Genomic DNA, 72089 nt, shown 5'->3' with positions numbered 1-72089 from the left:
GTCGCCAGCGTTCCCGTGACACTAAGACATACAAGACAGACAACACAGAAAATTGAAAATAAATAAATAAAATAATAATAATCATGTTAAAATTAGTCCAATTTCCAACCGGCTGAAAAAGTCCAAGGGCAATGATGACCCGCGTGAAACTGCCAATGCAAGACCAACAAAGATCTTTCACTGACCAACTCAGATTTAACACTACTGGCAGTCTGGAGAGCAGAGCACCGGAAGAACAACAGTCTGAAGTCATGATGGGCAATCTTCCTGCTGATCAGCAGCTCGGTGGCTTTAGCAAGACGTTTGTTGCTTCTCCCGACGTCGCCATTAGAGCTCCCCACGTCAGCACTCAATCCAGACTGCAGGCACCCAGCGTCAGAGGCTATACGTTAATGTTAACGTTATGGCAGCTCGCAGGTCAGCCGCAGCTCGGTGGTCGTGGCTGCTGCAGATCTCTCGCAGAGTAGGCCCATTGCCCTGAGCAATCTTTCCGTCCAGACGAGTCCAGACAGAGGATGTGCAGCGTCAGATGGAAGAGGGACGGCTAGCTTCTAGTCAGGGCAAGCTCATCAGCCCAGTCGAATAGAAACTAACGTTACCGTTAGTTATCAGCCAGAAAAAAGGACCAAGAATAACACAAAAACTATCGAAAGTCTATGGGGAAATTTTGAATAGTTTTTAATTAATAGTTTAAAAAGTATAAAAGTTGAAAAATACAAAGCCCTCATGTCCTAAGTAAGACCTATGTAACATAGTTTGAATGAAGTTTCTAGTTAAACGGTTGAAGCTGCATTAACCCTTTGCAGACCGCACGCTCTAATTTCGGTACCCCAGTACCGATGACGTTCAGTCTAATAACTCCGCCATAGCATTACCCCAACCAATTTTATCAATGAAAACTTCCTCAAAAACGTCACATCATAGGCTTTCTGGCGATATGATTAGTTAAGGGATTTGTGGCGCGAATTACTTTTACTAAGTGAAGGAAAAATCAAGAGTTGACTTCTCCCTCCACTAGAGGAAAAACAGCAGGAAGCACTGCATCGTTGATCTTCACGTCGTCCAAAGGAGAAACTACTGGATCATCTGAGGTAAAAACAAGTCTTTTTATGTTATTACTACTTGTTATCCATGTTATTACTTCAAAATCGTTTTTAAAAGTTATTTTTCCTGGTAATTACACCTTGTATGCATGGCCGTAACATAATGCGTGTGTGTTCACTTCAGCTGATATGACAGCTTGTATTTTAGCACACCGTAATCTTTAGTAAACTCATTATTTTCAGTCATTTTTGGGGGTTACTATATGTCAACCAAGATTACAGACCTACTAGGACTGAAACTTTAACGATTTGTTCTATTTTGAACGATTGCTTGCTTGTCATCTGATGATACAGAAAACTAGCTAAGTTAGGTAGCTTCTAACGTTAGCATCAGGAGAGGCTGCAACATGTCCTTGACGCGTAGTCGCGATAAAGTTCACTCCCCTGCTTCATGACTGGCAACTTTATGTCAAGTACACCTAATCGGTATTTTATTGTCAAATAAACCTTTCATTCCTTCGTAATATGTATAGCACAATGTACAGTTGTTTGTAGCCAAGCTTACTTAGATAGAAACATCTGACATGAATGACAACGTTAATGTAGCGAGGTGAAGTTGGCTGGACGTTTGATATTCAGTTGATATTCGATTTTAACTTCCCCTTCATTCGAGATCGACAACGCAATTCAACTCAATGGCGTGATCAGGTTTGAATAAAGTTGACATTATTACAGAGTATCAAGCGAAAACAACTAAATTATTATCGCTAGACATTGCTAACCGACATAAAGCTTCACAACACTTCACCGCCTGTTCTGTCGCTATGGTCTGAGTAAGGGACCGTCGACAAATTAGCGTTTTGGTAGATCGAATTAAATTAGTTTTTCTCACTCTGATTGCTGTAGTACTTCCCAATCACTCACTGCTACTTACTACAGGTCAAGGTTTCCTGAAAATACAATTTATATGGAAGCAGGACTCATTCTTTTCTGAATATTTTTCTTAAATATTCACCAAAAATCAGCAAAAAGAAATGTTCCCATTCTGATTGCTGTAGTAGTTGCCAATGATGGGCCGCTACTTACTACAGGTGGTTTCTTGCTGATATCTGGCATTATAGTGAAACGGTATGCATTTAAATGTTTAAAATATTCTCCAAAAATCAACAAAAAGACATTTTCCCATTCTGTTTGCTGTAGTAGTTGCCAATGGTAGGCCGCTACTTACTACAGGTGCATTTTTGCTGATATCTGGCATTATAGTGAAACGGTATGCATTTAAATGTTTAAAATATTCTCCAAAAATCAACAAAAAGACATTTTCCCATTCTGTTTGCTGTAGTAGTTGCCAATGGTAGGCCGCTACTTACTACAGGTGCATTTTTGCTGATATCTGGCATTATAGTGAAACGGTATGCATTTAAATGTTTAAAATATTCTCCAAAAATCAACAAAAAGACATTTTCCCATTCTGTTTGCTGTAGTAGTTGACAATGGTAGGCCGCTACTTACTACAGGTGCATTTTTGCTGATATCTGGCATTATAGTGAAACGGTATGCATTTAAATGTTTAAAATATTCACCAAAAATCAACAAAAAGACATTTTCTCATTCTGATTGCTGTAGTAGTTGCCAATGGTAGGCCGCTACTTACTACAGGTGCATTTTTGCTGATATCTGGCATTATAGTGAAACGGTATGCATTTAAATGTTTAAAATATTCTCCAAAAATCAACAAAAAGACATTTTCCCATTCTGTTTGCTGTAGTAGTTGCCAATGGTAGGCCGCTACTTACTACAGGTGCATTTTTGCTGATATCTGGCATTATAGTGAAACGGTATGCATTTAAATGTTTAAGATATTCACCAAAAATCAATGAAATTAGTTTTTCTCATTCGAATTACTGTAGTACTTCCATATCACTCTCTGTTACTTACTACAGGTCACGGTTTCCTGAAAAGACTATGTACATGGGAGCAACATTGTTTTAGTAGTTGTTTTTTGGCTTTATTTGGAATGTTTATCTATATTGTCTGTCCATAACATTCAATGCAGGGTGGTGTATGTGCTTACACTAGGAGGGTGAGAGACAGCATAAAGGCCTGACTATCTCTCTCTCAAGATTTATACTTTTAGACACTCATCCTGACTCTACCTGAGACATTCTCTGATTTGCTTTGCCATTACATATTCCCCTTTTGCCATTCTCAATGTTATGTAATCGATCATCCACAATCAGTGTTCCATATGATGAAGATTAATAAAAAACAAATTCTTAAAAAATGAAGACTGCCTTTGTTCCTTGTTTCCCTTTGATGTTGTGATCTACTGGATGTTAACAATTTCAGAAATCAGTATTGATGAAAGAAAGTTACAAGGTGATATCCTGTATGCGGATGCTGCTCCACCTCTTCATCCTCAGAAGTCCACAACTGGGGTGTCATATCAAACTGCACCCTCTCATTCCAGACACATAACAAACACATGACCAAATCTGGCTTTATCACCTCATCCACATAAACCCTGATCCAGTCCTTCATCACTTCCTGTCTTCTACACTCTCTTCTACCTGATCTTCTCCATCTGTAGCTACAGTACCACTCTGTTTCAAGCTTGTCATCAATCACATCTGTGTCATTCCTCTCAGAGAGTGGGTCAACATTAACATTCGGCTCGGGCAAATCAAATTGATTTCTGAAGTAGCTCCCCTTGACATATCTGTTGACCCTTCAGTAATACAGTCTTTATTGTTTCTTTCTGTAGTTATGTACCCTCCCTCCTATTGTTGCTCCATATCACCCACAACCAGTGTTTTTGTGAATTATTTTCGATTCCAAGATGTGAAATGGATCATTCTGACCAAAGATCTGAACTGTAAGTGGACCCTCTCAAATTAACCTGGGAAAATGATAAACAAAACTAGGCCTAGACTTTGTCTTGGTGATTTGAGAACAGATTCAAACAAAATCAGTTAGTGTTCTATCATCCTGTCTGTTGTCATGCTGTTGGATAAAGCACATAGACCAGTGTTACTCATTGCACGGCTGACTTCAACGAGGTTAAGTATCTCACTGCCACTGCAACGCTTTTGAATGCAATCCGCTGCCCTGTTTACAAATGCTACAGCGGACTTAAACTGCCACCTTGTGGCGATAAGTTGTAATACATTTCACGCAGCTGCATGAATTAAGGAAAGCGCGAATGAAGTGGCCACTTCTAAATGGGACCCACTGATGTGGTAACAGTCAATACATTTTTCAAATGTGCTTCATAAACATACAATACTGCACTACAAAAACGCAAACATCTGAATTATACTTCACCCAAATACAGTAATGAAGGTGAAAGGACGTTATTAAGCCTTAATGGTGCTTCCTAAATGCATGCATGCCAGCTTCCGCTCATCCCAGTATTAAAGTAAATCTGGTCTTAAATGAAAATGTATTGGCTGTGTCTTTTTTGTGGGATGTCCAATTTATATGTAGAAATTTGCACATTTGCAAAGGTGACTTAGTATGTTGTCGTAAAAGTGGCTCTCCTTTTGATTTTGCACTGCCAATGTGGCTCTTGTGAAAAAAATAATGAGGATCACTGACAGACCTAAACGTAGGTCAAACATGTAAGTGAAATGTCTGCACCTGCATTTTCAGTCAAAACACCATACATGTTTGTAAACAGCATGAAATTACAGGCATTGTTCTTGCCTCCTCTCTTTTGGTCAAAGGAATCAAAGTTAGAATTCCTGTTTTTAGAGGAACAAAATAAGTGTGCATGGTGGGGACAGGGTTTATTCTGAAGATTGTGAGGCAGACAGAAACACACATGCACATGCATATGCAGTTATCGTCTGAAATATATGGAATTATTCATAAGTTTTGGCTTTAAGGTAAGGTAAACTGCATCAATAGGTTACTGATGAATAGTGTCATATGTTTTAAATGAAGTAAATGCTTGGTGCGCAGTGCTTTCTGGAAAACATGTTTTATTATGTGATACCTGAAGTTGCATTTGCAAGTATGTGTGTAGAAAGATTTAGGCATGATAAAAAGGGAAAAAAAGTTAAGGACTATGCTGCTTTATCATGTTTAGCCAGGCTGCCATTAATTTCCCTGTGGGAAAATTTGATAATGTAACAAGAAATTGGGGTATCGGGGGGGGGGGGGGGAGTGCAGTAAGGAGAGTAGAGCAGAGTGATCAATACACTGGAGGGGAAGTACAGGGTTTATTCTGAAGATTGTGAGGCTGACAGAAACACACATGCATATGCGGTTATCTCCTCAAATATATGGAATTATTCGAAAGTTTCGGCTTTAAGGTAAGGTAAATGCCAAAATAGGTTATTGGTGAATAGTGTCATATGTTAAACATATTTTCTGTACTTTTTATTTTTTTAAATTAAGTAAATGCTTGGTGCGCAGTGCTTTCGGGAAAACATGTTTTATTATGTGATACCTGAAGTTGCATTTGCAAGTATGTGTGTAGAAAGATTTAGGCATGATAAAAAGGGAAAAAAAGTTTAGGACTATGTCGCTTTAGGGAAACATGTTTTATTATGTGATACGTTGCATTTGCAAGTATGTGTGTAGAAAGATTTAGGCATGATAAAAAGGGAAAAACAGTTTAGGACTATGCTGCTTTAGGGAAACATGTTTTATTATGTGATACCTGAAGTTGCATTTGCAAGTACTGTATGTGTAGAAAGATTTAGGCATGATAAAAAGGGGAAAACAGTTAAGGACTATGCTGCTTTATCGTGTTTAGCCAGGCTGGCATTCATTTCCCTGTGGGAAAATTTGATAATGTAACAAGAAATTGGGGTATCGGGGGGGGGGGGGGGGGGGGGGTAGAGGAGTACAGTAAGGAGTGAGTGATCAATACACTGGAGGGGTTTATTATATATAATAATGGTATATTAAGGTGGGCTGAAATATTAATCAATATTACATTTTACTTCACATTTACATTTGTTTTACTTCGAATTTGTTTAGGAAAATGGCAAAACTGAGAAAGGGAAAGAGAGGATCCAGGAAAGATTTATGGGAGGAAGCAGGAGGACTGGAGGCTGTTGTGAGGGAATTTTCACAAGTTAATTTGAGAGGGGCAACTTACAGTTCAAATCTTTGGTCAGAATTGTCCATGTCACTTTTTGGAACGAAAGACAATTCCAAAAAACACTGGTTGTGGGTAATATGGAGCAGCAACAGGAGGGGTCTTAGAGACAGGGTGCATAGACAGGAAAGCAAAAATAATCCTGAAGTTGAAGACTGTATTCCATCAGATGTGTCCAAAGGAGCTGGATTAGACATGATCATAGATGACCCGCCTGAGCTCAATGATGAGTATGCCCCGTCTGAGAGGAATGAAACAGATGTGAGTGATGAAGAGATTGATAGAGAGAGTGGTTCTGTGGCTACAGACGGAGACAATCACACAGAAGAGAGTGTACAGGATGAAACAGATGTGAGTGATGAAGAGATTGACAGAGAGAGTGGTTCTGTGGCTACAGATGCAGAGGATCAGGCAGAAGAGAGTGTACAGGATGAAACAAATGTGAATAATGGAGAGATTGATATAGACAGTGGTTCTGTGGCTACAGACGGAGACGATCAGGCAGAAGAGAGTGTAGAGGAGGCTGCAAATTGTGTAACAGCAGAAAAAGTGGTTGCATTTCAAACTCATGAAAAAAGAAGACAATTAGAAAGATTTCTCCTGTTCCTAGGAAGTTCAGAATATTTTTAGACAATAAAACTTGGAGGTCAATCAGACCAGAGAAAGGAACCAAAAAATTAAGGGAACCATGGACACATGTGCTCTATGATAAATTCAACCAAATAAACCATTGCTGTGTTCTTGCCTTCAAATACCAACGTGCTCGATTGCAAAACAGCAGAAAAAGAAATTGCCCATATGTTCACATCAAGGCAGTATGTACATTTCCCTCCTGCCAGGCACAATACACGTTTTTTAATGAGCAAAAAGCCCACATTACATCAAAAAAAGGTGCCCCTAACTGTCTACCGCCACGGAAATATCTGTCACCTCAGACAACACACAAGGAAACGAAAAGCTTCGGGTATGAAAAGAGGTAGAATCGCAAAAAAAGTCAAAAAGGGAGTGAGCAATACGTACTACCAGCTCCTCAGTCAAACACCGAGTGAAGAAATTAGGGCAGGTAACCTGACAAGATCTCTTAACAGAGATATTTTAAAAGCAATATCGTCTGAAGTCAGGAAGGCTGCATCCCTAAATGAAAATGTGGTGTTGGAAGTCCTTCTCACTCAAAAAATAACGAGGGAATGTGACATCAACTTCATACGTTTCCCTGGGTACATCCAGCATTTTCAAATTGACCCGTTTAGTACTCATATGTACAGCGAGACAGGGATTGGGATTTTGGTTGACCATCTGAGGAAGAAAGCACCAGTAAGCCTTTACCTAGACGCCACAGGAAGTGTGGTGTCTAAAATCCCAGAGCAGAACAAGCGTGTGTTATATTACGCACTGGTTTTGGCTGGACAGGGACGCGGCACACCACCTTTACCAGTAGCGGAGATGTTGTCAAATGACCACACTGTCCCATCCATCTCCCACTGGTTGATGCGCTTTCTCCACACTGTGTCAACATTTACGGTACATACAGTCAGGCATGTGGAGACTGACTACAGTTGGGCCCTGATTCAAGCGGTTCTCCTTTCTTTTAATAAAGAAAGCGTTTCAGCTTACCTTAGCCGGTGTTTTGCCATTTGCAGTGGCAAACAGAAGTGGAAGACTTCCAGAGGATCTACAGTTATCCACCTCTGTTCTGCCCATGTGCTGAAAGCTGTTGCCCAAGTCATTGGCAGACATGTAACAGATAAAGGACACCGTGAATTTCTTATATTCGTGTTTGCCAGGCTGCAAAACAGCCAGTCATTGCATGAAGGTGTCGAGATTTTCCGGTGTCTTTGCATCATCTTGCTTGCCAAGACCAATGTTACAGCTGTCCAAGACTGCCTGCAAGCTCTTCAAAGAGTAATTCGCCGGTTCAAGTACGAACCCAGTATGAATGAAGATCATACTCACATAAATCCAGAGGAAGCCGGCGACAGAGAGCAATCAAGGACCATTGTAGGCAGATCTCCCTTTTCTGCTGTCTTCCAAGGTGCCTATGAAGATGCTGCAGTAGCCGTGGACACAGAAGACGCACCGGAAGAAAACAACTACCACTGCCCTGGGATCATCAGAGCATTAATGAAGGACTACATGGCCATATTTCCCATGTGGAGTGGGATAATGCTGGGAGACCTGAGGCGACATGCAGCTGACATTGACAAAAGAGAGGAAGAAGGTGAGGAGGATGACAGAGAAACGAGGGACACTAATTGTCACGTGGAAGGATGGTTTGGTATGGTGAAACATCACATCCTGCGTAAAAAAAAGCACATGAGGCCAGCCACCTTCATTCGAACCATGTACAAATCCCTGCACGGAAGGTACATCGAACACAAAATACAGCATAACTTGCCAGAGCGCCTCATCACAAAGCCTTTGAGATCCACAGACATAATGTTTGCACAGGAGACATGGGCCAAGAAGGAGAAAACTGATGTAAAAATGGGCAAGTCAAAATACTATGCTGTCCCTGGTACAATCCCTGCGCCTAAACAAAAAAGGGGACAAAAGAAACACAAAATAAGAAGTGTTTGTAAGAAAACTGTTACCACACGCTCAAACAAAGTCTTAGAACTACCTTCCAGCCCAGACAGAACAGCAGAAGAGGACAGTGATGGTGTCACTAGTGGTCATGACGGCATGGATGCGCAAGGTTCAGAGGTGTGTTCTTTAGTATTTTGAAACCCCAAATCAGAAAAAGTTGGGACATTGTGTATGCGAATAAAAACAGAATTTAATAATCTCATAAACTCATATTTAGCTACCAAAAGTACACAGACAACATATCAAATGATGTAAATGACAAATTTGACTATATTCATACATTTCATATGTTGTCTATGTCCTTTTTGGTGCTAAATAAGGGTTCACAAGACTTGTATATTATCACATCCTGTTGTCATTTGCATTTACACAACATCACAACTTTTTCTGATTTGGGGTTGTAACATAAATTAAACACCAATCTTCCATGTACAGTTCTGTCTGCCTTTTCAATTATTTTCTCTATGTTAAACTTTTGCTAACATGGTTCTGTCACCTGACCCAGATGCAGACTCTATGGGGGGGGGAAAGGAACTGAGATTGTCATTGCAGCAATAAAGTCCACAGTTGACAATTCAACCATTTGTCTAAGGCACAATGATTTCATCTCACTAAGGCCACACAATCTTCTGAATGGAGAGGTAGGTGATGAACAAGCATTTTTGTTCACACATTTTAAAATGTCCTTAACCTTCTGACACTGTTCCGGCCAAAAATGACCGATTTACACATTCCATGTACCATAAATATGGCATTTTTCATCAGATTGCCTCAAGACCTTATGATATCCTTCACAAAAGTCATTTGAACATGACATTCATTGTGACTATTTTCTTTGGATTTTGAGTGATTTATTCATCTTGGAAACACTTTTTTTTGTTTATGGTCAAAAATGACCACCATAGGAAATGAATGAGAAAGAGTATAATTTTCATACAGGAGATGAAAGACATCTCCTTACACACACTCCTACAACTTACCACCAATGTTCCCACACAACTTCCATTCACGCACACACAGAAGCACACACACACACACACACACACAAACAGACACACATACACACACATGTACACCCACTCACACAGTTCATGTTGTCATGTGCACACATGCATGCACACCCCCCCCCCCCACACACACACACACACACACACACACACTCCATGTTGTCAGTTCATGTTGTCATGTTGCCACTTGTTCACCACCAATGTTCACGCACCCATGCATGCATGCTCTCTCTCTCTCTCTCTCACACACAAACACAGGACACACACACACACAGTTCATGTTTGCACACATATGCATGCACGCACATACAGAAACAAACACACACCCACACAAACATACATATGTTGTAGATGTTAATGTTCTAATAAGGTTCTTTTAACAATAAATGTTTTATTAAATAATACTTTTTGTCATGGTTTTGGTATTTAAGAGCAGTAAAACTGTCCGGTCAAATTTCACTGTGAACAGTAAATTAGGGGAGGTAGCAACGAACAGTGTTTAAAGGTTAATGGGAATTTGTTTTTAACTACATTGTAGACTATAGAGTTCTTCATTCAGTCGACCCTAAAAAGGATGGGGGTTGTAAGGCGCTTGTACCACTTACACCACTTCACTATGGGCGTGATTTTGTTTGGCGAAAGCAAGCAAGTCGCAAGACAAAGGTTAAAGAATGTAAGTACAGTCTTTTGTTGGGTTCCTGCTGAAAACACAACCATTACAGTCATTGGTAATAGTAGACTGTTACAGTAATGCTTCTTTGCTTTTGTGGAAATACAAACTTTTATCTTGATCTGTCCTAAAATCCTCTCACAGGTGAACTTTGATCAGTATGATGGTGTTGTTGGATTTGTAAATGTACACCACAACCACTGGAAGTTTGTTGTGAGTAAAACCATAACAGAATTTAGGGCCAATATTTACTTTCATCATATATGTCTTCTGAATGGAACTTTCTGTATATCATTACAGTATCTGCATGCTGCAACAAATCAGATATTTGTGGTTGATCCTGCCAATGCTGACAATGATCTTGAAGACTCAAGGGAAGCAGCCGCACGCTTCCGGTAAAACTTGCTTTACATTTACATGTTACACCCGTGTCATAGAGTAACAAGATAATTCTTACAAAGATTTTTAGTTTCAAATATTTCAATAATTAACACTTGCATAATTAGCCAATTACTAGTTCATATCACAAATAACTTATCTTTGCCCCTCATGGAGGGGGGGGGGGGGGGTTGACATTTGTTTAATATATTAAATTCAGATAGTAAGCGCAAACACATTAGCTTGGAAAACCAAACTCATTCACGAGTGAATAGAGTCTGGTCATTCACGATTGGGAAGTTTTTTTATAGTGACGGGCATAGACATATTGCTTTCTTTGAAATCATTGTGCAGCCTAACCAATCACATTGACCAGAGATTCCTAACATTATTTCCTACTTCACCTAATCTTTACAAACTGACAATAAACAGAATTGGCAGTCATGAAGCAGTGTATGTGCGCCTACCTTTGCTGTAAATAATGACTATTAATGACAGGAACAACACTATTGTTTTTTCCAGCAATTATTACAGGGCCAGGTTTAACCTACTAGGCCGGAGGGATTGGTTAAATTTAAAATGGGAACCTGCCACCATCCCTCACACGACGCAGGAAGATGGAACTAGCTGTGGGGTCTTTGTCATGGAGGTGATGCAAATAATCTCATACTCAAATGTTATGCCTAATAACATACATTTTCCCAGATGATGAGTTTTGATCAACATGACTGTCTTTAGTACAGGCGGTAAGATAATTCACTAAATGTCTTGTCCTTTTTGTTAAGATGGCAAGACAAACTATTGAAACTTTTCCAGCAATCCCAGAGGAATTTTACATCAATCCGGATCGGGATAACATTGCACGGCTAAGAAGACAAATGGCTGACGAGATGATTCTTGCATCTGGTAATGTCAAGCCTTTACTTTAGCAATTTCAGAACACCACTACTTTAAATGAATTACAAAAGAATGATTGATTAAAATCGACCATTTTTTCATTTACACACAATATTTGTGCCCAACAATGAGTAGCTTTACTTCTGTGGTGAAATGATTTTCAGAGTCCAAGGAGGATTTCTGCTCCCACTGTGGACTGAAAGTTCCTCTGTCGCTGCAAATGCATTCAAGCAATATTATTTGGGTGAGCATCACAATTTAATAAATAATACATTCAGAGTAATGGGACACACAAGACTTAATGGGCTCTATTATGACGGTCTAAAACGCATGGTCACTGGCGAATAGCATTTGAAAATACAGTTCAAAAGAGAAAGGGGAAGATTTGCTGTTCAGAATCAGATAATCATCAATAATCAGCTTTATTGGCCAGGTCTGCGTAAATAGACAAGGAATTTGACTCAGGTTAATCTTTGCTCTCAAAGTACAATACTCACATATGAAGAATAATAACAGAGCAGTAAGAATAGCATGAAGAGCAGTAGGACATAGCTATGTATAAGTATAGTTACACTATATACATTTGTACATAAATATATAGAACACTATGGGTGGAATAGGGTAGTGCAATTGTCCGTTGTGCGACTGGGGATGTCCGCCTCCTTGTTGACAGTGTTGGCATGGTGAGAAACTCGAGTGTACAACAGGAATACACTTGTCGTCGTGATAGGAATATGCTATGCGCCTCACTTCAGACCATCATAATAGACCAACATGTATCTACTTCTGATATTTTTGCAGATCCAATGTGAAAAGTGCCAGAGATGGTTCCACACATCTTGTCTTGGACTGACACCCAACTGTGTGCCAGATGAAGACAGCACTTGGTGTTGTGAAATTTGTTGCATTTGAGCTGTAAATACTGTAAATAGTTTAAATTACAAGTTTTTGTTGCATTTATTTCAATTTAGCATGTGTAGCATGGTAAGGTCAATCGATGAGAGAAGCTGGTTGCCCCCTCTTTATTTTCAATTTCACATGTGAGTCACTTCATGTCACTTCCCCACTGTTTCAAATGCTTTTGGATTGAAAGTAGTAATTTGCTTTCTTTTTGGCGAATATTGTTTTTAAATAAATGACTTCATCTTCATATCTTTGTTGAATGTTTTTCTGGTTCCATATTTGATGATAATTTCAGGAACACCTGACCTGTAGTTAGTAGCAGTGAGAGTTTGGGAAGGACTACGGCTGTCAGAATAAGAAAAAGTCGTTTCATTGACTTTTTGGTGATTCTTTTATCAGCAAAAATGCACCTGTAGTAAGTAGCAGCCTACCATTGGCAACTACTACAGCAAACATAATGAGCAAATGTCTTTTTGCTGATTTTTGGTGAATATTTTAAACATTTAAATGCATACCGTTTCACTATAATGCCAGATATCAGCAAAACTGCACCTGTAGTAAGTAGCGGCCTACCATTGGCAACTACTACAGCAAACAGAATGGGAAAATGTCTTTTTGTTGATTTTTGGAGAATATTTTAAACATTTAAATGCATACTGTTTCACTATAATGCCAGATATCAGCAAAACTGCACCTGTAGTAAGTAGCAGCCTACCATTGGCAACTACTACAGCAATCAGAATGAGAAAATGTCTTTTTGTTGATTTTTGGAGAATATTTTAAACATTTCAATGCATACCGTTTCACTATAATGCCAGATATCAGCAAAAATGCACCTGTAGTAGGTTGCAGCCTACCATTGGCAACTACTACAGCAATCAGAATGAGAAAATGTCTTTTTGTTGATTTTTGGTGAATATTTGAAACATTTAAATGCATACTGTTTCACTATAATGCCAGATATCAGCAAAAAAACACCTGTAGTAAGTAGCGGCCCATCATTGGCAACTACTACAGCAATCAGAATGGGAAAATTTCTTTTTGTTGGTTTTTGGAGAATATTTTAAACATTTAAATGCATACTGTTTCACTATAATGCCAGATATCAGCAAAAAACCACCTGTAGTAAGTAGCGGCCCATCATTGGCAACTACTACAGCAATCAGAGTGTGGTACACTCAAATGTATTAACTATGATATGTACTATTTTAAAGGGCTAGTTCTCCTGATTACAATGGTGGGTATATCTTATCTCTGTCATGTAGCATGGCCACACAATAAGCCTTTTTGTCTCACAAGGGCATCAAGTATGAAAAAACGGAATGTTTCGTGCTGTCTGCAAAGGTCTAATAAATTTATCATAACTTTTGAACAAAAGGTGATACATTGATTCTGTTTTTATCACTGAGTAGAGGACAAAATTGTGAATCTCCCATACATCTCTATCTACAACAGAAATTGGGGGGAAAATGAGATTAATCTTGACAAACTGATAGTTTTGTGTTTTTTGGGGTTGAATTTTAAAGATATTTTAAAATAATATGTGTGTTCTCCTCAAAATTATTAATTATATTTTATACCATTTGAAAGGGCTATTTCTCCTGATTATAATGGTGTTTTCAAAACTGTGCAACTCACCGAGTGGTTAGTGGAGTTCGTTGACTATTAAAAGCAAATATATCGGCGCAATGTATGATTCGAATTTGAACCTGAAGCATAGACGGTGGCGCAGTAATATCAACGTGCAATGACAGAAATCAATGGGATTTTACAAAATGCCAAATAAAAGACGACAGAAACTGTATTTCGCTACGCTACTTGTTTTGGAACATAAACGAACACCACTAACCACTCGGTGAGTTGCACAGTTTTGAAAACGAACGTTAAGGGTTGTTTTAGGACATGTTTGAGTAGCCTACTACAGTATGCCCATTGCCAGCCACCCTGAGAAGTGAAAAGGCGATTCAAAACGAGTCAGAAAAGTCGAGACAGGACCAATCGTCAAAATTTCGGTGTCCACCACTCTAGTTCATCCAAAACAAACCAGAAAAGGGCCTTAAAATGCTAAAAACCGGAATTTTCCTTTAAGTAACTTGGTTATCATTATTATCTTTGTTAACATAGTTAGCATAACTGCTAGCAAATATTAGAGCCATTTCAACTGTTAGTTATCGTCAACTATCTACCTAAATAATTTAACCATTTAAACTATTCACCTATTTAACTGTTCAGTCATTCCAACTATATTAAACCTCATCTACCTAGCAAATAATTTAACCATTTAAACTATCCACCTATTTAACTGTTCAGTCTAACTATATTAAACCTCATCTACCTAGCAACCAATATAGTTTGTTTTTACTCTGTATGATATTTTACATCATATTTTTTTGCATTTTCATGCACTGTATTTCCTTCAGGAAATGCTTTTCTAGTTCTTCTTCTTCTTCTAACGCATTTAATGAAGCTTCAACCGTTTAACGTAGGAACTTCATTCAAACTGCGTTGCGTAGGTCTTACTTAGGACATGGATGCTATGTATTTTTCAGCTTTGTAACTTTTATACTTTTTAAACTATTAATTAAAAACTACTCAAAATTTCCCCATAGACTTAACATTGGGCTGTGACATCACAATAGAGCCGTTAAGCAATTAGAATCCTAGGCCAGGTGTTCCGGCCACCTGGATCAACTGCCAGTCTCAGGCTTTAAAGGTGCGATTTGTGGGATTGTTACCGAACGTTCTGTAGGCCAAAATCAAAACACTGGTGAACGTTGTCAAGACTACCAGACGCGAGCCTCTTCTGGGTTGCCAGATGTAATGAAGACTTAGCTAACGTTAGTTGACCTGCAGCTGCTTTAACGTTTCTCCAACCATGACCCAGCTACACATTACGGAAACGGTGAAAACAAAAAATACCTCTCTAACCAACGTAACATATTTAGCTGAAGTTAGCGATGCAGATGAAGTTTAGCCTAGGCTACCTGTTGTTGAGAAATATGGCCAGCTCTGCGTCAGACTTGATATTCTTCGTTTGACGAAGATGTCACCATCTCAGGAAGCTCCTCCGATGTCTTAATTTGTTTCTTGTTTTAAATTTGGAAATTCCCCTGCCTCTCGTAGGCGTTCATGACTACAACTGACAGCTGTTGACAGTTGGCCTTTGCTAATTTGGCAACCCAAATAGGAGGACGCGCTAGCCCATTATTAATACGCTAATCTAGAATTAATCGTTCAAAACATAAACAAAAATTCCAAGAGATTCCTCCCCGTAACTCATTTTTTTTCATGGGTTTTACGGGGTTTTACGTGTTAGAGTTATGTTGTCAAATAAGCCATTACTTCAATTCATCATGTTTCCTTACTCTCTGACAACATATGGTGATCATTTTTGGAATGGTTACAGTTTATTTTCCATTATTTCCTACATTCTGGACCTTTAAGCATACAAACTGGCTCTATTAAGACTACATACCCTGTTCAACTGCTTCCTCTGCCAAAAACTGTTTCAAAATAAAAGTCCTCACTACAATATTTCACTGTTAAACAATTTAACCCTTTAAACTACTGAACTTTTTAACTGTTCAGCCATTGTAACTGTTACTTATCATCAACTATGACTCCTACCCACTGTAGCTAGTTAGCATGGTTAGCATTGCTAGCATTTTTAGCAAAACTGCTAAAAATGATTAGCTAAGTTAGCTAAGTAACATGGTTAGCATAGTTAGCATGCTAGTTAGCATAGTTAGCATAACTGCTAAAAATGATTAGCTAGGTTAGCTAAGTCACATGGTTAACATAGTTAACATGTTAGCATTGCTAACATGTTAGTTAGCATAACTACTAAAAATGAAAACATTAGCTAAGTTAACTAAGTTAAGTAACTTGGTTAACATTATTATCTTTGATAACATAGTTAGCATAACTGCTAGTAAACATTAGAGCCATTCCAACTGTCAGTTATCGTCAATTATCTACCTAAATAATTTAACCATTTAAATTATCAACCTATTTAACTGTTCAGTCATTCCAACTATATTAAACATTATCTACCAAGCAAATAATTTAACCAAATAAACTCATCATATTTTAGCATTTTCATACACTGTATTTCCTTCAGGAAATGCTTTTCTAGTTATACTTTTTCTTCTAACGCGTTTAATGCAGCTTCAACCGTTAAACGTAGAAACTTTATTCAAACTTTGTTACGTAGGTCTTACTTGTGACATAGGGGCTATGTATTTTTTATATTTGTAACTTTTATACTTTTTAAACTATTAATTAATAACTTTTAAAAAATCCCCATTGACTTAACATTGCCCTTTATGACATCATAGCAATTAGAATCTTCTGCCAGGTGGCCAGTCAGTCAGTTTCTCAGGCTTTAAGCATACAGTCTCATTCTATTAAGACTACACATCATGTTCAACTGTTTCCTCTGTCCACAACTGTTTCAAAATAAAAGTCCTCACTACAATAATTTCCTATTAAATAACCATTTAAACTATCCACCTATTTAACTGTTCAGGCATTCCAACTACATTAAACCTCATCTACCTCGCAAATAATTTAACCATTTAAACCAGTGTTTTTCAACCTTTTCACTTTTGACACTTAAAATGTCCCACGGCACACTAACATCCTGTGTGAAGAAAAAAATAAACATACCATAGCCTAAAATTTCAAACAATACACAGATACGGGCTTATTATGGCTTCTATGCAAGACCTGCTCAATAAAACAAGCGCCCTCTGTTTCATTTGTAGGTGACTATATCTATAATTTAATTGTTATGAACTGGATATGTGATGATTCTGTGAATACTGGATATGGGGGCCCCGTTGTACAATGCATGCATACCACAAATAGTGCAATCATACAATCAATCAGAGCATGTGGTTATAAATTCTTTGTTGCAACAGTTGCTTTTCTGGACCAGTGAGTGACATTTGGGTAATTTTGGGCAATTTTCTGCGGCACACCTGATGATCTCTCACGGCACACTAGTGTGCCCCGGCACAGTGGTTGAAAAACACTGATTTAAACTAGCCACCTATTTAACTGTTTAGTCATTCCAACTATTAAACCTCATCTACCTAGCAACCAATATAGCAACCATGTCAAATACCCTAGTAACAGCCTAGCAACCACTTCCACAGTTACAACCTAGCAACCAACAATGTTGGTCAAGTTACTTGGAAAAAGTAATTAGTTACTGATTACTTATCCAAGAAAGTAATCTAGTTACTTTACTGATTACTTATTTTCAAAAGTAATTAGTTACTTTACTAATTACTTTACTTAGTTACTTTACAAAATCACACTAGCTATACACAACCTGAATACGCTTTTTTAAAACTTGGTTTTATTAGTTTCAATCTTAACTTTTTGGTGTGTATACTCCTTCATTTGAATAGATGTAAATAAAATACAGCAAAAAAAAAAATATTAAAACCAAAGTCTCTATTAACATTTACATCTTTTAACAGTTGCAGTGCAGAGAGGAGTAATGCATTTACCAAAACAGAAAATGCTGTTGCATGCCACATTTAGGCTGTTCTAATGTCAAGAAGAGTATGTGTTTGAACTGTGTGTGTGCAGTGCCGCTGCTGGCTATTTTGGTGCCCAAAGCAGAACTGTTAGTTTGAAATATTTCTTAAGAAATACTACTAATTTGATGCAGTTTAACTCATTTATAAATGGTGCGCTGTCACTTTAAGAGCATCTACACAACTCTCATAATGATCAGCTCCATTCAAATATAAGCATGGCTAGTCCACAAACTCCACATTTGGCACTATATTAGCAATAGTCATGATATTAAGTTGGTATAAACAGCTAGCTAGACATTTTCTGTTTGCAATTAAAAGTGATAGCCTATATGAGCCTGGTAGCACCTACCTGAGTGGAATGTGTTTCAATCGGCATAGGCTACTGTGCTTCATGTAAATGCTTAGTTTAAGGCAGTGGTTCTCAAACTTTTTCTTTCATTCCCCAATTTGATCAAGGGGGCCTTTTCGAGCCCCACCTGCCCCTCATCGCTCTAAGAAAGTGGTAGGTCAAGCTTAAAATTGTCAAATGTATTGAAATAATGACAAGTTCTAAATATATCCTCTTCAGCAGAGTTAAAATCAGCTGGTGCTGCAGATATAATAATAAATAAATACATAATGTGCCATTGTAAATTAAACACACATATTTCTGTTTTCCAGCAACATATTAGGTAGCATAGGCCAATATTTTACAGCATTGTACAATATATTCAATGAAATACCAACATGTTTCAGCGTTTCAGCGATTTCACTCAGATTCTCAAAGGCATACTGTTGCGATCGAGGCGCCTGTCCCATACCTCAGGTTTTTTGGTGAATGCAGTAATCTTATCTGCTAGGTGAGGTAGGTGCTTGTCTTTGCCTTGTAACTGGAGATTTAACTCATTAGGGCAGCCGTGGCCCACTGGTTAGCACTCTGGACTTGTAACCGGAGGGTTGCCGGTTCGAGCCCCGACCAGTGGGCCTCGGCTGAAGTGCCCTTGAGCAAGGCACCTAACCCCTCACTGCTCCCCGAGCGCCGCCGTTGAAGCAGGCAGCTCACTGCGCCGGGATTAGTGTGTGCTTCACCTCACTGTGTGTTCACTGTGTGCTGTTTGTGTTTCACTAATTCACCGATTGGGTTAAATGCAGAGACCAAATTTCCCTCACGGGATCAAAAAAGTATATATACTTACTTACTTGAGCTTTCCAAATATATCGCAAAGATAGGCCAGCTTCAAGAAATGTTCATTAGAACTTGCTTGCAGATTCAAACATGCGCTCACGCTGCCTTGACACGAGCGCTTCCCTATGAATAACACAGTGCGTCCATTGCGCATCGGGTGCTACCTGGGAATAGGCTACAGATAAAAAAATAAATTAAAAAAACTCCTGTTTTTCGCGCCCTACCTGGCATGTCTCCGCGACCCAGTAGAGAAACGCTGGTTTAAGGAAAACGAATTATTGAAGACTTCAACACTCACCAGCCCCATTACAAAAAGGCAAAGACCACATTATATTTTTGCCCATTTTCCAAATCACAGTGAATGCAGCCAGAATATTATAATGCCCTGGCTCCTGTTATAACGGGCCAGTAGGCTACAGGGAACCCGCGACGTCCTCTATTTTCACCTGTTGCTGCAGCTGTCATGTCGGGATCTGGGGGTGTCTCAATGAGTTTCACATTCCTGTGCTGGCTTGCTAGGTGCTTGCTCAGATTTGAGGTGGAATTTTTCGCTGTAGACAACATTTTTCTTCCCAGAAGAGTGTACAGTGTTAATGTTTTTTTCTTAATGTCTGAACTGCAATGAATTAAATGCTCCATGTTCGCGCTCTCTCCTGCACTCCATGTCTTGCACACGTGTGTCTGTTGTTTACATCTATATCGCGCAGCTATAGCCTACATCATTGTCAGGAGTTAGTCTCACAAAATCCATATGGCAAAATCCCAAATTCTTTTACTGTCTATGGCAAAATCACGCTTTAGTAAGCAGTAACGCAGGCTGCTTGCAGGAAAGTAAAAGTAATCTAATTACTGTTTTTGCAATTGTAATCCCTTACTTTACTCGTTACTTGAAAAAAGTAATTGGATTACAGTAACAAGTTACTTCTAACGCGTTACTGCCCATCACTGGCAACCAATGAGTTTAACCTAGCAACCAGCATAGCAACCATCACAACTAATCTAGCAACAGCCTAGAAACCACCTCAAGTACCCTAGCGAAAGACTAGCAACCATGTAAAATACCCTAGCAACAGCCTAGCAACCACTTATACAGTCACAACCTAGCAACCAACATAGCAACGAATGAGTTTAACCTAGCAACCAGCATAGCAACCACCACAACTAACCTAGCAACAGCCTAGCAACCACCTCATGTACCCTAGCAACAACATAGCAACCATGTCAAATACCCTAGCAACAGCCTAGCAACCACTTCTACAGTTACAACCTAGCAACCAATATAACAACCAATGGGTTTAACCTAGCAACCAGCATAGCAACCACCACAACTAACCTAGCAACAGCCTAGCAACCACCTCAATTACCATAGCAACAGCCTAGCAACCATGTCAAATACCCTAGCAACAGCCTAGCAACCATCACAGCAACCAACAGGATTACCTAAACAACCAGCATAGCAACCACTGAATTTGGCATAACAACCAACATATGTACCATAGCAACACTATTGCAACTATATCTGCATTATTTGTTTTTACTCTGTATGATATTTTACATTTTCATGCACTGTATTTCCTTCAGGAAATGCTTTTCTAGTTATAGTTTGCTATTTTTTCTTTTAGAATGGCACGGTGAACTTATAGCTTAGTTTTCCTATACATGTTCTCTCAGCTTTCCTACAGGATCTTTTTAGGTCATGGATATTTTCGTTCATCCAAGGCGTCAGTTTGCTACAGGGCCTTTTTTAGTCTTTAAAGGAGCCACTCTGTCGAGCAGGACAACTATCACTATTGAAAGCTTCTACCATTTGGTCAATAGAATGATTGAACATTTCTGAAATTATGGAGTCTGCTAGAGCTATGAACTCCTGCTCTGCTCTAGTGCAGGAAACATGATTTAATTGAAGTTTTGGGATGAATTCTGAAGGCATTTTAGTATGACATTAAAAGATACACAATAATGATCAGACATATTGATATCATTTACCGATAATCAGTTACCTCTATCCCTCTAGAGATGACTAGATCAAGGGTGTTGCGAAGGTTGTGAGTGGACCCTGTAACATGCTGCTTTAGCTCTAAACTATCCAAAGTATTAAGGAACTTACTGGCTTTAGCATCAGTCGTTTTATTGACATGGATATTGATGATGAGTGACATAAGTGAAATGAGTGACATAACTGAAAACTGGTCGAGGAAGCCAGTCCATAGTTTAGGAGGGCAGTATAAGGTCAATAGAAGTACAGCTGGGTCAGCCTTCAGAGTGAGGGTGATATACTCGAAGGAGCCAAAATTGACTCTAGAGCAACTATAGAGAAAATGGTGGCAATCCCCCCCCCCCCCCCCCCTTTACCCTGCCTAATTGAGTGGAAGAAATTATGAAGTTGTAATGTCTGTGTGTGGAACTCAAGCAGCATTCATTCATTCATTTTGTTCTGTGTTATTTACAAGTATGGATCAAAGAGGCCAAAGGCACATTTAGAAAAAGTACGGTGTCATCTATTTGCTGAAGAAGGCCCTACAAAGTCCAGATGCTAGGTCTATTTCAATGAAAATTGACCAGTGGTAGTTCAATGTCAGCTCTCTTTAGGCCAGTTAATCTAGCCCATAAAGACAAACATTTTTTTTACAGAAATGTCTCATAGTTTTTATTGGTCCTAATACACTCCTGAATCATATACTAAAAGTCTACTGCCAAAGATGGAGTGGAACATATATTATTTCGAGATTAAAGGCCAAAGTTGTGCCCAACACTCGAGTAAATAGAGTAGAATAGAGGAACATTTGTTAAATGTGTGCTAATTGTTTTGAAGGTGTGAGGTCAGAATTGACAGAAGCTGAATTAAGCATTAGTTTGTGCTGGATAATATTATTAACACAGTGCATGGTGTGTGTCATATATATTACATCCCATTGTGTTGAAATACTAATCTGGTTGTCCATTCCCCTGACTTTACCCAGTACTTTAAACTCACCCACATTCCTACAGCTCCATCCCCCCGTCTCTGTGTTATTGATGAGATAAACAAAACTATCTACAATGTGTATTGTAAGCTGAAATGCTGTCCCACACTGTCAGATGCATGCTCTTTGGCCCCTTTGAATGACTCTTCAAGTATGTTGGAATGTCTCTCTCCAAGGCAGGATAGCCAGCAACTGCTGCCTAAAATGAGGTATAGGAGTGCAGCACATTAACAGCACAAAGGAACAATGACATGTCTTTACATGTGCCCCTTGAGCATGACTTTAGAGACCCACCTGGACGCCCTTAGGGAAAGAATGTTGTAAAGACAGCGTTGGGGCCTAACTTTCTTGTAGCCTTAGGTGAGAGGTAAAACAGTGTCTCACATTTCTGACATGTGTTGTCATCTGTGTTTGGAATTCACAAAGGGTCTGTAGGAGGGGTCCCCACTGTCAGGAGTTCATTGTATTATCTGTTCACCTTTGACCAGTATCAGTGCCAAGATCCAGTTGTTGCCCTCAGCTATAAAGTCTTTGGAAAACTCCAACAGCCAGTTTGGAGTTTTGCATATCTGTGGCTATACACAAAGGTCCTAGCAACTTGATCAATTTACCCTGGCCATGCTTCCAATTCGCACAACGTTTCTCAAGAACTCTTCTGTGAATATCATATTTCTCTCAGTATTCAGAGACAGCTAATTGGGTGACTTCTCACAACAGTGTCTGCACTGCAAGTTTTAAAGGTCCTATATTATACTTCTTTTTCAACAAGTCAAAATAGACATATGGGTTGCACAAAACATGTCCCTGAAGCTGTTTGCACAACATTCCCCTCATTACACATTATCAGCAGCTCCATTCTTGGCAGTTTCAGTCTCATTTAGAATAGACTGTTTCTGGGGCCTGTTGCCTTAAATGTAAATGAGCTGTTGTTGGCCACACCCCACTCCAGAACTGATTCCATGTTTACGCCGCCGGATGCGTATCGGATAGCATGGTCGAAAGCCAGGGAATACGAGTCGGTTGGTGACACAACCAGAGAGCATCCAACTGCCAGTGATAAAATGCAATTTGTTATGCAGGAATAATAAAGAATGTGTGACTAGTCAATCTATTGTAGTTTAGCCGAAATATCTGCTAAATAATAACAATAACCATAGCAGAATCAATTCAAACACCTGCATGTATGACGTAACATAGCCTATCAATGTTGAATGATAATGGGTAAAACTTTATTTGGATCGGTATTTAAGCCCAGTAGAGGTGATGTACTATTCCATTTGTGAAATTGGTTGCCAGGTGACCTGGGTCGCTTCCAGCATAGGCTAGGTTACGTTATATGGCCTTCGGCCTCGTACCTCGAGACGTGTCCTGGGGAGTTTCTGTTTGTATACTGAAAATATGGGTGTGTAAAAGCTGACCACTAAACCCCCCCCCCCCCCCCCCCCGAAAAAAAGCCACTCAACTCTTTCACCAGCCACTATAGATACAGTATAAATGTTGGACAGAATTCATAATTGGCCTGTCCTCCATGCACAGTAGCAACAAAACTAAAGGTCAATATAACAGCATTCATATGCCATAGTGTCAATAGTGGCTAGCTAGCACCGTTTAAAACCTGAGAAAAGGCTCTTTCATGTGACACATGTGTGATAAGTAGCCTACTCGAGTAGGCTACTTATCACACATGTGTCACATGAAAGAGCCTTTTCTCAGGTTTTAAATAGAGAAGAATGGGTGAATTTGGACGCACTTCATAGTGTGCTGTGCCATGCTGCGCAGGATATTGCGGCTCACTGGTAGTTATTATAGGTAACTTCAAATCAGCGTGATTTACCCTTATAGGCTACTGCACATTACAAGATCTGTACGAGATGATCCGCAGCACTAAAGGGAGAAATTATTTAACTCTTTGTGTAGCGCATGTGAGCACCCCCCCCCCCCCCCCCCCATTTCAACCTGAATATTGGTCGGGACATTTCAGTCGTAATTTGACATTGGTGTGGACACGTCCTTCGGTATATTTAATATTAAAATTTATCCTATTGTAACCAATGATACTATTACAAGTTTTTAAATAGTATCATTGGTTAGGTAAGAGGCACAATCAAAAAATCTTCTGACGAGATCAATTTTTTTGGCTTTTTTTAGGGATTCATTTTTTTGATTAGAAGACACTTTTCTGTTTCCTGGCAGGACTTTGGCTGAAGGACTTCATAAAATATTTAATTTGCATAGTCTCCTATTACTCCTGTTGTTTCATGTGCTATATAAAGTGACTTGACTTGACAATTAGTTTACATTTTAGGAACTTAAACAGAGGGTTTAAACGTAGGCTACACTTTGCAGAATTTTCACCTTTATGAGGCCAATTTGATGATAAACAAACTTGTAATGTTTGAAACGTTCACCTAGTATAGCTATACAGCAGAGACATAGCAAGTTGCTATTGAGAAAACCATCATTCACCTCCAAAACTACAGCATTTTCATTATGTACAGGGTGGATAAGTCACAAGTTTGCTATTTACGACAACAGAGTAAAATATAAATATATTGCTACTCTAGAGGGAGTTCTACCAAGGCCGTAGTCATGATGTCCACATTGGGTCAACATTTCCTACCATGCAAAAATATTATCACAAACAAGTCGGTAGTTAAGTCAGTCAATTAGGGTATTCCAAACTTTTGACGGACATAGGCATGGCATAGATTAAGCAATAAGCCCCGAGAGGCCGTATATTTACGCTGATTCTGCAACAGCTAAGGGGCATTGTTAAGAAGGACGTGCTAGCGGAGTGCCTAACGGTACCGATCCACTTGCACGACACTTCATTTTATCGTGTCACATTCCACTCTAGTCCTATGGGTGACGTCAAGCGACTTTAACGCGCCCGCAAAGCATTCCGGGAAGGCAGCGCTGCATTTGAAAATATGTTGCGCGTCAAAAAGCTGGGCGAAGCCCATCTTTATGCAAATAAATCCGTTGAACGCGAGGCGACTCTCTAATGAAAGGACGAGGTTGTAGGTCCTTTGTTCTACCACAACGGTGCCTGTGAAACTTTGGTTCCGCTTACAAGACAAATAATGTTTTAACGATCTCTTCAACGACCACCTAATAGTCCATAAAACAAACGAAACTAGGATTTGGATGAATATATTGATTGTTGGTGTTTCTGGTAAGGATTTGAGATTGCATTTAGTAGTTTAAATAAAACAAGATTTCCAAATGGCTTGCATAGTTTGTTTAGGCTATTAATGTGTTGTATACTGTTAAGTACATGCCTAAAATTGTGGTCCATTTGTGGAAAAACAAACTGAGTATGAGCTGGTAACTGATATTTTAAACAAAACGCCCACACACGACTGAACATTGGGAGGCAGCGCGACATCTATGCGACACAACAAAATGAAGTGTCGTGCAAATGGATCGGTACCGTAAAACTCGTAAACCCTTAGCTGTTGTAGAATCAGCGTAACTACGGACTCAAGTGGCTTATTGCTTTTCTAAGGCCTAGTCCACACATACCAAACCGATCTTTTTTTCCTCCGTCTCCCCCTGGAACCGTATCAAGAATATTTGCGTCCAAACGGATCCATCTCAACACGACTCAACACGTTACTTCATACCCCAGGCCTATAGGTGGCACTGTTTCTTTACAGAAATTTACCAAAACTTGCGCTTTACAAACAGACAGAATAGGCTACGACGAAATGGCTAGTGCAAGGAAACCAGAATTGTTTGTGTGGACTGATGGTGAACTGTCAATTGTAGTCAACTGTAAAACTAATTACCTTTATTTTACGGTTTGTGAAGGGTGCAGTCCCGTCCTTTATTTGGCTAACGCAGGTAGGCCTACTAATCACCTTTACTTTCTTTGGTTGTAGGATAGTCCGTGATTCACATTAGTTTTGGCTATCACCGCAATTAGGCTACTAAACGCAAGGCTTACCCAAGTTCTAGGCTATTCTGTCGCCACATTTATAATATTGCTATAAAACCTTTGTTAGTAACAGTCAATACTTTTGCCTGCATCAAATCGCGCATTCGCATTAAGTGTGCTACCATCGGCTTAACGTGAGTTCTAAGCGTCTTTGTAGGCCTATGCTTATATCTGATTTCAGTCGACTGTGAATGCATGTATGTTGTAAGACATGTAAAATAAATGAATGACACTGGCACTACGCACAAATTAATGTAGCCTAAACTTACACCGCACTTTCCTAATAAGTTCTCTCGCGTCACTGACAGTGGCTAGAATGCATAAAAAAACACCGGGAAAAACAGTGTTCACAGTCCACCAAGTCATAAGCTATCGGCGCTACGCAGCCGATTGTGATATTTATCTTACGGAGTGTAATCGTAGGTAATGTCATGTATGAAAACTAGTATTGTTAGGCAATACTATAAGTGCAAGTCCAGGGCAGCTGAGGTGTGGCGATGACATCATCGATACACGAGCAGGATGTGCGGTTTCGCTGTCTAAACGAATTCAAATGGGCTACGGTTTCAGATTTTTCCACTCTGGGACCAGGTTTCAGAAAAGTGCGGTTTCGGGCAGTGCGTTTACAGGATTCGTTTGGACGCTCGGCCAAGACGAAGCAAAACCTCTGCGTTTAACCTAAAAAGCGTCTCCGTGTGGACAGGCCCTAAAACTGTTACTGTAAATACCTGGCAACGTTTCATAAAGTAAAGGTACAGCAACTAGAAATATAATTGACGCAGTTGCATGCCTATTTTCATTCAATGGAAGTCATGAAATGTGGTCACGGTATTTGCTTGCTGGGTGTCAAATAAACTGATGTTACCCACTACGAAACAAAACCCCTTAATTTCCCCCCTTTATAAATGCCTTACTTATGACCTTAAAACCCTTTTATAATTAAATAGTTTTTTTAAGTAGAAATATGTGCATAAATTAAGGTCGATTAAGGAGAAAAACCTACTGAATGTATCCCTTACTTTTTTGATTTGCTGGGTGTCAAATAAACTGATGTTACCCACTACGAAACAAAACCCCTTAATTTCCCCCCTTTATAAATGCTTACTTATGACCTTAAAACCCTTCTATAATTAAATAGTTTTTTTAAGTAGAAATATGTGCATAAATTAAGGTCGATTAAGGAGAAAAACCTACTGAATGTATCCCTTACTTTTTCGATTTCCCCTTAATTGCCCCCCCCCCCCCCCCCCTCCCTTAATGAAAGAATTCCTGAATTGACACCTTGAAATAAAATTAAGATATAGGCTAGCCTACTGTCCTTTATTAACCCTTAACAAATAAAGGGAACCCCTAACTTGACACCTTAAATGTAGTTTAAGGGGTCACCTTATGGCATTTTAAGGTAAAAAAAAAGGGCTGTGAAATCAAGGACCACTATAGCCTAAATTAAGTGGTTTTGATATGTTTTCAGGGGTAATTTAGGGTACATTTGAGTAGATCAGGTTTCGTAGGGAAGGTACGAAGGGGGTGGAGTAGTTCTTGGGCAGATAGCTGGTTAACAACCTCTCCTTCTTTGGAAAGGCTCTAAGGGGAACATTCCATGGGAGCATTCCTCATCCGCTACCTAGCAATCTCATTCGCCTACCGAATGGAGACAAAACAGATTGTCAGCCAAATGAATATCGGGCATAATGACTTCATAAACATCTCCTAGCGGTTTATTGTTATGAGTGAGCAACGCAACGCCATATGATTGTCTGTATGTCCAGGGTTGAACAGCCTAGTTCTTGTTTTATATTTAGTTTGTTTATCCCCCCTCCTTGTTTCCAGATCATAAACAAAACAGGACTTGTAATCGAACCTCGTATTCGTGGCGCATACGACCTTTGATGGATTCAAACACATCAAAGCAAGAGCTGCGGGCAAAAATCAAGTAACTACTACACGTTTTTTTTTCTGTATTCTTGTTTGGGCTGTGTGTGTATGTGTCTGTTTGCGTGCAACATAACGGTTACCTGTGAAAACGAGAATCCTCAAAGATTATGTAGCCTAATGCCCCTGGTGCCTTCAGTAGAGACGAATCTAGTGGATGTTAATTAAATTTAGTCATGACTGGATGTATTACAGTAAAATAGCCAATGTATTAGTGAGTTATTTGAAGAGATTTGAAAGTAGCGTTTCGGCGATCGACTAATCGAGTCTGCTGCTATTTGTGGATGGGGAGAAAATTCAAGGAGAGGGCGAGAGTCTTCGCCTCCTCTTGATGGATACAAATCTGTCTGAAAACAATACACCATTGAAGTCTGAGATGAAAATACTGGCTTTGTGAAAGCGGTGTTTTGAAAAAGGTAAGACTAACAGCGTTGGTTGTTGATCGTATAGCGCGTTGCATTTTTGTATGTGCCGACGTTAAAGTGGATTTGATGAACGATAGACGCCTCTTGCTAAGTCTGCTTGCTAGCTTACTCGATAGCAAGATGACGCCAGCTACAACTATCATTTTCTTCCCTCCAAACAGGTGCACTTCAAGACTTTTTGGACGTATAGTTGGTTTGTGGCGACTAGAGGCGGTTGAGGGTTATGTCTGAAATGTTGGTGGTGTGAAAAAATAAACCCCTTCAGCTTGCGGATGGAATAATACCGACAATGCTAGCTAGAGTTCGGTAGGATTGTATTCCACATTTATCTATGTTCGCTACATGTAACGTTAACGATGTAGAATCCGTTGCGCCCTGACGATGCTGACATCGCCTACGTTGATAATAATAAGCTGCTTTGACCTATCCTAATTAATCCTTAACTTCAGTGATATGAGATTGGTGTTGCAAATTATCTTTATTTTATAATGTTAGACGCAGTCGTTGAACAAATAAGCCAAGGCCTAAACCAGGTAGCCTAGGCCTGGAAGTTAGCTATCTAGTTAGCCGAGTTAAACATGAAGTGGGCTCCGATTGAGTGTTATCGGTGTCTAATGGAAAGCTTCAGGAATAATGTTATGACGTTAACCATTAAAGATGTTAACCATAAGTTCGCAGATAATGTGTAACTTAGTTTCACAGGGTTACCACTCTTAAGCCAGATGTAAAATTCCATGACTTTCCCCTGACGAAAAATCTGAATATCCATGAGCTACTATAGAATGAATCGTACAATACCGACCAAAGATTTCAGAGTAGCCGCATAGCGTTCAAGAATCTGACTTTTTTTTTAGAGTGGGAGAGGAATAAATGGGCCTTGGATAAACAAAGTTGGGCTAACCACTCAAGCAAGCAGTAAAGCTAATTACCAGATATACACCAATTCTGCGTGGACACATGTATTTGCATTGATGTATTTTGGCGAGTATTTTAAACTGCTATAACAACATTTCCTGATATTCCATGACATTCCCCACAAATGATAGAATTCCCTGACTTTCCATGTCTGAAATAGACTTTATCAAATTTCCATGATAATCCATGACCCGTGGGAATCCTGGTATCAGTGCTCGCAAAACCATGTGAAAACAACAGCGAAACGTGGGCTAACTTACGTTAACATTACATCGACTAATTAATGTGATGTTAGAATTAATGCGATAGCAAGACTAGACATAGGCCTAGTTATTTTAAAGTCCAGTTGTATGTAAACCTTATTGTCAACATTACTGTAATGTTAACGTGTAATGAGTTCTTGTTGTGTGGTAGCGTTTCATGATTAACCAGCATTTTAGCCTAATGTAACGTAACCTAGCCCGGTTTCCCAGGCTAAACGTAACCAGCATGTTCGCCTAATGTAACGTACCACGTTTCTGTTCCACCTGTTAAACTAGAGGTACATGGTGAAGGTCTGATTTGTTTTGTCAGGTGTTGAGACTGTGTGTTTACATGATTGATTGAATTAGGTCGATATTGGACTTGTGGCATGATCGAATGTTGTAGTCATTAAACGTCACACTAATAATATATACCGTGAAAAAGTAAAAGTTATTTTAGGGTAACAACTAATATTATTACTTGTTACCGTGAAACAACTTTTACGTTTTCCTTCTGTGTTACCAGTAAATGTAAATGATATTGGATGACACTGTTATGTCTGGTTAGAAATCTAAATAATGTGTCACAGTTGGAACGTCATCCAGGCAGTGGGTCCCTCAAACTTTGTGTCTGATCTGGTTACATTGTTGTTAGAATGTTCAAAACTCCCCCTTTGAAGGGGCTAACATGAAGCGGGTTTACCTAAATCCTGTATTGCTATATTGGATGTTCAAGAAGTAGGTTACATACTTTGTGAAGACTTATGCTGTAGATTAAAGGTTATGGTGTGTGTGTGTGGTTAAACTTCCAAAGCTGTGACATTGGAGGGCTAGGGAATCCTATAAAGCTTAGTTAGTATGGTTTGCCACGTTAGAAGCTACTTCTAGCCTTAACATAGCTTATTTTGTGAATACAGGCCTTAGATGCAAGGAATAATGGCACAATGGATCAATTAATTTAATCAGTTCATATAGCCTAGTTATGAGAGGAAGTAAAATATGACCTGGTTAATGAATGAGTATGCAAACATGTACAAATTGAAAGCTAAGGTTTCAGACCTTGAAAAACATTTATTGTAAGTTTTAGTGTGGTGTCCTGTCTGAATGCTACCTACTCAGAAAGTGAGTCTCTCTTCCACTTTAGTAATATCTACTTAGATCATGGCGAAATGGTCTACAAACACCATTTTTTCAGAGTTGGCTTTGAATGAGGCAACTACAGCGCTACACTCTGTGGGCATGTACATGGAGGCTCACAGACATGCCCCCAGAGTGTAGCACTGTAGTTGCCTGGTTGCGTTGGCTGCTGGCTGTAGCAACTCGAGCTAGCTAGAACCGATTGTTTTAATGTTTTTTCGTACTGACAGTACTCAGTGACCTCGAGAAACGGAGATCTATGTGAAAAGCTGTCGGATTTCTCCTTTAACTAACTACATGTATTTTATATAGTGAATTGCTATTTGGTGATGTTGTAAGGGTCTTAACATGATGAAAGCAATCAAATGTTTCAAGTAAGGTGAAATGTCAGTTTTGATAGTAACCAATGGTGCTGAATTAGTACTCATGGTCCACATGTAGGTCACAACTCTGCTGTCAAAATTTCAACGTAATGGCTTGATTGCTTCAATTATTATTATTTTGGTTTTCGAAAATGCAAAGATCAAACTGAAATAGTAGGTTATGCTAGATATGTTCCCTTTCAATAGAAACAAAACCATCTCGTTCCTCTGAAGTAAGAACTTAGATCTAGAGGTAAATAGTCCTGAAGGCCTATGCCACATTCCTGTACATCATGATGAGACATGCAAGCTCATGACTTGATTGGATTGAAGATAAGCCCTAACATGAGGTGGGCAGGCAAGCAAGAAAACTCCCATCCCTTACATTCCAGCACAAGCTAAGACTTCTTTGTCTGTATCTGTCTATCATTATTTTCCTCTCATTCTTTTCCTCATAGATTGAGAAGAAAAACAGAGAATTGAGATCTTGGACTTGAGCTCAGACAAGAGGAGGGGTATTTGTCAGCTGGCAAATAGTCTAGCCCTCCTCTTGTCTAAGTCCATTTTAAGCGTTGGTGTGACTAGAACAATTTTACATTAAATCAATGTTTCACATGGCTATGGTTACTTGACAGACACTTTTGTCCAAAATAACTTACAGAAAATGAACATTACAATAATAATAATAACAAAATGGGTAAATCTATGTTAAACAAAATACTATTAATGACAGTGATATCAATAACAAAATCAAGTATCAATAATGAAAATAAACAAAACTATAAATATGCAAACGATAACTCTGAGAATGAAGTAATGAAATGTAAGCTTCAAGGTTTAGCATTCCTGTGTCATAGTAAGCTTGGAACCCTAACATGCTGTCTTAACCAAGAGTGGATGAGCATAATATTTTGCTAATTTAGTTCTCAATTTGTCAGTGCAAGGTGGTGGTGTACCTATAACCTAATTTATATAAACCTAAGCATTGTTCCATTCCATCGGGTATGTTTCATCCACCTGAGCTCTCCACCACTGAGAAGGAATTTTGTGTTTTTCTGAGGGGGGGGGGGGGGGGGGGGGGGGGAGATTCTTGTAGAACACTTAAGTGGGGGTTGTACTAGTGAGGCTGTAGGCCTAAACAGACTCCAGTGCTCTGTTTGGTGCAAGCAAATGTTGTTAATCTTCCACCACATGCACTGAAGCCCCTGATGTGGTAAATTTACATAAACATCATAAAATGGAAAGCAGAGGAACAGGGTTGTGCCATTTCTCACAGTCAAACATTACAAACGTAGAGTCTCTTTGGTTAAATTGACAATGTTGTACTTGATGTCTTGAGTCCTAAACAGATTTGTCCACTGATCTTCTCTATAATTTCACACGCACACACAAACCATTCAGTATATTCCACATGTTTTCAGCTTTGAATCCCACAAACATTATTCTGAATCAACTTTTCCAATCACAGAGCATGGGCTACTTAATGGTGAGCTGCTCACTCACCCTCTACTGCTTGGCTTGTGCTAAGCCTGAGCATGGAGTGAATTTGAAATATTGCTTAGCTTGTGAAAATATGTGTGCTGATTGATCCTGAAGTTGTAGCAGAGGTGGTTTTATTTTGATATATTTGAGGGGGTGGGTAAGTGGGTGGATTGGTTGTACTTAAGCCTTGGTTGCTAGATCTGACCACGGTGTACTACACCTGGGAACAGAGCTCACCAAATGACACTGTTAAGAAAAACTGCACAATCTAGGAATAGGACTAATTCTCTAACTTTCCACAGACCAGTAGGCCTAGATGGAACACAGGCAAAAGAATAGGGCTACAGCTATGTGGGGACATGCAGTCTGATTACCAGCATTCTGGGTCCCTGTTTCTTATGGGTTTCACATGGAGAAACAGCTTCATGCCTTTAAACTGACATTTTAGAATTTCTCATGTTTGTGTTTTGGGATAGTTGAAGTTGCAATCCACCATTTATTAAGCCAAAGTGTTGACATGGTCTGAAAAACTGTCTGCTGAAGAGTCTTGGGTTAAAGGGACACCAGGCCTCTCATCTTTACGAAACTCCCCCTCCCTCGGTCTGAAGCTCTTTTCCTTTTCTTTGCATCTTCCGTCAAGGGTTTTTCACTGCTTCTTCGCTGGCTCTGCCATTATACACACGTTTGCAACAATCGCTAGCGTTTCGTTTGCCTGCCTCTGTGCTGTATGCAGGATGTAAACTGATCCTGCTTCGGTCGGCGGGTAGGATACACTGAACTTGCTAGTGGGATATTCTTCTTACAGGCAGTAGGGGCGGGCGAGAGAGTCTTCATTCGCCCTGTAATGAGTCATTTAACCATATACCGACTTACGAAGATGATTAATTAACACAAAAACGTTGCCTGGTGTCCCTTTAAAGCTATGTGTTGAGCCATCCTGTCTGTCAGCTTAGTGCAGTTTCAGTAGGTATTTTGTATAAAAATTGTATAAAAGTGACACAAAATGAAGGTGACCCTGTTTATCTGTATTACGCTGGCGTATTTTACCAAAGGTGTTGAAGGGGTGAGAATGATAATGAATTGTATATTTCTTTGTAGGTGTAGCTGTGCCTTGCTGTTGGAAAGTTTAAGTTTCCAGTTGAGAGTAGCCGTTTGGGCAGTCAGCCATGACCTCGCTCTTCAGCTAGGCTACCTCCTACTTCCCCCTCCCTCTTACTCTCACTGTAGATTCATTCACATTGAAGGTCCACACTCACAATCAGTTTGGTGTCTGAGCCTAGCTTTTGTTTGCTCAGGGACTCCTTGAGAATTTCTTTGGCTTGCACTTTCCTAAGTCCCCCCCCCCACACACACATACACATACACATTGACAGTGTTGAATGCATTTTCATCCCCTTGTCCTAATGAACTGTTGCATTTCTGTTTTTCACAGTGCCTCTGTAAGGTAGTCCTCTTTTTGTGTTATTTATTTATTTATTTATTTATTTATTTATTTATTTTCCTCAACAATATTTCAGTGTTTCCCACAGAATTGGATTCAATTTGTGGCGGTAGCTGACTTGGACGGAGGGGGGGGGGGGGGGGATTACGATCGTCTTGGTAGTGTATAGGTCTAATTGAGTGCCTGTCACTTTAAGACGTTCAACACAGTTAAAAGGCTGCTGATGTGTGGATGCAATTCATAACGTTTTCTACATAGTTAAAATAAAGGTTCGTACTTCTCTTTGGGACAAGCACTTTTGAATTTTGGAAAACACTTTTGCTTTGGGATTTTGCAAATATTCAGTGTCAGAGTCGATAAAATGAGCCCTTCAACGAAATTGACAAGCAGCTGTAAGTAGGCTAAGCATGCTAAATTCGACATCCAAACAGTATTCTAACGTTAGCTTTGAGATACTGCTTGATTGCATAACTTAGTTTAGTCTCTTCAATGTAGCCTACAATGTTGTGATAAGACCTTAGCAGAGTTAATTTCAATGCAGCAGTTTTGAACAAATTTGCGCAGCATGATCACGATGCTAAGCGGATTTAATAGCAATTTAGCCAGACGTCTTCTATGCCATGGGTTCCCAAAGTGGGGGTCGGGACCCCCCGGGGGGGTCGCAGGACGCCGAGGGGTGGGTCGCGAAATGATTTCCATAAATCAAATAAATTTGGGAAAAATAAAAGAGCTGTCACTTGACCACACTTTAAAGACAGATTTTAATTCCAAGACGCTTGCTGAGTTCTGGATTTCAGTCGAGAGGGAATATCCACAGATATTCAAGGTCGCAATGGACGTACTGACGCCGTTTGGCTCCACATACCTGTGCGAAAAGACTTTCTCTGCACTGACGTATATTAAAAACAAATACAGGTCGCGTCTAAATGTGGAGGATGATCTCCGTGTGGCCGTCTCCACAATTAAACCAAGAATGGACTTGCTGTGTTCTGCGAGAGCGCGCATCCATCTCATTAGATGAGATTAACGCTGAAACATAGTTGGCAAAATGTAAATTTGCGCAGCAACAATGTACATATGTTTACAACAGTTTGTGGATATTACCCTGACTGAGATATTCTTCTGTTAAAATGGAAATTAAAGTAATGTTTCAAAGTTAAGTTTGCACAACAGCAATAATGTGCACTCATTTTACATTGATATTATTTTTTGACTAAGGTATTCTGCTTTTATCATATAGTAAATATCTATATGTAAAATCATAACAGGCTGCTCTGTTCTTTGTGTTGTCGATAAGCCCGTGTTTGGAGAGACAGAGAGACAGTCATCTAAACATAATAAAATAATATCAGAGCAGTATGTCTTTAGTGTCAATTTTATTTGCACTAATGAATCATAATCATAATCAAAATGTCTTTGGCTTTGACCTCTGAGGAAGTGAGACTATTTCTATCTAGTTATGTCCAGGGGTAGGGAGTACTTATGGAGGAGAGAGGATAGGCTAGTTATTAATAGAGCAGCTAGAGATGAACGTAAGAGGAGAATGAAGTAACAGTAGCCTGCAAAATGTGTTTCTGTCTGCTCTGTCTGTCTGTCTCACTCTCCATATATTGTTTGTTTTTGAATGTCAATGGAGTGGGAAATGATTGAAATGGTTTTATTGTGTATGACCAAAACATTCTGTTGATTTTTTTTTTAATTTGTTTTTTTAATTATTTTTAAGTGTTATGGAGTAAATCCATGGTTGTCAGATGGACTCTGGATCATGATGCCTTGAGAAGTGTGGTTGAGCAGTGCTGTAATGATGGTCTCCGGCAAAGAGGATATGAGGTTGCTGTCTGGGTGTGGTTATGTCTGTTGAGTTTTTGTTTGGTTGTGAGCGCCTGCAGTTGTCATTCACATCATCTCCCAACTGCTCCCAGCTGTCAACCTGACCAAACATGGAGGACTTTGCTGGTGGTCTGCTTCAGAGACTAGATCTGCCATGTGATGTCAGGCTTACAAGAATAGCTGAGCTCGGCAGGGAACTATTTTTTTCTGGTTCCCTTTGGAGAAAAGGTATCAGATGCCCAATAATGGGGCACACTAGTTCTTTTTAATGCATTTTGTCAACCAATGTGTGGTATTGTTGTGGAAAGAGATGGGGTGGGAAGCCAACATAGTCTGTGTACTCAGGTTAGTGATTCCCCCACCCTACTTTGGAGAGACATCATTTTACATTGACTCCGAAGAAGGCTATGCAACAAGGTTTGTTGTTGTCATGTTCTGAGTTATAATCAGGGAAGGAAGTGCTGTGCTATGTTGTAGGCCTAATGATGCCCCTTTAAGAAATACCAAGAACAGACTTGTCACAGAGATGGCATAAATCATTTTTATTTTAGTCTGACTGTGATCATGCCAGCTACCTAATTCTTGGTGGATGAAAACATTTCCAATGTTTTACCTTCCTCTGCAGTGGATCTATGGAATTTGTAAAGATATAGGCCTCTTGTGGAAGAGTGCAACAATAACGTATAACTAATTAGCAATACTGGAAAAAGACATTTGAACCCAACAGCTAAACAAATACACCCCTCTCTTCAGTACACTTGACAATGCAATAGTTTTACCCTCCCTCACCCCTTCCCACTGCTCTGTGCACCAGCATTAACTGTTGTTTGCCTGGGATTTGGTGCTTTTTTCCAATGTAGGTATCCAGGACTTTGTGAACACCCTTTTTTCAGCAGACGCACAAAACTGACACCTAGTGGATTGTAAGAATATATTTGCTAAATGTGACAAAAAGTGTTGGTTATTGGTTTAGAATCATTAAATCCTCCTTAAGCTTTTACAACTCCTCATGCTTAGCTGTGAGGTCAGTCTGAGCATTGAGCTGACTCCTCAATGTTTATGCTTAAGGTCTGGTTTTAAATCAGCTGATTGATTTTGCCAAGTTATTCAATCAGCTAAACCTTAGACTTAAGGCTTTGCACTCTGCCCATCGTTCAAAATGGGGTACTTTGTATCAAAACCAAACTTGGCACATGGACTCGGGAGTCGGACCCCAAGTTTCCAGGTCACAGAAAATTGCTTGCCCCCTTCATCGCTAAACTGTATTTTCATCCTACATATCCATTTATCAAACATTCATAGTATCACTCACTGCTTATGAGGTTCCAATGTAGAGGCTGTTGAAATGCTTCTCCCAAGACACACAAATAACTAAACAATTGTATAATATTCCAGCAGCAAATACCCTGTCTGCTGAATAACTGAAGCTAAGCAGGTGTGGGCTTGGTTAGTACTTGGATGGGAAAAACCGAAGTTTTCAACTGCTGCTTGAAGTGCAGTGTTTCCCATACAGTGACTAATCTGTGGTGGGGTGCCACGAAATAAAAATCGGCCGCCACAGATGAATATTCTATGTTTAATTTAATTTAAATTAAATATAAGTTCAAATCCTTGCATTGGCATTGAGTTGCGCTTTTTACACACACAGCCTTTCCTTGCCCCGCCCCGCTCTCTCTTGTAGCCCGCTGCCCCACTCCTCTGCATGTGCATTTAACAAAATATTCACGATTGTTGTTGCCACATAGAAGCATTGCATAGAAGACGACTGGCTAAATTGCTATTAAATCCGCTTAGCATCGTGACCATGCTGCGCAAATTTGTTCAAAACTGCTGCATTGAAGTGAACTCTGCTAAGGTCTTATCACAACATAGTAGGCTACATTGAAGAGACTAAACTAAGTTAAGTTATAAAATCAAGCAGTATCTCAAAGCTAACGTTACAATACTGTTTGGATGTCGAATTTACGCATGCTTAGCCTACTTACAGCTGCTTGTCAATTGACTCTGATACTGAATGTTTGCAAAATCCCGATGTAAATGGAAAAGTGTTTTCCAAAATTCAAAAGTGCTTGTCCCAAGGAGAAGTACGAACCTTTATTTTAACTATGTAGAAAATGTTATGAATTGCATCCACACATCAGCAGCCTTTCAGCTGTGTTACAATTGCAAGACATACTGTTAATTTGATGCTGTTTAATTCATTTATAAATGGTGCACTGTCACTTTAAGACTCTTTGCCAGCTCTGTACTTGCACGTGAATCAGAACAAACTAGATTGGCTGCTGTGTAGCCTAAAAAGTTAAGAAGTTTTAATAGTCAGCTGTAGGGTTGGGCACCGAAACACGGTTCTAATATGGCACCGGTGCCGACACAAACGGTAGTAACTGCATCGAATAACAACGTGGATTTCGGTGCCTCATTTCGGTGCTTAAATAGTTTTTTTAATTTATTTTTTTTATACGAGGCATCACTGCATGTCATGTGCCATCTCTAACGTCTTGCTCTGATAGTAACACATCCAGATACAGTTAGCTAACATATATGATAAACACTGGATGTATAAACCAGAGGGGTGCACCACATAGGCGAGTGGAAAGTGTTTGACAGCTTGCGTGAGCCCAAGTATCGCGAGCTCCTGTCAAAATCTAGCAGTGGGCCTAACTACACACAAGCAAAAGGCTATGAAACAACATCAACAGTAGGCTAGCCTATACGTTACACAATATCCTTGCTAATGCGCTAACTGACATTTATTTGAAATGTTATCAGCAAAGTTGTAAGGTGAAAACTTTATTTCACGGTGTGTTAAGCAACATAATGGCATGATATTAATCTTTCATGTTCATGAGGCCCATAGCATCACAATGAATATGAAGATCATGTTAACTCATTGAGTGCCAAAAACGTAATATTACGTTTTTAGCTTTTTTTTTTTTTTTATTACGAAACTAGACACTGTAACACACCTTATATGTGATTTTGGGAACTCTGTGATGAATGGAAATGAAATATATGACGATCGAAAACTCATCAAAACGCACAATCTGGACATTTTATCTGGACATTTTATCCTTTCATTCTCCTTTGCATGAAGTTGAGGATTTGTAAACTCTGTTTTCGCTTGCCTCAGTAAATTTGCCTTTCATCCCCGTACAAGCTGAATGAAGGTAGTGTACTTGAAGGTAGGAGCATTTTTGGTTATGTTGTGGTCACGGTGTGAATCTTTCCATTTATTGGAAAAACATGATGATTTACAGCTCCTTCTTGATGGACAATTTTGCTGGTTGAATTGGCTTAGTCTGCCAAGCACTTTGCACATGTCCTGACATACTGACATACACTGGACATGACGGTGAATAATTCCAATGTAATTCTATTTTAACACACCAAGTCTCAGAATACCTTAGTGTGTTGTGTGATATGTACATCCGCTGTACAGTTGCAGACGAAGTTAGTAACACTTAGCATTTGGAGGTGTCATCTTGCTTTCTGTCCTGCCTATACAAGGCACACCTGAAATATGTTCACCCCATATTCCATAGGATTTTTAGCTGGCTGTGGCCATTTGCAATATCAGAGAATAGCCAAGATGTGTGTATGTTTAAAGTAGGTTTAATGGTTTAGGGTCTATTTGGCTTATTTTCTTGGATTGGGAAGTTTAATATTGAATTGTTGTCTTCCCTTGATCCTTGTCGCTTTCTATTCCTAAGGCTGTTTAATGTAGCCTATTTGATGATGTATTTTCTTTGTCTCAAGAAATAAATCTGCTTTTGTTGAGGGAAGTCTCCATTGTTTCTCTTAAACCCCCCTTTGGAGAAATAAGAAGAGATAATAATAGATTGAGAAACAGTTTAGGCATCATTTAGAATTTTGCTTTCCTATGCAGCAGTGGTCCCAACTCACTGCAAAAGATCATTGAAACTTTTGCTACTAGATGGCATAGTATTTAAACATCTGTCTGTTATGGGGTCAGTGCGAAATGATCTGTTCAAGTTCTTCTCCTATTGTAAAATGTGTTATGTTTGAATTGATCAGGAGTTCACTGTACTATTTCATCAGTTGTTGCTGAATGAATTTTCAGGTTGTTTTCTGGGCCATTAGCACCATTTTACAAATGTGTTCTAATCTGTTTTGCACCCTTCTTTTGAGAATGGTTTTGTCTTTCTTTTAGGGCTTTTAAGGGAAAGTAAGAGCGTAGTATTAAGCCAACCCTCTTTTTTTGAACATACATCCCTCCTACACCTACACCCTAGTCTGTATAACAATCCACATCCAGTTCAACTTGCTAACCCACCCCCACCCCTGACAATAGAAAGGCATGTAGGCTACTCATTCCCTGCCTTCTAGAAGCTGCCAGTCAGCAAGGACTGGTTGTCTGTTCAGACATATTTTAGCTGCAATACTGCATCATCTGCTGTCTTTCTAAACTTAAATGTAGAGCACAACATTGCCTATAATATTTTTTTCTCAGTTTAATTTGGGGGGAAATGAATGCATGGGCTTTGATAAAAACACCAAGTTACTTTTACTAAATAAAAGGTAGAATTCCTACAGGTACAAGGCTGACATCAAGCTTTGTGCATGAGCTTTCATGACGTATGCCGAAAAGTAGCCTAGATGATATGAAGTCGGCTACCCACAGAGTATGCTTGCATAGGTTTCATATCTCTTACAAATTCATTGTGCCCTAATTTAAATGCTGTGTAAAGTCAAACTAAAGCTTAATAACTGTGCAAAATGTATTTGCAAAATGTAATACCATGAATAAGCACAAATATCGGTGGGTCAGCTAAAAGCGGTCTCACGCCACATAATGTCTTTAGTTCATGCACGAGAACTTTGCTCATAGACTGACTTTGCACTTTGCTCAGCATTCAAATTAGAGCCCATTGGCTTATGATGGAGACACAATTTTTCAAAAAATCCTAGACATTTCACCTTGTCCTCTTTTGTTCAGCTTAGCCTTTTAACTAATGAATTGTTTTGTTTTTTACTCAGGTCTCAGATCCAGTCTTGACAATGGAAATTAAGAGTTGCTGAAGACATTTGACAACAAAAGACAGGGGAGGTTGAAAAAAACAGAAGAAGGAAAGAGAAGAAAAAAGTTGGAAAACAAAAGAAGAGAATTGTAAAGGAGATTGAGCTTTCAAAAGAGGATCCCCTCACCCTCCTTCTTTTCTTTGTTGGGGACTTTGCCAGTGTGCATGCTGTCTTTCTTCACTGGACATCATTCCCCCATCTGAGTGAAAGAAACAAAGGGAAGAATGCGCAATAAACAGAGAAAGCTGGGGCAGGGGTTCTGCCCCTTGCTGTGCACTGGCAGGACTACTTTGGTGGTGGTGGGGCTGCTGCTGCTGGGAGGTGTGCAGGCCAGCTGGCCTCAGGGACAGGTGGAGTTACATGGCCAGCTCGAGGCCTCCATGCACTCCGCTGTCATCTCCGAGCTCCAGGAAGCTGAGGCAATGGCTATATCCACACAAGCTGCTAGCTTCCCAGACTCGTCTGCAGTGGTGGGAAGGGTATTCCAGATGCATGTGCCAATTAAGATGGATGCAGGCTCCACAGTAAAGGTGAGCAGAGATATTAGCCCTGCAAGTTCCAAAGAATTACTTCATTGCCAGTCTTTGCAAATAGGACCCATTTTGTAACACTTTGGTATCACACATTGGCTCTCATTTCAATTTGTTAAAGCATTTAAAAATTTGAATATTTACAACACAATTTGCCATGAAGGTGTCCACAGTCCACTAGAGTATGGTATAACACAAAATGGATCCACACTTATTCCCTTACTGGTTTAAGTATTATGTTAAGCCTTTTTATGACATAGATAGAATAGATAGATATAACATAGATATAATAGAATCTTCCAAAAAATTTGCTACTTTCAAAACATTGTGAACATGACTTAAGGGAAAAAGGTGTTAACATAAGCAGTAGCCTTCAGAGACAATAGGGGAAGATCATGCGGTAATGAACCAAAAACAAGATTAAGAACAATATGTCAGTTTATATCTGCCTACATGTACTTAAATAGTAGTACAAAATGGTCTTGTGAAATTAAATCTTCATATGATTTTAAAGCCAGAAAGTGCTTGGTAACGTAGTTAGAGAAAATTAACATAACTTTCTTACCATAAAAGTCAACATCATCAAACATGCGGTTCTCAAAATATAACATTAAAAAAACTCATAGATATGCCTAAGTGTAATAGTTTAAAAATCAATATGAAGTATTGAAATTAGTACATATGTTTAGCTACTAGTAATTAGCTGGCAACCACTTTTAAAAGCTAATGTTGAGCCCTGGTGTGGGGGGGGGGTGTAATGGTGTGTGTGTGTATGGGGGGTATAGAGCATCACAGTCCCGCCCCTCCTCCGAGAGAGCTTAGTTTCCGGAAGTAAATTTCCCATTCATTTCTCCCATTGACGTTTTGGAAAAATCCGTATCTAAAGAGTTTTAGAGCATGTCTTAGGCTAATCAGCTACGGAGTAACTCATAAGCATACAACATATCATTTCGAGTGAAAAAGCGAAGAGAAAGTCCAAAAAAAGTCAAAGGTACAAGACTGTGTACATATTTTAATTTCCGAAGGAACTACTCATCCCATAAACCACCGCGCCTCACTGAATAATATATAAGCAGTGCACGAACCAGTGCGAAATCATTTCCAACCGGCGACAGCACGCGAACCCTTTCCTCCAAACAGTGATTTTTAGGTAACACTTTATTTTAATGTGTCGCTGTTACGGTGTACCTACCTAATTAGGTACAGTGGTACAACCTGTGTAACAACATGTACTATCAGGTACTATCATTGTACTTGCATTATGTATTTGTGGGTACCTACATATAGTTGTTACATTGTAATACTGAGTGCTTTTACAAAACTTTGCCAATTTGCCTAAATTTTCATCAGAGGCAAAGAGCTGACCTGAGACCTGCTGGATGGGGTAAATCTGGTCATGATAGATTTGATATACAAAGCATTCTTAGCTCCAGTCTAGGCCTCATTGTCTTCAGTGTACATGTAACAGCTGTGCTGCTACAACCTTGTTACTCTTTGATACAATGGAATAAACCTATTAAGTGTACCAGTTAATTACTTACATGTACATATGACATGTATGTTATGTCTTCGATGTCTTGGAACAGGTCTACTAATTCACTACATAGTACATATATCAACTGTGTTGGTACACACTTATTGCTCTTTGATACAGTGGCATAAACCCATTAAAATAAAGTGTACCAGTTAAGTACTTACATCTAAATATATACATCCTGTCAATGATGTTATGCATCCTGTAATTGATGTGTTGAAACACGTCTGCTGTTACACCACACAGTACATGTGAATTAGTAGACCTGTTCCAAGACAAGACCTGTTCCAGTTTATTTCACATTTCAGCTCTTTGCCTCTGATGAAAATTTAGGCAAATTGGCAAAGTTTTGTAAAAGCACTCAGTATTACAATGTAACAACTATATGTAGGTACCCACAAATACATTATGCAAGTACAATGATAGTACCTGATAGTACATGTTGTTACACAGGTTGTACCACTGTACCTAATTAGGTAAGTACACTGTAACAGCGACACATTAAAATAAAGTGTTACCGATTTTTATATAGTGAATGTGCAGTTCATGGCAGTTATTTCAGGAGTAATCGTGCAAATAATCGTGTTTTGGTATTGAATGTTACATTTACCATTGTGTATTTTATATTGTGTGTGTGTGTGTGTGTGTGTGTGTGTGAAAGCGGTTAACGTTAGCAACATTGTGCAGTGCTTCGTATCTGACTGCCATCCTGATGCATGGACCGGCCACCATATTCAGTTTGCTGTGAATTATTACGCAAAATGTTCATTAAATGTACGAAGAAGTACTTCTAGGTTAATGATTGATATGACTCGTACAGTATGAAGGCTACAGTAGCCTAGCTAATGTTAACTAGTATTACCAACCTCCCTGCAAAACTCGCCACACAACTTTGTAGGTCTTGTCCCTCATACTGGCCCTTACAAAACCCACAAGCTAACCCTCGGACACACAACAGTCAATAATGTGACCCGATTTAAAGTGGTTTTCACCCCTTTGGACACTCTTGATTTCGTCCTTGAAACAGTGAAATATTCACGGGGGCATGGACGGTTTGCTAACCATTTTACTGCAGTGACTCTAGCTGCTAGCCGGTGGTAGCATCCAGCTTGCATGTGCTATCAGCTATCAGATCTTCCTTGTCAAAAAAAAAAGGCCTTTGTAACGATGGGCACAAACAAAAAAAAAAAAATCCTCCTTCATCGCACCCCACCTGCCATGTCTCTGTTCCCCACTAGTGGGGCCCGCCCCGCACTTTGAGAACCACTGGTGTAATGGGTGTGTGTGTGTGGGGTAGGGGTCGACCAATTATCGGCCGGGCCGATATTTAGCATTTTTATAATAATCAGTATCGGTCATTTTTTCCACCGATAAGCTGATATTGAAATGGATCAAGAATGAAATGCGCTACTTTGTCTGTGAAGCGTCTCTCACTCCCTGCATTTGCTACTCTGTGGTCGAGAGCATTGTCCCGCCCACTACACCGTCTGATTTGTTAGTTAGCACGAATGCAGCCAATCAGGATCGAAGACTGAACACAGAAAGTTTAGGATTCTCACTGAGGCAGATTGTAAACTGGGCTTCAGCTTTACAGAGCTATTTTTCGAAGGTAAGGAAGGTACCTTACATTGCTGAAGTTGCAATGAATCACAGTCATCTACACTGAAGTTACAAACACCACTTTGTAAGCTTTTGTCTCTTTGATCCGGATCAATAAGTAAAGCGCCCACTTCCTTCATTTAGCGAATTCTCGATTGATGCACGTTAGTGATATGCTGTTTATAGTTAGCCTACAAACTCGGGTGCTGTGCGTCAGTAGTTCTTTGCCTCTGCCTCGTCCATTAATTGTGAATAACGGGACACCTCGGACATTATTATCCCTTAGGCCTACATAGTAGACAAGTCCTAAATTATGTGATGGCGAACGTCAAAAAGTCTCATTGCTGCAATTTTTGAAACGGACTGTCAGAAAAGACTACAGCCACCCTTTGCAGAAGAAGATTATGGTCAACGGTGTCAAATGCTTTAGATAAGTCAATGAATAGAGCAGCACACACATTTTTGTTATCCAAAGCATTAACAATATCATTTGCAACAGAGGTTACAGCCGTAATTGTACTGTGTCCTTGTCGGAAACCAGACTGAGTAGGACTTAAAATACAGTTGTCAGCTAAAAAATGTTTTAATTGCTCATTTATAAGAGATTCAAATAGTTTAGCCAAGATGGATAGTCTGGAGATTGGACGGTAATTGTCTAAGACCGACGGGTCTCCACTTTTTAAAAGTGGGAGTACAAATGCAGATTTCCATGACTTGGGAATGGAACCACTGTGCAGGCTAAGATTGAAAATGGAGGAGATAGGACCAGCAATCAAGTTTGCAGCCGTTTTGAGGAAATATGGCTCAATCTGTTCTGGGCCAGCAGACTTTTTATGGTCCAGGCCCAGCAGTGCCTTTCGTACTTCAGAGACAGATATAGAAATAAAGTTGAAATTATTCAAACTTACATTAGACAAGTCTGTAATGGGGGTTACACAATTTGTGGGGTTGGCTGGGAGTGTTGACTGAGTAGCTATTCCTGCATTAATAAAATGATTGTTAAAAGTATCTACTATATTTTGTTTACCCCTTACTTCACCCTGGCTTGTTTTTATAACTTCCGGGATAGTGGAGGGTCGCACTTCCCCTGAAGAAGATTTAATTGCTTTCCAAAACTTTTTGGGGTCATTAAGGTTTTCATTTATTAAATTCAGATAATATTCACTTTTTGTACTTTTTTATTAATCGTGTGCATTTGTTTCTTAATACCCTATAATCTAACTGACATTTATCATTATTATTTCTTTTTGCCTTGATCCATGCTTCATTCCGGTCTCTAATAGCAGTTGCAATAGAGTCATTAAACCAAGGATTATCTCTGCCCCTCACTCTATATCTTCTATCATGTTTGTCAACTATGGCTAAAAAGGTCTTTTTAAAATAAGACCAGGCCAGCTCAACATCATCCATAACACAAAACAGTGTAAATCACTCCGATAGATTTCATGAAGAAAAGCTTGTTCATTAAAACGTTATGTCCATTCGTTTTGAATTGAGGCTTGTAGGTGACTGTACTCGTCACATAGGTCTCTTAACGCTGATGAAGTTGATAGCCAGTCCCAGTTCAGGTCTCCTAGGACAATATACTCGTTGGGCAGATTATGCAAAAAGTAAGACCGCAGGGCAGTTGCTCCAGCTGCAGCCGAAGGTGGGCGGTAGCATCCGACCACAGTCAGGGAAGCGCCATTGGGGAGATTTAATTTGATGGCACATAATTCGAGGAATTTTGGCTTTGTTATTTTTTCGACGGAGCAACAGTCCAACGACGCCTTATATGGATACTCCCCCTGCTTTACTCACACAATCAGTCCTAAAGAGATTGTACCCTTCGAATCATATTGTTTGTGATTGATGGTTTGAGCCATGTCTCTGACAATACGATTATGTCACTTTAGCGTCAGTTTTATTAATCAGGCTGTGCACGTTGACATGAATAAAACGCAAGCCACTGCTATTTTTTAATTCGCCAGGGTTCAAAAGCTCAATCAGTTCTGGGCCTGGGTTGGGATGGATGTTACCTGATAGGAACAAGAGTAGAGTAATCCAAAGGCCTGCTGATCTTGTCAGGTGGGTATTGCCGACTCCATAGTCACGCCTGTAGGAGATGGATTGAAACTGCCGTATTTCTGCCCAACCGAGAAGTTCGTACTTGTGCAAGGTCTCAGTAGAACAGTCAGGGAAGACCGATGAAGCCATGAGGGTTGACGTAAAGCCGTCGGTATCAGAGAGCAGCATAGTTGCCGAGTTTGAGAGAATAATCCGGGAAGATTCAAATGATCCATCACCAGATCCCAGAGCATCCACAGCCGGTGAGCTCAGCACATAAGCTAGCAGCAGGTAAACAGGTAGAGCCTGTAGAGCGGTGTATCCCCTCCCCCTTCACCCCTGACTCGAGGTTGCCAAACCGGATGCCGAAACACTACTGACTTTGTGATTAGTAGATAGGTGGAGGGTGGCGCATCAGGCCAAAACACAACATGACATGACAAAACACAACATCAACTCAGTTGAGGGCTGAAACTTCACTTTTTAAATGACAATATCCTGGCCGGACTATTGTCGTCAGTGATATAAGTATTTGAAATGAACATGACTTCTTAATGTCTAGTGACATATCATGGCCATTTTATGATTAATTGAAATACATTTCTTACATACGGTTCCTTTAAATGCTTTTGAATGAAATTTATGCAGCATATCGCCTTTACTATCTTCCCCCCTTTTTGACAACTGGCATATCGGTTTTGCCTATCGGTTATCGGCCTCCTGTTTTGGTAATAATTGATATCGGTATCGGTAAACATATTTTAACAGTCCAATTCAAATAATTTTTATTTAATATGCTTTAATATTATTTGACACACTTTTGTAGGCTATCTTGTCATAGCCAGAATAAGCATTAAGTGGCAAAGGATTGAAAAGCAGTCACTTCCAATCCATTGCCAGCTGATTCTTCTGCTTTGCATTGCTAGAAGTCTGGTTATAACTTCACCATACAGACAATGTACAGTGGGTCCCAGTTAAGTTTGGACGGGTTCCTTCAGGAATCACGCACCCCATTTTCTCAGCAGAAATGGCACAAACTGCAGTTGAGACAAACAACCACAAGGTGTCACTTTGGAGTTCTGCCACTACTATTTTTGATGCGATCTAACTTACTGCTTCTATAATGCAGTTTCCAAGTCAGTAGAACAATCAGAGAAAGCTGAGCCATTACCAAACATATATGATAATACAATAGCGTGAGTTTATATATCTTATACCCTATTTGTCACGGTTACTTGATTTGATAGTGTAACGATAAGCGCATGAGACTTTCAGCGGGGGCACGGGAACTTAAATTGATCACGGTAGTTTAAGCTTACACTTGACAAAACATTCTAATATGAAAATGTAGATGCAATTGTTGTAAGATGGTGCAGCTTAAGAAAGCACCGTGCGCAGGGATGGAGAGAGAGAAAGCAGAGGGGATATGTGTGTTAGAACTTAGATGCGTGTGGAAAAAGTAGCTGTGCTGTTGAGTGCTGTTGAGACTGGAGCGAGTCATATTCAAAATAATGCAAAAAATAAATCCGCAGATAAAACCAATTATCCTCATTCATTGCAACCGCAGCATGCCTGCTTGCCGACGTTCAAACGAATAAGATATCAAAGCACCTTTTGCGTTTGAATGTAGCACGATTTTTTTTAAACAGCTAGACAAATGATTTAGCTAATTGATTATAGCCTGTACCAGCAATTGTTGAACATTTACCTGTACAAGTACATTGACAGTAGCCCAGCCTAACAAGCATGTTGCATGTTGTAGGCCTACTGTAGAAATTTCACTTAAATTGCAACCGCAACATGCCTGCTTGCCGACGTTCAAACGACAACGAAAAAGATATCAAAGCAACAAGTGTTTTTTCTTTTCTTTTTGAGCACGTCCGAATCCCAGGACATAACGCACTGGACCTTATAATAGGCTCTAGATATAATTCCAAAGGGGGCAGATAGGGGCCTACTGCACTTAACACTTAAAAAGATGACTGAAAAATGAAGCTTTCCCGAAATTTGAAATTGCGATCAGTGACTGGCATCGGGTGAACGAAGCTTTTCAAAGTTGAACAGGCTATTAAAAACTTTTTGCGCACCTCAATGTCACACGAAAGACTGGGCTCTCCCTTCTATGAATTGAAAAAGACGTTATGCTACCTGCAAACTGGCCAAAAGGAAGGAGTCGTAGCATGCAAGCTCCCATATTGACCCAGTAGCCTACAGAAGGCATCAATAGCCTAAATTGTTGGGACTGGGGAGGGTCATGCGTTTTTTCTCAATCACTTTGGAGGGTCATAGAAAAATGTCTTGCTGGTGAGGGAGGGTCACGTCTTTTTTGACTAACGCTCCCAAAACTCCTCCGGTAGCCCCTTAAATAAATAATGAACAGTCCCTAATTGATTATAGCCTGTAGGCCTACACCAGCAATTGTTGAACATTTACCTGTACAGGACAGTAGCCCAGCCTAACAAGCAGATGTTGCAAAAGACATCAAAAGACACAATTAATCAGAAATAAATAATGTAATCTGCATCTCTTTATTGAACAAACTGCAAGCAACAAGAGGGTTGAGTTCGCTGTGAGGCCAAACCCAAGAGCAGAGCCTATCTGTTAAGGCACTCGATAGGCTATAACGAGCTGTGTGCGCCTGGAAAGACAATAGAAGATGCTTTCTGAATAGCACAGCGAAGACGGCTCTGGTCATCCCATACCCTCCCCCCACTTCCTGTAGCCTACCATTATGACTTTTGGGACATTAAGCTTTTTCAGGTTAAGCCCCCCTCCCCCACCCCCTTCTTTCACAAGCAGTGGGGAGCGCGGGGCACAAAGTAACACTTTTTGGTAGACAAAGGAGGGTTCTCCGCGCTTCTGTCGTTTGGCCACAATCCGTTGCAACCAGGCCAGGACCGATATTTTAGAGCAGGGGTGTCAAACTCATTTTCATAGAGGGCCACATCATTGAATTTATAGGTTACTGAGGGCCACATAATCGGCGAACATGTGCATGGTGCAACCATGAAATCGGTATTGCAGTAGGCTATGGCTTATTCAAAATTGCTGTGAAATAATGGTCCTAACCACTTTAAAACAGTGTGGCTGAAATAAAAAAACAAACAGCCTACAACAGTAACATTTTCAAATGCAACTTCTATGCCTACAGTATTAGTTAACAACTGATCAATATGCATTCATGGACTGACATTGATGAGAATAAACTGCAGTCAATAATGTGCATAACAATGTCCATAACACATATCACCACTAAAATTAACTGTGGCTAAGAAAGGTACTGTGTGTGTGTGTGTGTGTGTGTGTGTGTGAGAGAGAGAGCGAGCTATGGTACGTACACCCACCCACCCCCACCCCCCAAAAAACAAATTCACGCGTGTAGGCCCTACAATATTTGTCCGTTTCCCGGTTTTAGGTCCGTGCATTGCAAAAAAAGTAGCCTACATAGCATAACAATATCCACATGCAATAATACAACAACGTCTACAATGACCTATTCATTTGGACAAATTGATACAGCCCTATAGCTAAAGTTACCTTTAGTTTTGTTCTAGCGTACGGTGACGTCTGGCTTTAAACAGCTGTAATCTAACGTTCTGACAAGCACACCAATTGCCTACTCTTGCCCATCTGGAATAACTCCTCTAGCTTTGCTGCCTCCATCCTTTCTGTTTTCGTTGTTTAAACTTGTGATATCCATAACTAGTGAATTAGCCCAAAATTGTGTGCAGATAACCATATATAGATAGCCGAGTAAAAGAAAACAACAAGTAGCCTAGTTGTGCCTGCGTGCGTATTCTGTCTCCTGCTCAAACAAAACGTGTGCGCGTTAATTTTGATAACGTGTTAACTAACTTTACACGATAGAAAATTGTAAATAGCCTGATGGCATGCAGCTAATGGGATACTGTGCATAGTTGGGAAGGTATGGTGAGCCAATTTGGTGTGATACACATTGCACACACACAAGGGAAGTTTTCTCTCGTTGTTGAGGGACTGATGTGCGGGCCGTTCAAAATCATCGTGCGGGCCGTATGTTTGACATCCCTGTTTTAGAGAGGAGAGACGCCGGTGCAGCTCAGATGTCTTCTTAATTTTCTTTATTCTTCAGTAAAAGGTGCAGAACATTAAACTTTGACTAACGTTTCAATGTGTCGATGTTTTTGACTAACGAACATCGAAACGTTAGTCAAAGTTTAATAATGTTCTGCACCTTTTACTAAAGAGCTGCACCGGCGTCTCTCCTTCTCTCTAACATTTTTTGGCTTTTGGCTAAAATCATTTGAGTTTCACTAGTCACATGTTTTAACAAGCAATACTTGTTATTGAACTAATAACAGACGTTTGTCGAAAATTGACTTTATTTTCCATACGGAGAAATAACAAATAATATGCAGAGTCTAACCAAGGTCAATCTTGCCAAAAAAGCCCTCAAACCTGAAAACACATGAGGCAAAAGTGCAAAACATCACAAAACTAACTAAACTAACACGCGCATATTTTTGTATTGCAATCATTGTAGCCTACAGTTGTAAAAGCGCGTAACAGTCGTTTTACTCCCCGTATGCGACAAAGAACGTTTAACGTGTCCCAAAAACAGCTATCAATTAATCACCAAACGTCTTATAAACAAGTATTGCCAGGAGCAACACCTTGCAAAAAATTATAACAATAGGCCTAGGCCTTTATATGGCTCTGCTCCTGCCTAGATTCGAACTCAGAACTGCCTGAAAGTTGCAGACCTGTTCTGGAAATACGTGCATTAACCCACTCGACCGTCAGACAACGCTATCTGCTTCGAGTAGGCCTATTGGGTAGGACTGTAGCCTACACTGGTTGCTGTGGCACAGTCTTGAGTGACCGAATTCGTTTTTCTTTGTCATATGAATGCTGTCATTTTGTTAACATTACTGTTAAGGAGATGCTGTAGGCAAAGTCTATATTTCAACCTCGTTAGTGTAGTAAAAACAAATCGGAACTATTCACAAGGTTTCTGGGCAGCATATTTATGTTCTGTTAGCAAGCGAACTTCTCATGACTACAAAGTAGCCTACTGCCAGCTGACGAAGCTCTCATTTTAAAACATTACTGAGAGACAGGCACTGTACAATCAAGAAATCTTGCCACTGAATCCAAAACTATGTTTAACATTATGTACAAAGCTTAGGCTACAGTGGACACGGAACACAGAGAAACGCACTGAAAACTCGGCCAATCACAGCCCTTGCTGTCGAATGCGCCGTCTGGTTCGACCGTGGAACGCCACAGCAGACTATGCTGCCCCCAAGCGGCTGCAGTTGTACTTACATTTCACCCAGCTGTGTGAATCACCATGATCGTGAATGAAGTGTCAATTTTTAACTGGGACCCACTGTAACCTAAAAAAAATGGCTATATTATGGGTATATACAGCCTAGGCATATCCACTCAGACAGAGCGACAGAGCAGGCTATCTGTTTTCACAGCCGACCGTCTCATGTCATGTCCTGCAACATTGAGGCTACATAAACGAATGCTAGGTTTTTTTCTAACTTGTGTGCTCGATTTCCAGTGTATTTGCTTTGCTTGTAAATTAAGTTGTCTTTCCTTGTCCAATGTGATTGTTGAACGATGCTGGCCAGAAATTAATATAGGCGAAAGTTTCCGTGTCATGTCATACATCTCGTCTCGTTGCTACTCTGGCAGTCTCACCAAAAGATGCAGCAGCTGGCAGGACGTCATTGCGGTAACTGAGCTGTTAGATAGAACATCTACTTGCGTGTAGTAGGCTACATAGGCCAGTCATTACTTTTATAATAGGGTTGTGCACCAAGGGAGAGGTGCACTTTTCTCCCTCAAGATATTTTCTCCTCCAATAATAAACTTGTACTCTGTAACGAAAGGCTATTGAAAATGTAGCGGAGTAAAGAGTAGATTACTGGCTCAAAAATGTACTTGAGTAAGAGTAGAAGTACCGTTTTGTGCTTTACTTGTAACGCGTTACTACCCACCCCTGGTCACCATCACCTACCAGCAACCCTTCACTCAACACCACTATCTACAAGCTGATGGGTGTACAGTCACTAGATGTGCATGTACAAATTAATTTATTTCATGGACCCCCGTGGACAGAATTTCAAGAAACTTGGCATGCCCCCAGAGGCTTTTAGCGTGACCATACACATCATAGATAGATAAAAAATATAGAAAGACATAGAAAGAATTCTGTGACTTTGCTGTAGCTCCGTTACCATATCGGTAACAGAGTTACACATTTAAACCTGAGAATATTTCCTATACTTGCATGAAACATTTCAAATTAAATATTCTAAATCAAGTGTCCTACCATGGCATTTTTGGGATTAATGCCATTGAGGGAGGGGGAAAAACAGCATTTTATGTTAACAGAGTTACGGTAACAGAGTTATTTTAAAAGTCTCCTAAAACCCCTTTAGATATATTGTTTCTTCATTTTTATGTCAACTATATCAAGGGAAATGTGTGCAACATAAAACAAGAATAGGATAAGAAAACAGTTGGCAATTACTTTCAGATAAATGTTTTCAAGAGCACAAATCTATACTGCCTGACACTCTACATATCCTTATGTTCAGAATGCTGTAACCTTTGATCTAGGGCACATAGAAACACACTTTAACCTGCTTTGAATGAACACATTATCCAAAGTTACAAAGTAGCCCGTAATTGATTCTGGTGGAGAAACGTAGTAATTTTGTTTATTTTTTATTAACCCCTATTTAAATAATATAAATCAAGTGCTTACCCCACGTGCTTAATTATTATCAAATTGGTGTTTTGTCTCTCCAAATTTAGCATTGGTGTACAATAGCACAGATTGATGTTTTTCATGAAGTTGTATAAAATTAACAAAAAGTGTGAAAGCAAGATATGCTTGACCACCCCCTCCCCCCACCATCACCCCACTCCCGATTACAAAGCTTTCCCATTCCATCATTGTGTTCTCCTGGCCCATGTCAATTACATGCTTCTCTCTCAGCCGCATGAGGTAATCCGATATTCACTGCATCCCTTCTGCTCTGTCGAGAGCATTTTTGAAGTTGAAACCAGAGGCCCTTTGTGCATACTTGGGAAATCTTGTCTGACAGCTGTAGCAGAATACGAACACCCAGCACTTTTATGAAGTCATAGTGATATCACCCCACTCCAAACTGATCACCCCTACTCTCCACATTTAATTTAAAAACAGAATTTTGTTCCAAGATGTTTACAAACCAAACAAACTAGTCACACGTCTGTCCTGTAATTGTGGTAACTTTTGGAATTTGTGGTAACAAATTCTGTATGTTCTTTCGTATTTCTGTTGTTGGATGGTTAAGGAGGAATAGGGTATAACAATTGAATAGTGACCACTCTACAACACTGACCCGATGTTGTAGTAATGACTACAGTGTTAAAGCTGCAGTTGGCAAGTCTGACAGATTGAGGGGAATTTTGAATGTTTACAACTCTCATGCCCCTCCCCCACTACCACCGAACACCCTCTCATCGAGTTTGTGCTCGGGAGCTGTGGATTTTTGCAAAACAAATAACAGGCTCTAGGTGGAGGTTGACGTGCGCGTGTTTTTCTAAAACCGGCTGATTTATGTTGTTCTGTCGGAGCTTAGTATTGGTTTCAGTGAATATGATCAAAAAAATCTTGCCAACTGCAGCTTTAAGCTGAATTTGACTTTATTGTTATTTCTTTGAAAAAGAGGAAGATGACTTCTATAACCTCCTAATTCCAAAACAAACTTGTCCAAATCAGTCACAATAAGATGAGGGAATCAGGCTAGGCCCAGTAAAAGACAAAACAAGTTGACTGTTAAATGTATGTCTACCTTTTTTTTTTTTTTTTACCAGTTTGTGTTTTGGACAATCTCCAGGTAATTCTTACAATGATTCATTTGATTGTTGAATGTTCATAGTTGAATAACGGCAGCTCGGTGGGTAAAATGGACATACAGAGAACTTCAAAATCACATTGTCACCTCCTTCATATGCAAATCTCACAACTTGATACTGCCGCCGTAAAACGGGCGAATCTCAATGCAGCTCTGAACTGATTCTGGTGGTGTCTCTAATTTAACTCTGATCTGTACCTTTTTGTAAAGTCCTGAAATTTACATACACACCAGCCCATTTCCAGCTTCATGCAGACTTTACTTCACCGGAAGTATGGTGCCCAAACTTTACAGATGTTACAAGACGCGTGAAGCTGCGTGAAGCTTTAGTACCACTTTCAACCACTGTGCGTCGCTCTGCCACTGTACATCGCTCTGCAAGCTGAAAAAGCTTGATTTACCTCGATTTAGGCTACTTGGGTATGGCTTAATGCTTGACTACACGGTGGTAACGGAAATCGAAATTTGCTGTCTACATTATTGTCAGTGTTGGGTTAATGCAACTACGCAAATCAAAACAGTGGTTTGATAATTGAGCCAGTAGAGAAATAACTGTTCAGAATTAATCTGTAGCCTTGGGTAGGCTTCTGCGACATTTTTAACAGGCTACGCTATAGAGGCTTAGACAACTATGACCCATGTTTTGGTTTCGTAAATTAATTTGCCCTACTTCTTGACTGCAATGTAGTCAATTTACTGCTTGACATGTCATTTTTATTTTTCTGTATAATAAACAAATACATCTGCTTTATGCCGCAGAATTACATTCATATTTGGAACTTACATAGTCCAATGCATCGTTACACTACGTTAGTGTTTCCCAAAACCCTAGTAGCAACGAACGTTCGCAACCACTATCGTAAAGCTGTGTAGTTTAGTTACAACTACACCTCTCGACCTGTGGTAGAATGCTAGTAGAAGCATAGTTCCAGGGATCTTCATGTCAGACGTCACTGACGCCAGTTATTTGTTTGCAAATGAATAATTATAAATATATTTAGGTTTCTAATTGATATTTGATATTTACACTTCTAACCACCATACATCCATATATTAAAATGCCCAAGGCAGAAAATACATGAATTAAAAGTCGATTTGCAGCCATGTGCACGTAAGTAAGTCACACACCTGCAGATAATAATAAGGTGATGCACACTGTTTGACGAGTCAGCTGAGAATATGTAGCCTTTGATTTTCATGGAGGGGGTGGGGGGGGTCCTTGTTAGTTTACGCAAACCAAGCCAAGAAGGCTGATTCTGATTTTGATAATATGATCTGCACAAAAGATAAACTTAGGTAAACAACGATGTCAATATTGTTGTCAAAATCTTAACCCAGATTCGAACTCTTGGACTGGGGACTGGTAACTGCTGTGCAACGGCGGCTGTCATCTGCCGGCCTTAACGCAATGCGCCACAGAAGTATGTGCAGGTGCCCGTTCACGTGCTACTAAACGTCATTAACCACCTTAGTCCAGACTACTGAAGTTTGGAAACCATCATGGTCCAAACTTACAGTACTATGTAAGTACGACAGTTTTGGGAAACAGTCGTAACTTACATGTTGGTTAGTTGAACGATGCATCCTGTTAGTAAAAAGCTAACCTCCGTAGTTGTACAGGAAACGTACCCCAGATCAGCTTGTAGGCCATTAGCAATCTGTTTATTTTATTTTATGAAGCCTACACAGTAGATCACATGCCACATTCTCACTTTCAATAGACAGATGCAATAGCCATTGGTCAAGTATTGAGTATAAAGCAATTAAGATAGTACCCTATACAAAAAGTACTTCATACCATCATAAAAATTTGTTAAAACGAATAGCATTCTTCAACTTGACAAAACACTGGATTAAATATCGTAGGCACAGGAGAAAACTTGTACATCCATTGGCCCGTGGGGAGATCACATGCCAGTTGCCTCTCCCTTCAGTGCTATGACTCGTTCGGCTGTGAGCTTGTTTCGCCAAAAAAAAAAACTATTGCAGATATCAATGCGTCTTTGTTCATGGGTTTGGCCTCACAGCAGAGGCTTAGACAACTATGACCCAAGTTTTGGTTTCGTAATTTGCCCTACTTATTGACTGTAATGTAGTCAATTGACGGCTTGACAGGTTATTTTTATTTTTCTGTACAATAAACAAATACATCTGCTTTATGCCAGAATTATGCACTTGGCCAGCCTATAGAACAGGCACATTTTGGAGAGAATAGAGAATGTACGCACGCAAGAATATGTAGGCTATTTGTTGCTGGTTACCAGCAAACAATGTTTAATGCATTAACTCAAGACGTCAAACATTTTCTAAACATTACAAACAGAAAGGATGCAGCAGGCAGCAAATGTAGAAGAGTCATTTCCAGTGGAAGAACAAAATGCTGAATGAAGCCAAAAGATATGAAGGCATATCTGGCAAGTTGTTATTTTTTGAAGACGTAAATGGTTGGGCTATAGGCCTAGTTTGCAAGAAGGAGACATAAAGCGTGAGCATGCCACACTATCCACAGCTGTGGGAGCGGGGGTAGGAGGATTACTGTTTGCGCAGGATTTATATAAAATTCTTCAACAGAAGGCCTGCCTCGAATGCAGGCTTGCCCAAAAAAAGGCCTGTGGTTTGCGCAGCCTACAGTAAGTAGGTCTTAGTGAGTTAGGAGTCCTCTAGACTTCTTTTCAGCTGTCTCAGAGGTGGAAAGTTTTGTTCGTTGGGGGCAGGACGGATTAACAATTCATAGACCCTTGGGAACAAATGTCTGATGCCTGCCCCCCAGCCAACGTGAATCAGGCGGTCAGTTAATAGGCCTATGATTTGTATTGCCATTTAAGGCACGAGCGCATCTGTGAGGCCAAGCCTCACCAAGTAGCCCGTTTGTTTACAACTAACATTACATTTAATTAAACTGCTTATAGGCTATGCCGAAATAGTTTCAACATTTTGAATATCAGTGTCGGGTGAATTAGGAAATGCCTTATGGCTGAAAGCTGCTTGGGATCCCCCCTGTCAAGCAATAACCATACAAAAAGTAAAAAATAGATGACATGATGCGCGTCACTGACATAATGCGCAAATAATACAGCCTAGATATTCCAATATATTCGAATACATGTGTTTATTTTAGAGGGGATATTGGAACGTCATTTTTGAGCAATTTTGACAGCCCTAGTCCACTGTAGGCTTCGCCAATCGTCTATTAACACCTTCCACCTAACACCGGTGAGTGGGGGTCGCTATAATGCGTGTGAAATAGCACCATTGAGTAGCCTATGCGAAATAGCCTTAAAATCGTTCTGGTGTTGTGTGCCTTCTGGTTTCTCCACCTACTGGTTTCCTTGCGCGTGCATGCGCTGTAGCAGTTGTCAGACATTCACAAACAAGTTGTTTTAGGCGGTTTGAAGTCGCTTTTCATAGGCCATGAGCGCTCAGCTACATTACAGCCACTCGGACAAAAGACATGTAAAAAATATATGTTTTGAAAACTAGCATTAAACTGGATTCGATCCCGTAAAAGCAACACGCGTGACTCTCTCCATCCTGGTTCCCTACTCTTTGAGCCAACTAATATGTTACGCGAATCAATTAACTATTGTAGGCTACCATTAATTAATAACATAGGCAACACCCAGGTAACAGGTTGTCCAGGCTATCTGAAACAAGGGGTTGCCTCTCATCTACAACAACTGGTTACCTTGGGCTGCTACAGTCGTCAGTGCACTGTGCACAGTAGGCCTATGCTACTCTTTGTGGTTGATCAACTAAAAATAAAAGATGTATTTGGTGATGACGTTATTGTAGGCCTAGTAGACCTAAATTCTGAGAAATTAAATGGTACGAGAAACGATCTACATAGCGCACCAGATGTCTTCAAGGGTTGAATGAAAGGAGTTTGCAAAAATTAGTGTATTTTTCAAGTCAATAAACATTCTTAATTTTCGAATGTCTTTGTCAGGGAACATCTGACTTTTAAAAACCATAGGCCTGGTAGTCGCTCAGACAAGGAGTTATAAGATAAAGGCAATACCATTTGTGTCACCTAATGCAGTTCAGTGAATTAGCAAGATACCATCAGAAGGCAACAATCATAAAGCACAGTGTGCGCGCGCGCGCTCTCTCCCCTGCGCATAAAGCTGTCTGCGTGTTGTAGGCTAGATTTGCGTGAGTTCTTTCTATCTGCTTTACTTTTGTGAGTTGCGACCACCTAGGCTATGTTATAGACGTTCTATGAGGTACTAGTGTTTAGCTGTGTCACAAAACAATAAACTTTGTCAGACTACTTTTAAAATGATATTCAGGGCTATATACATTTTAAACATTCGGGGCTGAAGACCCGACAAAGCCTTGCGTTAATTCTTCAGGTGGGAAGTGCGATACGAGAGACGCTCTCATTGGTGGTTAGTATATGAAGTAGGGAATTGACAGCAACATATCCAATCACATTATGAGAGATGCTGAATTTAACATAAACTGCTATGTTTGATTTTAAATTAATGTAAATTTAGCCGGGACTGTAAGCTGGCACACGTGGGTGCTCGATGTTTTCAGTGGGTGCCCGAGAGACGGAGCACCCATGGTTTCGGCGCCTATGACAAGTGTATCTCGCGGTTGCATCCATTACAAACAAACAAACATGCAATGTGAACGTCTGGGATTGGGGAGAGCACTAAATGCTCTTCTGAATAAGCACGAAGTCAAGCCTTTAAATCAAAAACACTCTTTAATAATCAAAAAAATAAATGCTAATGAAGTAAACTTGTGACCATCAAAAATCGTTTATCGCCTGTAACTCTGTGATAACAGGATGTAACAGGAAGGCATTTGGCTGAGCAACGGAGGTTAATATGCTCTATATTTTGTCCAAATGATGTCTGTTTATCATCGTTGCACTTGGAGAAAACCAGAATGTTTAATACCAAATATTTCTTTATTAGGGCAGGGCAGGCATATTTCTGGCTATTAAATTATTTCTAAACCAGTCTGCTAAAGTCTGTAGTGAAGTCTGTGTAGGGTTTTCCAGCTCCATTTCCTATTACGAGACACCCTGCTCACTTGAGACCTCTGCCTGTTGTTGCAGCGTCGTTGCAGCGTCACTAGAAAAATACAAATTTACAAATTAAAGTCGCGTGATGCCGCGTGTTCCCGTGCACGGACCGCGAGGGAAGCTGGCCAAGTCGAAGCACTGCCCACTGTATCAGTCAACTTGAATGCAAGAGTTTTAAACAAATATGTGCAGTATGCTAATGATGCTAAGCGGATGTAATAGTAATTTAGCTAGTCGTCTTCTATGCGTCATTGCTTTCACGATTGTATTTTTGAATTGTGTTGGCCGAGTCGCGCGTGTCCGTTGAGCAAGAGAGGGAGGGAGGGACGGACGGCAAGGAGAGGGGGTTTACTTCTATACTGTTTGGTAAAGTTGAACACACAGTCTACAATGAAAGCAAGGAGAGAGGTATGAAATTATTATTATTATTATTATTATTATTATTTATTTATTTTTGGACAACGTAGGCTACCGGTAGGCCTAAGTAAAGCGGGAGATGTGTGTTGCTTATGCGGTGGCGTAAGCTGCAAAGCACTGCATGAAACACTAGAAAGGGTGTGTCGCGGTTCTGCCTTTTCACACCGCGACACAGGTTCGTGGATATGAGTGTCGCGATCGTATCGAATCGCATATCGTTACAGCCCTAGTTTTTACCATTTCTTTGGTCTTTACCATTTCTTTGGTATTTACCATGTGTTCTGGTAACATTACATCAATAAATGGTAACTAGTGGAGAGTGCATGTTGATTTGGTAATTTGATTGACAACTTTATGCCAAACAATTTAAGTAGGCCTGACCATTTGATCATGTTTGTTTGGATCACAGGCATATAATGACCTGTATAAACTCATGTTCATTCATGGCCCGAGCGGTGTGAAATAACTCAAAAGTAGAACTTGCATGAGTGTAAAAAGCGGAGACCTCCCAAATAGCAAGAAGCTCATCTGAGGGCAGATCTGGCATTCTGCCCATCCTCCATTTCTGACAATTTTGATCAAAACATATTTTGAAAACAATCAATGTTATTATCTTAATATTCTGGCCAGTTTAAAATATTATGATGGTCGACAGTGGGTCAGAAGTGGTAGTCCGATATCTGGAAGCTGGATTTCACTATCTGGGATTTTGCTCACAATTTGGTCCCCCTCATCTTGAAAATGTCTCCTGCGCCCCTGTTTGTACACATTGTAGCTATACACGTTACAAGATGTAAATAGGAAAATGCTGATTCTTTTGTCATTTTTGGGATCTATAGACTAGTTGGCTCCAACTCAATGAGCTATGCTAAGCTAGGCTAACTGTGGATGTGTCTGGCTGTGTTACTGCACACACAGAGAAAGTTATGCATCATCTTATGTAACAATAGCACAAAGAAAATAAGACACCTTAAGGCGAGACACTACAGGTGAATAGGGTATTTTTTTTAACAAGCAGATATCACTATGAAACTTCCCCAGTTGATTACTTACATTAATATGAGAAAAAAATGTATTACAAGTTTGCTGTAATTTAATGTTTACATATGCAAATTAGGCATTATCTAATTAAATATGCGCTAATTTGCATACATTTTAAGGCACGAAACCTGAGCATTGGATACAGCCAGGTTCAAAATTATGTTTTCATTGTGTTCAGAAATTAGATTGGGAAACATTTACAGAGGGATTTATGAATATCTACTTTTGTCACTAGCCCTAAAAAATTGATTTTTTTCCATGTTTTTAGGCATAAAATGCCATGTAAGTCAGGCTAGGAATAATATATCAACAAACCCCTCTGTAGAAATCTTCGACATATAGTTAGGTAGCCTGGGTTCCATTCCAAACTTAGTCCCGCCCCACGGGAAATTTGGCCAAAGTTGAGATGTGGGAAAACTGGTGGTTTCACGTTCATCAAGGGAAAACAGCGCTGTTGCATTGCGACCCTCGTTCGTTTGAAATCTCCGATTGACCACCTGTTCGAGGGATTTGCGACAGCCTTTCCCAGCTGTTTAACATGTTTGTAGCATATGTTCAACAGAATTATTTTTAAAAACGGAGGGGATATAGGAGCAGAAGGATGGTTCGTGTGTTTTCTTCCTACACCTCACGGTAAGCTATTTTGTTGCTCTGATTGGTTAGGTCTATCCAATTGAGTGCAGAGGCATTCCCCCTGTATCGGTTGAAACACGGACCATAATTACGTCCCAATGGAGCAGTATCAGACTCATATTCTGACTAGAATTTGAGTATGACAACGTCAGGCTAATAGTTAGGCATAAGTCTAGAAAGTTTGGTGTATGTACGTGCTTTTGAAGTGGAGTTTTTGAGCTCAGAGTGTGAGAGGAAACTCATTTTGAGAAAACAGCCTTGAAAGACAGCCAATGACATTCCGTTCTCAGCCTAGACTCGCCTTTGAACTTTCGCGATTGGTTGCTGATACAAAGGAAGTGTTCATATATGGATCACATAGCGTGATACAGGAAAAACAGAGCTTTCCAACGGTAGTACACATGATATGTTTTGGACCACGGTCGCGGGAGTGCATGCAAGGTTAGAATGCTAACTTTTGCTGAATTTAGGAGAAATATACAGGCGCGAGTAGACACAATATAATGAAATAAACACCTAAATGTGTAAATCGGACTTTTTTGTTGTAGTAGTGTGATAGAATACATGCTACGGTCACATACTAGCTCAAAATCTTGAAAATTGACCAGTGCATGAAAAAACGATGTTTTCACCTGCCGTGTCTCGCCTTAAGGAGACAACAACACAAGACAAGACATCAACCATGTAGGCAAAAACACACACAAAGAAGAAAACAAACAAAAAGAGGACATTTCATACATCCCCTACAAATACAACATTAAACCAAAACATCAAGCGTCAATAGACACTCGGGCAACGGGCAGAAGACATATCAGTAAAGTTGTGAGACACTGAAGTGGCACCGAAATCCGTCTTGTTATTCAGTTATCCATTATCCTCATCCAAGTTCAACCTGTTGCTAGGCTACTTGGAAATAATTCAATATTGGGTATTGTTGAAGCTACATTTGTATTTCTTCTTGCCTTAACTTTCTTTTTCCTCAACCTGTACATACACTTTGCTTATCTATTTTGATGTAATCACAGAGTTTTGGCACTGAGCCAGACTGGGATGGGTGGGCCCTAATAAGAGTTTGTTATTGGTTGATCGTTGGGTCTTTTTTATTTATTTGTTTGTTTTTTTATTTATTTAAAGGGACACCAGGCAAGCCTGATGCTTTTTCTCTACGAAGCTCCCCCTACCGTCTTTACGTGTCGATACGTATGCGAGCCCTCGCTCGGTCTGAAGCTCTTTTCCTTTTCTTTGCATCTTCCGTCAAGGGTTTTCGCTGCTTCTTCGCCGGCTCTGCCATTATACACATGTTTGCAACAATTGCTAGCGTTTCGTAGCCTGCCTCTGTGCTGGGGATGCTGGATGTAAACTGATCCTGCTTCTCGCGATGTCTGAGTCTTTGTGAGACTGAAGGTCGGCTGGTCGGATACACTGAACATGCCAGCAGGATATTCTTCCTAGTAGGTGCAGACGAGAGTCTTCATTCGCTCTGTAGTAAGTCATTTAACCATATACTGACTTACGAAGATGATTAATTAACACAAAAACGTTGCCTGGTGTCCCTTTTAAAATTGAATTGATACAAATTAATTCAATTGCATTGAATTCCATTAGCCCACTGGGAAAATACCCAATATGCCAGATGGCCTGTCCAGCCCTGATTGTGGTCCATTTGGGACTTTTGGACTTATATTTTTACCCTTCTTTACATAGATTTGGAGCATCTTAGCTTACCATATCACAGCAAAGAAAGTTTCAAAACTTCTGTTTGGCTTACCAAAAAGACCTTCCCATCCTCCACTTATCTAGTAGAACTGATCCTTAACTTTGAGTTTATCCCTCCCCATCTCCTTGCCTTCATATTTGTCCTCACATTAGACATGCCTGAACATATTCCGTCAAATCTATGAATCTTATCTTTCCAGCTGTCCTCTCAACGCAACAATGGGCTCTTTCTTCTCTTGTACCCTCATCAAGTTCACTATAACAATGCGCTTCTTTATAGGCTAGCCTATGTCCTCGACTGTAGGTTTGGTGAAATTCTTTTGTGTCAAAGGAACATTCCTCTCCCCCCTTCTGTCTGTCTTTGGCTGATGGCGGCTTGTGCTCTCTCACAGCCTCTCATAACATTTTTACCTGTGGTTTGTGTAACGGATAGAGTGAATCATGACTACGAAAAGTAGGTTTGTTTTGGATATACCAGTTGGGAGGATTTTGTCAGTGGTTTTATTGATGTACTGGTTTACTGAGCTGTTGTAGGAAAGCCTTTGTCTTCCTGTACTTTGTAGAATTGCTTATATCTGACGACTAATCATGTAGTTTTTGCAGCACTGTTCTTGCATCAGTGATCAAGCTATTTACCATTGTAGCACTGGTGTGGTACAATTTTACGTATGATACAATGCAAGACTGACAGGGAGCCTAGCTTCCACTGTGATCAGTGCACCTGGCTACACCAGATGTGATAACGGTGCATACATTGGGAAAAAAAAAATAGACCAGTCTTGTACTATTTCTGCGCGTCGCGAACAGAGCGCTTCAGGTACGGTGTACCCTTCCTGTAAAACGCTTGGGGCCGCAAACGCAGGCCACATTTGGCCTATGGGCTGTAGTTTGGACACCCCTGCCATATAGGATATTGGACTTGACAGAATGCATTAAGATACTGTATAGTTCAATATAATATAGTTTTCTATATTACTTCATATGGTTATGGTTTCATCCAAAATACAAGTAGTAAGATATTAATTATTTTTACTTAACGCTCTGTTACTCTAGGCCTACTTCTCCCTTTCATTCCAACCATGACCAACGCCAGTATCCCTTCTCTGCAGAACGCATACAAAATAATAACAAGCAACGTGCCATGAATTGGACGTTTTTACAATATTTAAATGCCGTATTTCCTCAAATTATAGCCGGGTTTTATTATTTACTTAGGCTGCACAAAGCACAGGGCTTTGTTTGGGGCAGGCTTGTAATCGAGACAGGCCTTTATTTCTGCGTTTTATTGTGAGGCATCCGTTTCATTTGGAGCGGCATACCGCCGGCAGGCTATCAAAAGCATACGATTTTCAGTTTGGTTTGGGATTTATTTTACTTTTGGACTGTTTGATTTATATTGCTAAATGTTGGGACTGATGGGCACTGAAATCTGGTTTGATGGTTCATTATTAAGTTTCATGTAGTTGAAAGAGGGTCGGGATTTCCACCCGCTGTGTTTATTGTGAGACAGGCAGTCGCTGATAAATGTGCGCTGCTGTAATGGAAACCTTATTGCATAGCCAAGTAGGCCTATGGTAGCCTAAATTGAGTTATTTATTAATTATGCATGATTTACTTACTTTGTTTATTAAATTCGGAATTCCTCGCGCAACAATTGTGTTTAAATGTAGTAGCCCAAGCGACTGGTAGCTTGAGAGCGACGTGTTGAGACCCATTAGGGCAATGACTTTTCATTGGCAACAGTAGGCTATTAAACCAACCAACAATATGAACTATTAAGAAGAGCTCTTTAATTTCATTTAGTTAAATCGAAACAATGTTTTTTAGTGCTCGTGGACTGATAGTCATAGGCTACTTGTAGGCAATTATTATTTAGGCCATAATTTGAGGATTTACGGGTAGGCCTATATAATCAATCGTGTGATGTGTCCAATCAGCGGCATCTGATCGCGCTATCTATCATCGTTCACCAAACATTCTGATTCAAAATTGTAAATCTTACACAAAAGTATAAAATAATCTAAACTTCATTCACTCTCTGTGTATAGATCAAGACTTGCAGAACAGGCTGCAGTGCAAAAGTCTGACAGCCTGTATGAAAGCATAAATGGTCTGCACTTGTTAAAGAGTGCAATTATCAAAGGGCCTTTGAATTGTTCACACATTAATTCACTGTTCTTATTTGTAAATATTTGTATAGTGTTATGTATAGTTTGTATGGTGGAGTTCCCCCCCACCCTACCACCTTGACTAACCAATTTTCTGTGGGAAACCCTGCATACCTAGTGGGAGGTCTGACCCTGGTGAGTGGCACAGATTCTGGGTTGCAACCTTTTGGCATGTGGCAGTGTCATTTTCAGTCAGAACAAAAATATTGATAAAGAGAAAAAAACATTAAATCAATATTTGCCTGGGATATGAATAATGTTGTTCTTAACTGTATATTCTATTTTAATATGCAATACGCCTTTGTTAACACTGGTTCAGATGCAATTGCCTAACTCCTATTCCCTTCCTTTTTCCCCCTAAGATTGTTGAGGCTGGCAAGGATGACTTACCTGCGTGGTTACACTGGGATGTCAAGAGCAGCACCCTTCATGGCCTTCCTCTAGAGGCAGACAAAGGTGTCCATTACATATCTCTTCTCATCTCTAATGGAAGCCAGGTTTCACCCCATCCTGATGTTTTCTCCATTGAAGTGCATCCAGAGGAGCATGCAGACAGTGACCCTATTCAACTGGCAATTCAAGCAGCAAGCAACAATGTGCAGTCCTTTGTCTGTGTTAATGAGGAGCCTGTAACAGTGCTTACAGTTATCCTTGATGCTGACCTTACAAAGATGACTTCAAGGCAGAGAGTGGAATTGCTTGCCAAGATGAAGAAATTTTCAGGAGTTGGGCTCCAGCACATGAAGATCTTGCCTGTGGTGAACAACCGCTTGTTTGACATGTCTGCTTTTATGGCAGGGCCTGGAAATGCCAAAAAGGTGGTAGAAAATGGTGCTCTTTTATCTTGGAAACTAGGCTGTGCTCTGGACCAAGGTTCTGTACCCAACATCAGCAGTGTCCAGGTACCAGCGAAGGAAGGAACCATGTCGGCACAATTAGGATACCCTGTTGTTGGATGGCACATTGCTAACAAAAAACCTCATGTTCCTAAGCGAGTACGTAGGCATATCAACAACACCCCTACTCCTGTACCTTCATTACTTCCTCCAACCACCTACTCTGAACCTCCAACCCGTATTATTCCCACTCCCACATCCCCTTCTATTGCCCCCACAACAGACACCTCCTCCTTCCCTGTGAGGGGACCTGTGCCCTTGCCTGTGAAGCCTACAATCCACACAAGAGATCCAATAGCCCATACACCAACAATTGGTCCAGTTCTGCCAACAACAATTATGGAGACAACCAGCACTATTGCAATCCAGCCCACCATGACCCGACCCATGCCTGTTGGGCCTTCTGTTACTCCACCAACACCAACGACGAGAAAACCAACCAAGAAACCCAGGAGACCTAAGACCACTCCTATGTCTAAAATGACCCCAACCAAACCACCCAGGCGCACTACTCCCTCTCCTGTCTTTCCTGGCATGGATAATCAGAAGCCGGAACTTCACAATCCTATTGACCAAGTAAATGCATGGGTAGGCACATATTTTGAAGTGAAAATACAAGGAGACACTTTCTTTGACAAAGAGGATGGCACTACTGATCAGTTGAAATTGACTCTGAGAAAGAACCACAATGAGGTGGTAGGAGAGGACTCATGGATCCAGTTCAACAGCACAAGCCAACTTCTGTATGGATTGCCAGACTGGCAGCATATTGGTAAACATGAGTACTTCATGCAGGCAACTGACAAGGGCAGTCTATATGCAATAGATGCCTTTGAGGTTCATGTAAATCGCTGGGCTACTAGTGACAAGCCACCTGTTCTGTTTGCTGCTCGTTTCGAAGGGGAACCACATAGTGTAACCAGCAACATCCAGAAGAAAATTCTTCTTGTCAAAAAGCTGGCCATCTCATTCGGAGATCGTAATAGCAGCACCGTAACTTTGAAGAACATCACCAAGGGCTCCATTGTGGTGGAGTGGACTAACAACAGCCTTCAGCAGAACCCTTGTCCTAAGGAACAAATTCAGGCTATGAGCAGCAAGATTTCTAATATCAAAGGCGTACCATCCAAACAATTTGCTATGATAATGGGTCCTGAATTTAAACCCTTAAACATCACCATCACGGGTACTGGAAGCTGCCGTAACTACATGTTTGTTCCTCCTGGTGAAATCCCTGTACCTATTCCCCCTACTGTCACACCACCATTAGGCGGGAGTCGCCAGAGCACTGATGATGTTTACCTGCACACTGTCATTCCAGCAGTAGTGGTGGCAGCCATCTTGTTAATTGCAGGCATTATAGCTATGATCTGCTATCGTAAGAAACGTAAGGGCAAACTTACTATTGAGGATCAGGCAACATTTATCAAGAAGGGAGTGCCAATCATATTTGCTGATGAACTGGATGACTCTAAGCCACCTCCATCATCTAGCATGCCCCTCATTCTGCAGGAAGAGAAGCCACCTCTTCCCCCACCAGAGTACCCCAACATGGCCAGTCCAGAGACCACTCCCCTTAATCAGGACCTACTTGGAGAGTATACTGCTTTGCGGGATGAGGATCCTAATGCCCCTCCCTACCAGCCGCCTCCTCCCTTCACGGCACCCATGGAAGGCAAGGGGTCCCGCCCAAAGAACATGACCCCCTACAGATCACCACCACCCTATGTCCCCCCCTAATATTTGACAATGGCATCACATAAAGCCAAGAGGGGACTTTCTGCAGTTCCATGCCAGTGTTTTCTGTTTGGAATTAAAAGGGGGAAACAGAGGCTCACTACAATGTGGGATTTTGGGCTGGGGTGGGCTGGGGTGGGCAGGGCATGGGCTGATTAGTCAAAAAATGGAGAGAAGGAATGGTCTAGGACGTAGCCTGCAAGAGTTGCCAACAACCACTTGCTCAAGTGAGTTCACTCGAGCTACTGCTGAACCGCAAGTTGGGACACATGCCCTTCTGTCCCAATGCTTTTTTCCCCCACTATGGGCTTGTAAAATCTCTTTTCCATGTTGGGTTTGTTTTTTTTTTTAATCATTATTTTAGTTTGGTTTTCCTTTTGGGTGATTTGAAACTATTTGCCTAACAGCACTCTTTTTAACTTCTGAACATTTACTTTTAAATAATACAAGAATGAAATAGGTACTGAGTAAAGGGGCAAGGATTTCATAGAGAAACTACAAATCAAGAAGAATGGTAATCATGGAGAATTCTGACAGCCCGACAGGCAACGTCTGGTTGGGTTTCATTTCATATGGTTTGCCTTGACACTAATTGTATTGTTTCATACATATTCTTGTAATGAGCATAACAAGAGGTAGCCAAAAAGTCTAAAACTAGAGATTTTCTTTTCTGTTTAATCCAATGTATATTTGAAAGATGTCTTGATAGACTAAAATAGTGTTTATTTTTTATTATTATTATTTTTATTTCAAGGGTTGGGAGCACATGACTGAAATAACCTAGTTATATATACACATATATGCATTCATACATACATGCATGCATAACGCGTGTGCGCGTGTGTGTGTGTGTGTGTGTGTGTGTGTGTGTGTGTGCCTAGCAGTAGTATTAGTAGTAGTAATAGTAGTAGTAGCAGCAGCAGTAGTGGTAGGTTTTTTGTTTGTTTTGTTTTTATTTCATTTTGACACCCAATTCAGAAATAAAAGATGGTACTGTATGCTGAAATAATGGACTGTATCTGTTTCATGTTCCTATTATTAAAGGCCTCTTGTAGTCATCTCCTAGGATTTAGTAGCTTTTTATACCTATGATAGATGTTATAGATGGAACATGCTTGAAATTCATTCAAAACGACAACTAATAATAATAATAATAATGATGATGATGATAATAGTAATAATAACAATAATAATACATTCAGGTGAAATGTGGTCAAGAAACAAGAAATTGATTATATTTGGGACAAAGGATAATTGATTATGCAGTGATGCTCCCTTTGACACTTTAATGGACAAACGTATTCAGTGATATGAAAATTCTAGTTGGAAATCCTCAATTGCATGAATACAGCTGGCTAAAAGTCCAGGATAAAGTGAAACATTCATCAGTCATCTCAAATCTTTTAAAGGAATATGTGAATTCTCAGTCTATTTTTTTACAGAGTTTTTGATACAAGAAATATAATGTAGGTGTAATTGCAATTTCTAAATGTAATTTTAAATGGTCAAATTCACATAGGTAATGGATCAGTTTCAATGTTGTTGTTATTGTTGTTATTATTATTATTATTATTATTATTATTATTATCATTATTATTATTGCTGGAGGTGGTGATGGTCATTTTTATTTTGCCATATTAACAGTTACCCCAGAACATCAGCATTCTCCAGAGAAATGAGCCCTTGCAATAATGGGAGGTATACTGATATGATGGCTATAACCATTCTGTAACGAGATCATGGTGCTGAGCTGTTTTTTTTTTTTTTTTTTTTTATCTTCTTAAATTACCCTCCCTGTGCCCACATACTACAGATGCTATACTTTGTGGACCAATGCACAGTATAAGCCAATAGATTCACTGTACTTTAAATTTTATCAATAAATGAGTAAAATGCTCCTCCATAAATATAATTGGATCATTTTCAGACCTCAAAGTTCTGATTCTGTGTCTGGGATATCATATGTGCAGTTAATTTATATTTCACATCAGGTTTTGTGTGAGTCAGTTTTAATTTGAATAAGGCGCTGAAAAGAGAAAACAACAAAATAAAGTACTCATGACATTTTGATACAATTGTAGTGTTTGACATACTCCTCAGCTCTCTTTCCCTGATGTTGAGTGTCTTTAAAGTTGAGAATGGAGACAGTACTTCAATTTAATTGTGATAAGTCTGCTAGATTAATGCAGTGAATATTTTTGTGGCCTTTTATTATATGTTTAGAATTTTCATCTATTTGTATCATTGACCATGAAGTTCATATCACAAAGCAATGAATTTAGATGTTATCAACACTCCACAATCATAGTCTCAAGCAAGTCACATGTTGGGTGGAAAACCAAAGATGCAAAGTGTTAATCACGTAGAATATGGCTCAGTTTTTTGGATGTAAGTTAGACAAACAGTATATGATATGTCTTTAAAGTACTAATTCAAGTGATTATCATAACATCATATAAATATATAAATATATATATATATATATATATACATACATGCATTTTTTTGTTTTGTTTGTTTTTTTAAAAGTGGGAAATAGCACAACACACAAAATGTGTTAAGGCACTTCACTCTACTTCATGTGTGACTACTGTGGCGCATATTGTATAACAAAGGCAGTTTTTCTTTACTAAAGCAATTCTTTGAGATTTAAAGTTAACCAGAACCTTGGAACAGATACAGATCGATATCCCTGTCAGTTTTCATCTCAAATCTCTTAATGTTGTACCTTTTGTTGCCTTTTTGAAATATATAGTTTGTCATTGGTGTGTTAAATCCCATGGGCCTTACGCATGACATTAGTGCCCAAGCTTCAACCAAGATATATATATTTTTTGTGTGTGAGTGTGCGTGTGTTTCTGGTCGAACAAATGAATCATTACAACTGGAAAATTAAGGCTGACAATAACTTTCTGCTAAGTTTTAATGACTGGAATCACTTTTTCTGTTGTTTTCACACATATATATTCCTTGTGCTGCAACTGTTATCAAGCGGCAGCAGACAGCCATTTCAGTGGGCAAGACCTATCCTGCGCTAAACCACATCAGCAGCCAGCTGAAATGTGAGGGCTTCACAATGCAGAGACTGTTAGAAACGGTTAGAGGAGAAAGGAAAGAAGTAACTGGACATATGATTGAATGAAAGGGAGCCTCATGAATCTTTTGAAGCCTGACCTATTCTGTTTCCACGTTGAATAAAATCAGTGATGAAGAGAATGCATAGAAGAATCTATTATTTTGTCTGTGTTTTACATTATTTGATTTCTGCCACTAGACACTGTATGTTCAAATCTTGTATTAAAAAAGTGTTTTCACCAAGATGTTAGAGTTGTATTTGCGGTCTTTTCAGTAGATCATTGTCATCTCTACATTGTATTAATACTTCCTTTTACACTTCGGTTGTTACACAATATTTCTCCACCTTTAGCAAATTTCTGTACGAGATATTGGACTATTTCCCATCATAAATATGCATAATTGAACTGAATCGCAGCATAGGATTGATGATGGATGACTGATGATGTGGTCTATGATTACTAATATGATTTTACTAAAGGTTTGGTCATATTAACTGTAAACTTGATCACCCTCAAACAAATGTGCAAGCTGATCTACTAATGGTGCACATGTAGTATTGCTTCTTTGAAATGTGCTTTTAGTATGTTTGCCTTAATGACAATGCAATTATGCCATTTATACCTGAAATAGGTTTATTTAGCACACACATTGCCATTTACCAAGTCCAAAAGTCATTTCAGGTTATTGTAAATGTATCTGTGTTTAATTTGTTAATTTTTTTTGAAAGGGAGGTGCTAA

General features: G+C 39.8%; 1 protein-coding gene across 3 annotated transcripts; it reads left to right on the top strand.

Moving 5' to 3' along the window:
* The first annotated feature begins 27829 nt into the window (after window positions 1-27829).
* dag1 (dystroglycan 1) lies at window positions 27830-71591 on the top strand. 3 transcript variants are annotated; one of them, XM_042090009.1, is made up of 4 exons: window positions 27843-27944; window positions 28045-28147; window positions 40979-41550; window positions 66003-71591. In XM_042090009.1, the coding sequence occupies exons 3-4, from the start codon at window positions 41245-41247 to the stop codon at window positions 68274-68276; spliced, it is 2580 nt and encodes an 859-aa protein (XP_041945943.1). In that variant the 5' UTR covers window positions 27843-27944; window positions 28045-28147; window positions 40979-41244; the 3' UTR covers window positions 68277-71591. The 3 variants fall into 3 exon arrangements, with proteins under 3 accessions (XP_041945942.1, XP_041945943.1, XP_041945941.1); XM_042090008.1 differs by having other exon boundaries at window positions 27830-28147; XM_042090007.1 differs by lacking the exons at window positions 27843-27944; window positions 28045-28147 and adding an exon at window positions 28195-28562.
* Window positions 71592-72089: the final 498 nt, after the last annotated feature.

This window comes from Alosa sapidissima, chromosome 4 (genome assembly GCF_018492685.1).
Source record: "Alosa sapidissima isolate fAloSap1 chromosome 4, fAloSap1.pri, whole genome shotgun sequence".
Taxonomy (NCBI): domain Eukaryota; kingdom Metazoa; phylum Chordata; class Actinopteri; order Clupeiformes; family Clupeidae; genus Alosa; species Alosa sapidissima.
Note: the sequence above shows the minus strand (reverse complement) of the source record. Positions and strands in the feature narration are given on the sequence as shown.

What these genes read in the sequence shown, in the direction of transcription:
- dag1 (XM_042090008.1), top strand. Translation starts at nt 41,245, where the DNA reads ATGCGCAATAAACAGAGAAAGCTGGGGCAGGGGTTCTGCCCCTTGCTG. An exon ending in ATGCAGGCTCCACAGTAAAG is followed by an intron (nt 41,551 to 66,002) that starts GTGAGCAGAGAT and finishes TTTCCCCCTAAG; the next exon opens with ATTGTTGAGGCTGGCAAGGA.